The sequence below is a fragment of the Narcine bancroftii genome, chromosome 11, assembly GCF_036971445.1.
Source record: "Narcine bancroftii isolate sNarBan1 chromosome 11, sNarBan1.hap1, whole genome shotgun sequence".
NCBI classification, from domain to species: Eukaryota; Metazoa; Chordata; class Chondrichthyes; order Torpediniformes; family Narcinidae; genus Narcine; species Narcine bancroftii.
In genome coordinates, this window is record NC_091479.1 from 27,301,973 (window position 1) to 27,374,061 (window position 72,089).

Below are 72,089 nucleotides of genomic sequence, written 5' to 3' on the forward strand. Positions count from 1 at the left end.
TGTTCCAATGGCTGGAGGAATTTGGTCTTCCCATTAACCCTAGCAGATGTCAATTTAGCAAGTCCACCATCGATTCCTGGGACACAAGATCATGGGTCATGGTGTCTTTCCCTTAGCCAGCAAGGTAGAGGCAGTCCGTGCTTTTCCAACACCTATCATGGTTCAGGGCCTGCAGAAATTCTTGAGCAGGAAAAACTTCTATCACCGGTTCATTCCAGCAGCTGCTGACATTCTTTGACCACGGTTTCCAATCCTCACCACAAAGCAAAGGGAGCAGAGGTTAGGTTTGTGATGCCAAAGACGCTTTAGTCAACGCAGAAATTCTCCCCTATCCTAACCCCAACACATCCTTGACATTTAGTCCTGATGCCTCGAGTATGGCCGTGGGTGTGTTTCTAGAGCAGTACGTCAATATGGCCATTGCCAACCCCTCGCATTCTTTAGCAAACATCTATGGCCATCAGAGATGAAATATCGTGCATTATGTCGAGCCACACGGCACTCCGATTTATTTTGGAGGGTCGGCATTTCACTGTGTTCACAGACCACCAGCCACTCGTTTTTACCTTCAGCAAAATAACAGATCCATGGTCAGCAAGACAGCAGGGCCATTCTCATACATTTCAGAATTTACCACGGACGTGCGCTATATTTCTGGTAAAAACAATGGCATCACGAATATTCTGTCCAGACTGACTGTATATCATATTCAGGGTGACATTGATATTCCTGAATTAGCCAGTGTCCAGGCAATGGACCCCGATGTTCAGGCATACAGTACGGCCATTACTGACCTGGACATACAGCATGGGGCAGCACAACTGGGGGGCCAACCTTACTTTGTGACATGTCTTTGGGCTACACTCGACCAGTGATTCTACCATCTTGGAGGCAACACCTTATTGACCAGATACACAGCTTGTCTCATCCATCAATCAGAACATCTGTCAAGCTTATGTCAAATAAATATGTAGGTCATGGTCTGAAAAAATGTGTCGCGCCATGGGTCTGCACATGTACCTCCTGCCAGACAGCCAAAATTCAGTGGCACACTAAGACACCTCTTCAACCTTTCCCGGCGGTATGCAGGCAGTTGGAACACATTCGTGTGGACCGGCTCAGACCATTGCCAGTATCTCAAAACATGAGATATATTTGAACAGTTGTAGAACATTTCACGCACTGACCAGAGGCCGTCCCGTTGCCATCCAGTGACATTGAGACAACTGCCAGAGCATTCATTATCAATTGGATGGCTAGATTTGGTTTTCTGACCCACATTACTTCAGACCATGGAGCACAATTCACCCACAGTCCAATGGCCTTATAGAACATTTCTACCGGCAACTGAAGTCAAACTTAAGGCCTGACTCACCGGTCCGAATTAGGTCAACGAATTGCCATGGATTCCATTGGGTGTGCACATGGCTCCAAAGGAAGATATGTCTGCATTGTCCGCAGAGATGGTTTATGGTATGCTCCTTACATTTTCATGGGACATTCATTTCACAACAAACTCTGATCTGAATGTTCTTCATCAGCTTCGACATGGTGTCGTGATCAGCAAACCTTTTCCTCTCCACTGGCATGGATCCCCTAAACAGAATGTGCCCCCACCACTCCTGGACGCTGATTTTGTTTTTGTGTGCAGACAGATCCCAAGAGCGCCATTACAATGAACGTATGAGGGCCTTTTCCGCGTGTTGAAGAAGGATGAGGTTGTGTATACATTGGACATTGGGGGACATTCACAGCTGTTTCTGGTGACTGTTCTGGGGTGGGGGTGTAGCAACTGTCGAGTGGCCGGGCAGGCAAAGTTCTTTGGCGGGCGTGAAAAATCATGAGACAGACAGCTGGAAACTCATCCATTTAATTGACCGCCTGTGCATGGTGCTGCGTGCTGATGAATGGCATGTTCTGTGTAAATTCTCCTGCCAGAAGGCGCGCAACGTTCACAGGGCTTAATTTAAACCTGTGGTCCCGTGGATTGGCAGCAAACTCATAATGATGTCCCAGCTTGTCCCATGGAGCCCGGGACATGCTGTAAATAAAACAAAGCCTGTAAAGTCTGAATAAAGCAGTCTTGTGTTGACTAACCTGGTGTGTGTATGTGTGTTGCTTTAGTAGCTCTATCAAAGTAGCTGCTACATATATAAATATTTTGGGTGATTATCGCACTTCTAGGATTCTTTTCATCCATCTCACAGCCTGTGGGAAGAAGCTATTCCCTAGCCTGTCAGTCCTGATTTTGATGATGGACATGGTTAAAGATGCTGTTCACTGGATTGAAATGGTCATTTTATAATTCCTTGAGCCCTATTTGAACAACACTCCCAGTAAATGCCATCTGAAGAAGAAAGGGACCCAAGTGATCCTCACAACTCTTTGCAAAATTCCTGTCTGATGCTTTACAGCAACTAGACCATCCAATGGTGCAGCCAGACAGGAGACTCAACTGCACTCCTGTAAAATCTCAAGATGAGAGCCGTTGGCCTTAACCTCCTCAACCTCCTTGGGAAGTGTAGGTACTTCTGACCAATAAGGAGGTGTGATTGTTTTGTGTATTAATACGTGTGCTGTATGGATGGGAATTTTACGTGATTGTATTGTCTATTCTTTCTCTTTAACAATCTTTAGTGGATAGAAGTAGTCTTTGTACTTTAGGATGTACAATCATGTACAGATTGTCGTAAAATAGCCATTTGGCCCAGATGTCTATTCAGTCCAAGAATACTTTCGATCACAGGCAGATTTTTAACAATAACACCATTCATTCTGCAACAACTGCCACTTAATTTTCCCAGTTGTTCAAAGGTAAACTATATGGGGAAAACACCACTGTCAACTCTTCTACCTTAAAGGAGTAAATATATTCAAATGGGCAGTAGATCAAGAGATGGAAACAGTGAAATCAGACAGAGGTGAGTGGCTGCTTAAAATTAGAAACATTTGTGTTCATGCTATAGAGTTTAAGGCTGCCCAGGAGGAATATAATGTGTTTTCTATAAGTTTGTGTGCCTTCACCCTGGCGAAGGATGGGGCCAACAGACATGTTGCTGGAAGGGTTCGAGAATTGATATGCTAGGCCACAGGAAGCTCAAGTTTCGAACCACAGAGCACAGGTGTTTAGCAAAATGGCCACCCAGTCTGTATTGTTCTTGCTGATATCGAGGTCAACTGAATCTACCAAATATAGTAGATTAGGTTGGATGGGATGCATGTGAAACACTGCCTCACCTCGAAGGTCTGATTGTGGCCTTGGATGGAGGTGAGAGGAGATGTAGGGCATGTTTGGCAATTTCTGCAGTTCCAATGGAGAGTGCATCAGGTGGTGGTGGGAGGAGAGGGTAGTGCCGTCGAGGGAGTCAAAGAAAGACATAACCCTGTTAAAAGAGGATATGAGTGAAGCAGGTTAGATGTAGCAGGTTATAGGATGGTGCTGAAGTTCGAAGTGTCCGAGGATAACATGTCCAATGTGGCAGCTGATGGTGGTAAGTGAGAAACCTGAGGGATTCTGTCATTGTTCTGCTGGAGAGGAGGTGGGGTAAGGGCAGAAAGCGAATTGGAGATATGGGTGCAGGCTTTTTCAATGACAGTATGGGGGATTCGGCAATTATTGAAGAAATAAGACATTTTGGGTATCCTGGTATGAGGACCTAAACTTGGGATTTTTACAGGCCCAGAGGACCCCAAAAGCTGGCAGCAATAGAAAATCACCAAGACAAATGGATACTTAAACAAACATCATTTTTAATTTTCTTTAAACAAAAAAACAGGATCAAACTTTAATTTAAAACTATTAACTTAATAGCCTTATATTAACCCCTTCTAATTCTAAGCGCTGGTGTTTTTAATATGTATAAAGTTCTTTGACACAACTCCAAGTTCACCGGTGTCTATCAATTCTTAAACTGTGCACAGAATTCAACTTTTATGAATTTTCACCAAGCTCTGGTGCTTAAAAGTAAATGTTTACCCTCCAGGAAGGCTCTTGTTGGTTTCAGAGAGGACTTACTTGGTCATTGGACACACAAAGACTGATTCCCTCTGATCAGCCACTTTGGGGTCTTGCCAATGAAACCCATCATGGTTTTCCAAATGATAACCTCTTCTGCAGGTCACCATAGAGTTCCTTTTGTTTCCCTTATTTCAGGTGAAACACTCAAGCCAGCTATTTCCTATTGTATGGATGACAAAGTTTTTCAACAGGCTGAACTGAGAACTCACAACCCGTGTTCAAAATGGGTTTCAACAAGATGCCAGCTTGCCATCTCACTCTCTCGCTCTCTCTCTCTCTCTATCTCACTCTCTCTCTTAGAAAAAGTCTATTTGGTGTCATCTCTCTGCTTGCAAAACCACATGAACTTCTTAGAACAGCAAACTGGAACATGCTTTTGAAATTCTTTAGCAAAACTGTCTCCTTGTTTTGTCTTTGCAAATGTTCTCGGTGCCTGCATGACTCACTCTCAGCAAAGCCTTTGCAATTTAAATAAGAGCTGTTTTGTGAAGTGTTTGTGTTTGTTTGTGACCTCCACGACTCCTACAATCCATCTCTTTCAAAAACATATTTATATACAATGTAAAATGTATAATCATTGGAGGAGTTGTGATAAAACCAATGGTGTCCTTGCAAACTAAAAGTGGGAAGAGGTATACAGTGAGTTCTGGTGAGTGGAGTTTGTAATAGTTGAAACGTGAAACTCTCTCTCTCATTCAGGAGACAATTTACTGTCAAGTAATTAAAGTGTCATATCACATAAAATTGCTTTTTTCCTGCTGTCAGGTAGACAGATTCACCATTGGCAGAAATTGCTGAAATGACTCTTGTAGTCTGAGAAAGAAGCAAAAGAGAGTCATGCTCTCCCTCCCCCCCCCCACCCCCCCACCCAACCATCCCAAACCCTGAGCCAAGTCACTGAGGGTCTGTGGATTCTCTTTCAATGCTCACAGACCATCCAAGTCATTGGCAATGTGAGCTCCACTTTTGAATCTCTGACACGATTAGGAACCATTTCGCACCCACTCGTATCCCAAGTCTGATACCTGATACACTTTTAGCCAGTTTTGAACCAGTCTCTAGCAATCCACAGCCTAGTGTGAGTTCCTTGACTACTTTGTCCGGAAGCCCATAGCCTGCATGGGTTCCTCTCCTCAAGTCACCAACAGCCTGCCACCTATATGGGTCCTTCAGCTGCAAAACCCCTCACTGGTCTGCTTCCATGGTCACTGACTCGTGGAATGAATCCTCTGCTTCTCAGATGTTGATGGGGTGTGGTCTTCCTGTTTTCAGGTGCCCTGTGTTAGTCCTCCACTTCCCCAGAGTTCACGGTGGCGAGGAAATCTAACACATCTAAATAAAAATAAAAATTTTACCACTTAGAGGAGATTCTTACATATCTAGAGGGATGGAAAGGGCATTATTACAAATTGAAGCTTAATATTTGAATATTCAGGTGCTAAATTTGCAAAAGCATCGAGTATATATTTCTCAACCTAAATGTAATTTTTACTAAAGGAATACAATTTTGAATGTTTGCATGTCATCTTGGCATCTCTAAAAATATATCTGATTTCCAAGTAAGTGCAATACATTTCCTCATCACCGCAAATGCTAATTTAACAAATTTCAATTGATATATTAATAGTTTTAATTTGGGCCTTATTCCTTCAATATTTCCTAATAAAAATAAAGTTGAATTTTGCGGAAAAACAACGCCTGTAACTTGTTCCACAAAATTTGTAATTTTCCCCAAAAAGATCTTGCATTAGGACAAAGCTAAGTTGAATGCAAGAAAGTTGCGACATCTTCACCACACCTCAAACATTGATCTGATAATTCTGATTTTAGTCTATTCATTTTCTCTGGTGTAAGAAGTAACTGTAGAAGAAAAACTAGTTGTGAATTCCGTCCTCACTGCTGCAGTGTGGAACGCTGGACACTAGTTCCAGACTGCTGAGTTGAAGTGAATTAATACAACTCCCCTGGATCACATGATCTCTGTTTCCAAATCAGCTTCCTGTAGAGCTTTTCAAATCCAAGTGCGAGTTACTTGACTCTAGGTGCAGCTTTCAGATAAATTCCTTGCTGACATTTGCTACATGACTGTTGTAAAAACAATTATACTAAACTAATTTATATCTTACATTGAGATCCTTATATGGATTTACCCATATCTGCCAATCAATTACAATATTCAGATCCATTTCCCACCTTTGTCTGGACTTATGAACACATCGAAGTAAATTTTTTAACAATTCCTCTTTATAAGGAATTTCTATTTCAGTACAACATGGTTGGTCCTAACTTATCCTTCAAATATGCTCTTGGGTGGAAATAGCAAAAAAAATTGCTTTGAGTTATATGATATTTATTTCTCAGTTGCTCAAATAACATTAATTGACCTCTTTCATAACAATCTTCAACATTTATAATCCCCTTACGAAACCAGCTATCCAGAAATTGATGATCCTTTGAAAAAGAGGCGAAGATTTTGAATCAAAGCCATTCTGGGTGATGTACATCCACTTAAACCAATTTCATCATTTATTTTATTCCATATATTAATCAAATGTTTCAACAGTGGTGTATCTTTATCACCAACCATTAATTTCGATTCCCACCTAGATATAAATTCTTCTGCTTTTCCTCTCTTTTATTTTATTTGATATAATTTTAACCCATGGCAATTATTCCCTTTCAAACAAAGAAGCAAGAAATTTCATTTGAGCAGCTGGACACTAATTTTTAAAATGAGGAAGCTGTAGTCGTGTCAATGTAGAATTTGCATTGAGAGAAACGCAGCTGTCTTTAGCTACCTCATTGAATTGGCTAAAATGGCAGAACATGAGAGCAAATGTCCCGGAGGAGTGTGGGTCACTTCTAACGTGGGATTCATTCGGAAATGTGTTCACATGACATAAACTCATGATGCAGACTGTTTTCTAAGAATGGAATACAAGAGGAAGGTTGACTAGGTCTCCAGCAGGATATAGATTACAAGATATAGGAGCAGAAGTCGGCCCACGGCCCAACTTTCTCCCCTTAACCCTTGATTCTTTGATGAATCAAATACCTGTCAATCTCTGTCTTAAATACACCCAATTACCTCATTTCCACAGATTCATGACCCACTGACAAAATCAATTCTACCACATCAGTTTTAAATTGACACCCTTTTATCCTGAATTATGCTCTCTTGTCCAAGCATCCTCCACCATGGGAAACATCTTTGCCAAATGGACTCTGAACAGGCCTTCCAGCATTTGAAATGGCTCTGAGGTCCCCCTTATCCTTCTGTACTCCAACTAGTACAGTCGAAGAGTCGACAATTGTTCCTCATACACTAACCCTTTCATTCCTGATATCATTCCAGTAAATCATCTCTGGCCTTCTCCAACACCAGCACATCTTTTCTCAAATACGGCACCCAAAACTCTAATTCAGTTTGAATGGAAAGGGAATTCTCTAATAACACAAACACAACAGTTAAATGATATTATGTCTTGTTGAAAATTACAAAAAATTATTAAAGAGTCAAATAAAAATTTCAAAAGATGCCGGGGCTCATTTATGGACCATTATCATAACCGAAAGAATTCGGGTTGTTCTGCTGTGTTATGAGAGCAGAAGATCCCAAAACCCACAGCAATAGATATTCACCAAGACAAATGGTTACTTAAACAAAAGTTGATTTTAATTATCTTTTAACATGAAAATGGAATTACACTTTAACTTACTTACTTTACCTAACTTACCCCCCTTCTAATTCTAAGTGCACCTGTGTGTAAGTTCAGAAAAGTTCTTTGGTTCACAGTCCAATCTCACTTCTCATTACTCCAAGTTCACTGGTTGCAGGCCATTCTTATACTGTGCACAGAATTTAACATATATAAAGTTCACCAGGTTTGGTGCTTGAAAGGTAAATAATTACTGTTCAGAAATGTTCTTGTTGATTTTCAGAGAGAGCTGTGTTGTTCAGTGAAGTATTAGGGTGTTTTTTACTCAACATACCAGCATCTGAAGTCCGTTATCTCTTCAGAAAAGTTCAGATAGCTTTAGCATGGAGCAGAGTTGAGCCAGCATTGCGCAGGTATTTAAGGGAATGTGTGGGCAGGCTTTGTTCTGGACAAAAATCTCACCAAATGACACCTCTTGAAATCAAGATTCAAACCATTTTGAGGAATACAACAGGAATTGTTCAACAAGAGCCTGGTGTTCCCTGAGGAGTTTTCTTTCAATCGTGGAAATAATTTTTTTAAAAAGCCCGTAATCTTCCTGATACAGGTCTTTGTATTTAACTTTCAGGTTGCTATCTGTTGTTAACTTGGAGGCCTTTAATGGGGTGTCTGGGTGGAATCTTTGCTTTAACCAAGCAGTTCTCTTGCAATTTTCCAGCTGTAGGATGCGGTGCAGTTGCTTGCAAGTTTAGCAAGTGGGATTATGATGTGAAACTGCAAGTCACAGCGTGATTTTTGTTTTTGAAAATGCAAATGTGAAAATTTTAACTTTGGTCTCCTTGGTTTGCTTAAGTTTACAGAGGAGACGTTGGGTCAAGCTGAGAAGATAGAGTTGGATGCCCATTAGGCGAATCGACTGGGCAAAGCAGAAAGTACAAAACAAGGGACTGAAAAAATAATGAAGCAGACTGAAGTGCCGTTGAACCAAACCCAGGTAAAGAATTTAATTTTGTGCTGTGTACTTAAGAGACCAAACGATTTAGGCTTTTATTGGTGACCTATTTAAATTAACAAAATCTGATTAGAATTGAAGTTTATGGAATGTTTGGAAGTTACCACAAAAAAATGGAGCATATAAATTAGATGTTGTAATTAAGGTAAATGAACAATACAATGAGCCTGGTGTCACAGTATCTGCCTCCCTCTACCATACATCGCCATTAAACCTTCTCCCCAATATGAACCTGATGTCACAGTATAGGCCAGAATTTATTGTACATCACTGTTAAACCTTCTCACTACAGTGAATCCGGTGTCAGCAGTATCTGTCAAAGTTAACTGTACATCACCTTCAGCATTCTTCCTACTCTGAGCCTGGTGTCACAGTTTCTGTCCCAGTCTACTGTACATCACCATTAAACGTTCTTCGCACTGTGAACTTGTTGTCACAGTATCTGACACAGTTTATAGAACATCACTGTTAAACTTTCTCATGACTGTGAATCCTGTCTCACAGATTCTGCCTCATTCAAATGTACATCAATGTTAAACCTTCTCCCCCCTGTGAACCTGGTGTTACAATACCTACCTAAGTCTACTGTTCATCACCGTTAAAACCTACCCACTGTGAATCTAGTGTCACAGTATCTGCCACAGTTTATTGTACATCTTGTTAAACATTCTCCCCACTGCGAACCTGGTGTCACAGTATCTGACACAGTTTATCGTACATTAATGTTAAACATTTTCACTCCCGTGAACCCATTATCTCAGTATCTATCTCAGTTCACCGTACATCACCGATAAACATTCTCCCCCCTGTGAAGCTGGTGTCAGAGTATCTGCATACATCTATCGTACATCACCGTTAAACATTCTCCCAGCAGTGAAAACAGTGTCACTTTCTCTGTCACAGTTTATCAAACAGAACTGTTAAACATGCTCCCCACCGTCAACCCTGTCCATGTCCCAGCATCTCAGTTTCTCGTGAATCACCAGGAAATCTTTTCCCCACTGTGAGGCCGGTTTTACTGTACCTACCACAGTTTATCGTACATCACCATTAAACCTTCTCCGCACTGTGCACCTAGAGTCATGGTATCTACCTCAATTCACTGTATATCATCATTAAATCTTCTCCCCACTGTGAATACAGTGTCACAGTATCTGTCTCAGGCTACCATACATCACTGTTAAACCTTATTCCCCACTGTGCACCTGGTGTCACAGTATCTATCTCAATTTACCGTACATCACCGTGAAACCTTCTCCCCACTGTGAACCTGATGTGACAGTATCCACCTCAATATAAGTTATATAGCCCATAGACCTTCTCCCCACTGTGAACCCAGTGAAATAATATCTGCCTCAGTCTTTTGAAAATCAACATTAAAATTTCTCCCCACTGTTAACTCTGTGTCTCTGTATCTGCAACATTGTATAGCGTGTCACCTTTAAACCTCTTCCGCACTGTGAACCTGGTGTCACACTACCTGCCACAGTTAACTGAACCTGACTGTTAAACCTTCTCACTAATGTGAACCCGGTTTCACAGTATCCCTCTCAGTCTCCCATCCCCTCTGTGAATTGGGTATAACAGTATATGCCAGAGTTTATTATACATCACTGGTAAACCTCCCCACTTTGAACCGGGTGTCATATTATCTGTCTCCATGCACTATACATCACCATTAAAGCTTCCCCCCACTCTGAACCTAGTGAAACATTATCTGACACATTTTATCATACAACACTGTTAAACCTCTCATTGCTATATAACCATATACAGCACAGAACAGGCCAGTGTGGCCCCACTGGTTCATGCCTGAACAAATCCCCACCCTCCAAGTTCCACTGACCAGCACCTGGTCCATACCCCTCCAATCCTCTCCCCTCCATGTAATTATCCAGTCTTATATTTAATGTAAATAACGTCCCTGCTTCAATCACCTCTGTTTGAAGCTTATTCCACATCCCAAACACCCTTTGCGTCAAGAAATTCCCCCTCATGTTCCCTTTATAATTTTCCCCCTTCAACTCAAACCATGGCCTCTGCTTTGAATATCCCCCACTCTTAATTGAAAAAGCCTATCAACGTTTACTCTGTCTGTCCCTTTTAACATCTTGAACACCTCCATCAAATCCCCCCTTAATTTTCTACGCTCCAGAGAAAAAATCCCCAGGCTGCTCAACTTTTCTCTGTAACTCAAACCCTGAAATCCTGTCAACATTCTCGTGAACCTTCTCTGCACTCTCTCTATTTTGTTTATATCTTTCCTATAATTCGGTGACCAAAACTGCACAAAGTACTCCAAATTTGGCCTCACCGATGCCTTGTACAATTTCATCATAACATCCCAACTCTTGAATTCAATACTCCAATTTATGAAGGCCAACATTCCAAATGCCTTCTTCACCACTCTATCTACCCGAGTATCAACTTTGAGGGTACTATTTACCATAACTCCTAAATCCCTTTGTTGCTCTGCTCTCCTCAATTGTCTACCATTCAATGTAAATGACCTAATTAGATTTGCCTTTCCAAAATGCAACACTTCACACTTATCCGTATTAAATTCCATCAGCCACTTCTCAGCCCACTCCTCTAGCTTTCCTATATCTCTTTTTAAGCTATGGTAATCTTCTTCACTGTCCATAATACCACCAATCTTTGTATCATCTGCAAACTTACTTATCCACATCACTACCCCTTCTTCCAGATCGTTAATATATATAACAAACAATAGTGGACCCAGGACTCATCCCTGAGGAACTCCACTAGTCACTGGCCTCCAATTTGACAAACAATTTTCTACCACTACTCTCTGATACCTCCCATCCAACCATTGCTGAATCCATTTCACTACCTCCTTATTTATATCTAATGCCTCTACCTTTTTGCCTAACCTCCTATGGCGAACTTTGTCAAAAGCTTGACTAAAGACTAAATAGACAACATCCACAGTCTTCGATTCATCAATCTTTTTTGTAACCCCCAAGAAAAACTCTATAATGTTTGTTAAGCATGATCTACCCCTGACAAAACCATGCTGACTACTACCGATCAATCCCTGTTCTTACAAATATTTGTAAATGCCATCCCTCAGAACACTTACCATTAACTTACCCACCACAGACGTCAGACTCACAGGTCTATAATTTCCAGGCTAACATTTGGACTCTTTCTTAAACAGCGGAACAACATGAGCCACCCTCCAATCCTCTGGCATTACCACCATGACCAGTGACATCCTAAATATCTCTGTTAATGGCCCCACTATCTGTACACTAGCCTCCCTGAGTGTCCTTGGGAATACTTTGTCCAGACCCAGAGATTTGTCCACCTTTATCTTTTTTAACACTGCCATCACTACCTCCTCGGTTATCCTTATATGATTCATGACCTCTCCACTATTTTTCTTTACTTCAACTGGTACAATATTTTTTTCCCGAGTGAATACCGAGGAAAATAAATCATTTAAAATTTCCCCCATCTCCTCTGACTTCTAACAAGGGGTCCAATTCTATCCCTCACTAATCTTTTACTTTTAATGTACCTATAGAAACCCTTTGGATTTATTTTTACTCTGCCTGCCAAAGCCTCTTCATGCCTCTTTTTGGCCTTTCTAATTTCTTTCTGAAGATTTTTTTCTACACTCCTTGAAGTCCTCTTTCAATTTCTCATCACCCTGCTGTTTATACCTCTTGTACACCTCCCTCTTTCTCCTAACCAAATTTCTAATATTCCTCGAAAACCAAGGCTCCGTCTGACTTCCAGCCTTTCCTTTCATCCTCACTGAGACACATCTACTCTGTACTCTCTACATTTCTTCTTTGAATATTCTCCATTTTTCATTTATTTCCTTTCCTGAAAAAATCATGTCCCACTCAATACTCCCCAAATCCATTCTTATTCCTTTGAAATTTGCTTTTCTCCAATCCAGAACCTCAACTTTAGGCCCCTCCTTCCTCTTCCCTAAAACTACCCTAAAATTAATAGAGTTGTGATCACTAGACTCAATTTGTTCTCTAACATTAACCTCAGACACCTGACCTATCTTGTTCCCTAACAGGAGATCCAGTATTACACCATCCTGAGTTGGTTCCTCTACGTATTGATTAAGAAAACTATCTTGTACACATTTGACAAACTCTAGCCCTTCCAGCCCTCTTACTGTATGGGTATCCCAATCAATGTGAGGGAAGTTAAAATCTCCCATGATCACTACCTGATGTTTATTACACATATATGCTATCTCCTTACAAATTTGTTCCTCCAATTTTCTTGACCCATTTGGTGGTCTATAATACACTCCTATTCATGCCCTCATGCCTCCTCCACCCCTCAATTCCACCCAAACTGCCTCACTGGACGATCCCTCCAAACCATCCTGCCACCTCACGGCAGTAATGTCCTCCTTCACAAGTAGAGCAACTCCTCCCCCTTTTATACCCCCTATTCTATCACATCTAAAACATTTGTATTCTGGAATATTGAGTTGCCAGTCCTGTCCCTCCCGTAACCAGGTCTCACTAATTGCCCCCACATCATAATTCCAAGTGCCAATCCAGGCTCTAAGCTCATCTACCTCGTCACTCTGCTTTTTGCATTGAAGGACATGCATTTCAGTATCTGTCTCAGCCACTGGACAACAACATTAAACCTTCTCCCTACTGTGAAACTGATGTCACAGTATCTGACACAGTTTATTGGATATCAGTATTAAACATTCTCACTACTGTGAAACAGGTATCACTGTATCTGCAACATTGAATCGTGTATCACTGTTTAACCTCCTTCCCACTGTGAACCTGTTGTCAAATTATCTGTCTCAGTCTACCATACATCACCGTTGATCTATCTCTCAACTCTGAATCCATTGTCACAGTATTTTCCACATTATAACATACATCACCATGAAACCTTTTCCCCACTGTTGACCTGATGCCACACCATCTGCTGTAGTTTATTGTACATCACTGTTAAACCTTCTAACTACTGCTGTGAACCCGGTCACACAGTATCTTCCTCATTCCTCCGTATATCACCGTTAAACTTTCTCCCGACTGTGAACTCGGTGTAACAGTATCTTCCTCAGTTTGCCGTACAGCGCTGTTAAACATTCTCACCTCCGTTAACTTTGTGTCTCAGTATTTGCCACAGTTTATCTTATATCACCGTAAAACCTTATCCCCACTGGAAACCTGTTGTCAGATTTTCTGCCACAGTTTATCATACATCACTGATAAACCTTATCTCCACTGGAAACCTGTTGTCAGATTTTCTGCCACAGTTTAACATACATCACTGATAAACCTTCTCCCCACTGAGAACCCAGAGTAACTGTGTCTGCCTCAGTCTGCTGTACATCACCATTAAACCTTCTCCCAACTGATAACCTGGTGTCACAGTATCAGCCAGAGTTAATCGTACATCAATATTAAACCTTCTCACTTCGGTGAACTCATTTTCATGGTATCTGCCAACATTTACCGGACATCACTGTTAAACCTTCTCCCTAATGTGAACCCACTGTCACAGAATCTGCCTAAGTCTACTGTACATTAATGATAAATTTTCAACCTACTGTGAAACCGGTATCACTGTATCTGCAAAATTGAATCGTATATCACCATTAAACCCCCTTCCCACTGTGAACCTGGTGTCACAGTATCTTCCCAAGTTTATCTTATATCACTGATAAACCTTCTCCCAACTGTGAACCCGGTGTCACAATATCTACCTCAGTCTATCATATATCACCGCTAAATCCTCTCCCCACTGTTTACCCAGTTTCACAGTATCTATCTCGGTCAGCCATACATCAGCGTTAAACCTTCTCCCCACAGTGAACCCGGTGAAATAGTTATCTGCTTCAGTCTCCCAAAAATCACCATTAAAATTTCTCCCCACTGTTAAATCTGTGTCTCTGTATCTGCAACAATATATCTATCACGTGTCACCTTTACACCTCCTCCACACTGTGAACCCGGTGTCGCAGTACCTGCCACAGTTCATTGAACCTCACTATTAAACTGTCTCACTAATGTGTACCCGGTTTCACAGTATCCAGCACAGTCCACCGTACATCTCCGTTAATCCTTCTCACTACTGTGAACTCATTGTCACAATATCTGCCATATCTAGCGTACATTAAGTTAAAAGTTCTCCCCAATGTGAACCATTTGTCACTGCTTCTGCCATAGTTTATCGTACATCACAGTTAAACCTTTTCACTGCTGTGAACCCATTGTCACAGTATCTATCTCATTATCATTAAATCGTCTCCCGACTGTGAACCTGGTGTCACATTATCTTATACAGTTTATCGTACATTAGTGTTAAACCTTCTCACTGCTGTTAACCCAGTGTCACAATGTTTGTGACAGTTTTTCGTACATCTCCGTGAAACATTCTCCCCACTGTGAAGCTGAGGTCAGATTACCTGCCTCAGTCTGCCAGATACAGCACCGATTGCTCTCAGCCAAAGGTGCTGTAGTTGAGTTCGGGTGGCCAGAGGTGTCTGCTCAAGAAGGCCAGGGGCTGCCATTGCCCTTCAATGAATTGCTCCAGTGCGCCCCCTACTGCTGTGCTGGAAGCATCTACTGTGAGAGTGGTAGGTGTCTCTGGCCTGGCGTGTACCAGAAGGGTGGTGTTGGCCAGTGCGTCCTTGGCCCTCTGGAACACTTCCTGGATGTCTCTGGATGCTCTGCTCAGTGGACCACCCCACAGTATCCCATCAAGCCTAGATTCTCTGTGTCAGCAATTCTCTGCTGAACACTGGCTGATGGCTTTGTGGTCAAATGTGTTTGTTTATGAAACCATTCCCTGGAAGGTGATGGGGCAAAGCCCTGCTGACTGGGACATTGTGCGGCACCAGGGCCAGACCAATCTTTCGTAACACCTGAGCCAGGTAGAACCTCAGCACAGAGCGCCATTTGGTGCCCTTGCACTTTGGTTCCATGCACAGCCACACACAATGATGGCCATGCTGGTTACACCCTTGTCCCCATTGATTGACCACGTACATGGACCCCCACAAGAATAGGAAAACTGTTTTGGGAATTGCCAGGGTGGAGGTGTGGGGATGGGCCAAACCTGCCCCACGTGCAGCAGTACTGAGAGTTCCTTTCACCTTGCAACTGATGATCAGGTTTTATCCGATTGAAAGAGTTGGGCATCTTTGTGCTTCTCCCTGTCTCCTAGAGCTGGGGGTCTCTGTACTGCTCCCCATCTCCTTGAGTTGGTGCTTTGTTCTCCACCATCCCCACAAGACAACCAAGACCCTTGGATGGAGGGTAGAGGCGCAGAGAGATCAGTGAGAACACAGGTAGTTTCAACAGGGTGGGGTCTATCCAGGTGCCTGATAACAGGAGGAACCAAGTGGGAAGGAGGATGCAGGTCATTCATTAGCAAGACATTGCGAGAGAGTGGATTCCTCGAACACTTGAGGGGAGAAGGCGCTGATCGATCCATTGGTTTAGGTGGGCCAGAGTCTTGATATGGCAGCTGACTGGAATTGTCAGCGGGATACTGAGACTTGGTAGAGGAGGGGAAGGAGGGTGCAGTAGTGTTCTGATGAGAGAGTGCTGAGGGAGAGGTAACATGGGTGGAACCTCAAGGCAAGCGACCCCTGATTGTTTGCAGGGATGGGATTTGTAAATAGACTCATAGATATCCAGCACAGAGCATCTCTGTCCCCCTGCCATCACGAAGGAGATATGGAATAAAAGCAGGACAGCCAGGCAGCTTCTTCCCACAGGTCATGAGATTGACAAGGCAACCTGAACTGGATGGGAGCAAAGAATGAAAACGGGGAGAGGAATATGGACTGATTACAACTCAGCCAGCAGAAGAGAGGGGCCGAAGGGCCTGATTCTGTGTTGTCTATCTGGACCAGCCTTTTGGATTCTAGCTTTAAAAAACCCAACCATTTTTAAATTTAATAATAACGGTACAGAATGAATGAAGAGACAAGATGTCTGTCATGCAGCGAGCGTCTAAGGCACTTCCTGAAATGGAGGATCTGAAACCATGGGAGGTTCTGGCCGGACTGAGGCCCGACTTCTGCTAGAAGGAGGAGAAAATAAGCAGGGATAATGTGGGGGAAGGGGTGGAGAGGGGAGGGGGTAGGGATGGCTTCCTCCGTTCACCTCCCCTTTCCTCCACCCCGTTCCCTGTCCTGCATAAACTTGTACTTCTCACTTTGTTCGTTTGAGATTGGTCACAGTGTTTAAGCTACCGAAAGAAAATAGACACCCGCACTGAGAGCAGTTCAGTTTATACAAAGGTTTATTACAAATTCAAAAGCTGATTTCAAACTACAATATGCAAGCCCTTCCCAATTATACTTATCAACGCCTGGACTGGTCCCAACTGCCGAAGCGAGGCAACGACTGCACACTTGTAGTAGGTTGTCGGGCGCCGGTAGCAGCTTCTCCACCTCCCTCGACCAGGATGTTAGCTGGACTCCAGAAATTCTTCTTCTTGCTGACAGATGTTGCCACCTCTCAGAGAGTCTCAAACTTCAGCAGCGGGACCATGGCTTATATTACCCAAAAACTGCTTACCCAAGCACCAATTCCCAGCACAGTAAGAAAGATAAGCGAGCAAGCTAGCATATTAGGCTTCGATTGAATAATATAATTCTCAGCTTATCACTTTGAATACAATGTTATTTTGCATCAAGGCTAGGCCTCTGACAGTCTGTGACCAAAACAAGTAGAAACATTAAATGTTCTTGGTACACAGATGTCCTCTTGTCAGATAACTGCATCTCTGGCCCCTTGGTGGAATTTAGCTTATGTCTGCTGATTGTAAAAAACAAGCAGGTTCTCAGCCTTGCAGAAGCAAAGTCTGCAAGAGTATAAAACACGGTTTAAATCTTCCATTACATTCCCCTCCCCCTTTCCTTCCCCCGCTCACCTCCCAGCTCCCCTCCCCCTTTCCTTCCCCCGCTCGCCTCCCAGCTCCCCTCCCCTTCCCAATCCCCTACTCCTAACTCTAACCCCTAACAAACCCTAACCTTAACACTACTGATACCCCCTATTCTCCACGTCCCCTAACTCTATCTCTTCCCCTATGCTGTCCCCTAACCCCACCCTAATCCTACACACCCACAACCCTACCCCTTACTCCTACCCTTACCCGCTTCCATTACCCCCTTTCTCCTACCCCCTTCCCTGACCCCTCCTTCCCCTAGGTTAAGGTTGGAAGGGGAAAGGGGGAGGGGGGAGGGGAGGAGAAGGGAGGAGAGCTGGGGTTAGGGCATAGGTGTGAGGGAAGGGCAAGGTGAGCAGGAGGGGGTTGGGATCGAGGAGGGGTAGAGCAGAAGGGGGGGGAGTGGGTGACAGGACATGGGAGATGCAGGGAATGGGGTTGGCAGGGCCAGAGGGAGAAGAAGGGGAGGGATTCAGGACATCATGATGTTGTCCAACCTCTGATCAGCTGGGTTGCAATGTTCTTCTGGACTCGTGTCTTGTCTCTGAGATCGCTCCTTCTCCTGGGAAGAGAAATATGGGTGATAGAGATGCTGTCTGTGATGCCTGATCACGATGACTTTGGAGGGTCCCAACTCTTCCCCCTTCATCCCCCTCCCTACCCCTGCACACTAGGGCCTTTCGCCTTCCTCTGCTTTACCTGAGGAAGTGTGTTTTGGAGAAAAGCACGATCTATCTCTGCAGAGCTCAGAGCACCGTGTCTCCATCAGGCAACACCCTGGTTCACCACGACATGGCAGCAAGATGCTGGACAAATCATGGATGGATTGGTCGAATCCCTTCAGCTGACCCATATGAACCTACCCCACAACGATATTACCCTTCCCCCCCTCACACCAGTACCTTCTGTTTTTCTTTTATTCCTGTCCCCATATTAAAATAATTTTCATGCCTTTTATGGACCAGCCTCCGCTACTACCCCTGGCAATGCATTCCAGGCACCCACTACTTTCTGTGTGAATAAAATGTACCCCTCACATCTTTCCTAAAGTTCCCTCCTCTCACCTTATTTAGACGACTTCTGGTATTCTCGCCCCAGGAATGCACACAATATGCCAAGAGTGGTCTGACTCGAATTTTATACATCTGCAACATTAACTCTCAGTTCTTGAACTTATCCCCTGACTCCTGAAAGCCAGCACACAATACACCATCTTAAACTCCCTCTCAATTTTCACAGCAACATTGAGCGATTTATGTAGCAGGATCTAAATATTTCTCTGTCCTGCACACTGTTCATAATCCTGCCATTAACCAAGTGCTCTGCCCTCACGTTCTTGTAATTCGCATTCAATAAAGAAATTGGTCTATATGAAGCTACTTTTAATGGGTCTCCAATCTTCTTTGGAATAACTGTTATTTGTGCCCTTGAAACTGACTCTGGAAATAAACCTGTACCAGTTGCTTGTTTAAGTACATCTGATTTACAGGATTGAACTCCATCTGTCAGTTCTCTGCAAACTGGATGACCTATGACAACCTTCTACACTGTCTACAACATCTCTACCTCTGTGTCATCCCCTGACGTACCCACCCTTCCACTCCCATCATCATTCATAAAAATCACAAAGAGCAGGGGTCCCAGAGCAGATCCCTTTGGAGCGCCACTAGTCATTGTTCCATCTACTACTACCATCTGTTTTCTGCAGACAAGCCAATTCTGAATCCACACAGCCAAGGCTCCATGGATCCCATGCCTCCTGACGTTCTGAATGAGGCCACTGTGACGACCTTGTCAAGCACCTTACTAAAATCCACGTGCAGCGCATACACACCTTTACCTTCATCTATTTCCTTTGACACCTCCTCGAAATACTCAATTTGACTGGTGATGCAGGACCTGCTCCTCACAAAACTATCCATGAGTTTCCCCAGCATGTTTGTGCATTGCCCTCGGACCCAGCATCTGCAGACTTCCTGGCCAGCCCCTCCCTTACCCCTTCCCAGAGCTTCCGCATCCATTACAACATTAAGCATTGCTGCCCAGTACTGCCCAGTACAGACCTTTGTAAACGTTCTCCACAACCAACTAACCCTTACCCGTACCACACCCATAACTATGGGTGGATTAAATATCCAATTAATTTCTTTCTGTAGTAATGTATCATGAATTTGATGTTGATTCCAATTTTGAATAACTTTTCATAATTCTCGTTCAGCTCCTTTAAAGTTAGATCCATTATCAGAACATAATTCTTTTACTTGACCATGTCTAGGAATAAAACGCTAAAGAACATTAATAAAAGAGTCTCTGTCAAGCAATGACGCTACTTCAATATGAATTGCTCTCATAGTTAAACAAGTGAAAATAACTCCATATCGTTTTTCAACACTTCGTCCTCACTTTACTTGCAAAGGACCAAAATAATCAACTTCCACGGATGTAAATGGGAATTCATCAGGTGAAACTCTGTCCTGTGGTAAATCTGCCATTTGTTGTTGTCCAGGTTTTCATTCTCTCTGTTAGTCACAAAGAGATGAAACCTCATGATTTCATTATTAATATATTTAAGCACTGATATTCTATCAGTCCAAAACACAGGATCTGCTATCTCCATCTGTAATTCTCTTCTTAACATAGCGTCCATTTTGCTCGCCATAATAGCAGCAGTCAATTCCATTCAAGGTCTGATGACTGACTTTAATGGAGCCACTCTGGCTTTTCCCATTACAAATCCACCATCTACTCGCACTTGGGTTATTTCACAGGACTCAGTAACTGACAGGATCAAAACCACCTTCACTTACATCAGAAAAATGGTGTAACTGAGCAAATGTGGCCACTCCAAAGTCTGTTGACGTCAAAACTTCCAAGTATTTGAAGACGCTCAATCTAATTTTTCCAATCTTGTGCAATGGATTCTGGATTAGTTTCATCCCATCCAAATTTTCTTCTGCACAAAACTGGTATTTGGCCGGGCTGATCATTAGGTTGAATTCGGCCAGTCGGGAGAAGAGGGTGTGCAGGTGAGACTTGTGTTGTGTCCAGTCTCTGCTGGCGACAAGAATGTCATCCAGATAAATGAACACGAAATTCAAATCCCTGCGCACCGTAACAATGAGGTGCATTATGTCTGGGCGGTGTTCTTGAGCCTGAAAGGCATGCATAAAAATTCGAACATGCCGAAAGGGGAGATGATGGATGTTTTGGGGATGTCATCTGGGTGCAATGGGATTTGATGGTATACGCACACCAGATCGACCTTGGAGAATACTCTCACACCATGCAGATTGGCCATAAAGTCCTGAATGTGAGGGATGGGGTAACGGTCAGGTACTGTCATGTCATTAAACCGTCGATAATCTCCGCAGGGGCGCCAGCCATCGGAGGCTTTTGGGACCAGGTGGAGCGGCAGGTCCCAAGGACTGTCGGATGGACGAATGATCCCCAGTTCCTGCAGATGCGAGAACTTCTCTTTCGCTATCTGGAGCTTATCTGGTGGGTTTAACAGTAATGTACGATAAACTGTATCAGACACTGTGACACCAGGTTCACAGTTGGGAGAATATTTAACGGTGAGATACAGTAGACTTTGGCAGATACTTTGACACCAAGTTTTCAGTAGTGAGAAGGTTTAACAGTAATGCATGATAAGCTGTGGTAGATACTGTGATACCAGGTTCACAGTTGGAAGAAGTTTTTACGGTAATGTAATATTAACTGTGGCAAATAAAGTGACACCAGGTTCACATTGGTGCAAAGTTTATGGTGATGTACGGAAGACTGATGCAGATATGGTGACACCGCATTCACAACGAGGAGAAAGAATATCAGTGATGTGCAATAAACTGTGGAATATACTGTGACTCCAAGTTTACAGTGGGGAGGTTGAACTGTGATGTACGATAAATGGTGGAAAAAACAGTGATGAATGGGTCAACTTGGGGAGAATGTTTAACGGTGATGTACAGTCGACGACTTTGGCAGATACTGTGACACTGTGTTCACAGTACTGAGAAGGTTTAACAGATATGTATGGTAGAATAAGGCAGATTCTGTGACTCCAGGTTTACAGTGGTGAGAAGGTTTAAAAATGATGTACAATAAACTGGCAGATACTGATACTTGGTTCACAGTGGGGAGGAGGTTAATGGTGATGTACAGGAGACTATGTAGCTACGTTGATACTGGGCTCAGAATAGGAAAAAAAAGCTTTATTGGTGATGTATGGGAAACTGAGGCAGTTACTGTGACACTGGGTTCATAGTGGGGAAAATGTTTGACAGAGCTGTACGATAACCTTTGGCGAATAAAGGGACACCAGCTTCATATTGGGGAGAATTTTTAATGATGATGTACACTAAACTGTGGCAGATACAGTAACACCAGGCTCACATTGACGAGAAGGTTTACTGGTGATGTACGGTAGACTGGCAGGCTCTGTAACACCGAGTTCACAGTAGTGAGAAGGTATAATAGTAATGTACGATAAACTGTGGCAGATACAGTAAAACCGGTTTCACAATGGGGAGAAGGTTTAATGGTGATGTGTGGTAAACTTAGGCTGATACTTTAACACCAAGTTAACAGGGTGAGAAGGTTTAACGTTGATTAACGGTAGACTGAGACAGAAACTGAGAGACAGCATTCACAGTAATGTGAAGGTTTAAAAGTGTCATAAACTATGTCAGATACTGTGACAAGATGGTGCAGAGGGTAGACGTGTGGTTCCACCCTTTCGCAGTTAGACTATTAAATGCTCGATTTTAAAAGTTGTAAAAGTGATTAAAAATACTGTTTATAGACTTTGGAATAGTGGAGGATCGAAATGGCTGCAAATGTGAAAAAATCGAAAACTCAGTTACAGAAGAAATTACCTTACAAAAGTGTTGAAGAACTGAGGCCAAGTTCAAGTTGAAGTAACAGAGTTGTCGACTGGAGTCTCCAAGCCTCAGAGGATTCCTGCCCAGCTAAGTATTTCGTCGGCGCTAGCTTAGCGATGAATTCAGCGGTTTCGACTCGTGCACTCGTGAACACAGGCGTGAGGGCGAGCCAGCTGAACGAGGACAGGCACGTGAGCCTGCAGCATTGCCTGGTGGTCAGGAGAGGTACAGTGTAGCATCAGATGACGCACCTGCGCAGTCGGTGGCCCTACCGGGCATGTGCAGTGCGTCAAGGGTATACAAACCTTTGGAGAAGGTGTGGGCTGTGGGGGAGCCTGAGCGACGGTGAACTGACGAGGTCGCTCACTGTTGAGATAGGCATGCTGTTGTTGAGTGTCCAGACCTGCAGCCGCACTGGAAGAGGACCTACTGCTTTGGAACAAGAAGAGAGCTCAACTTCATTAGAATTTGAAGAACTGGGGACTGCGGCAAAAGAAGGTCAGCCTCAAAGGCAGGTGATGGATCCTGGACTGGATTCTGTGTTTCCAATTCTGGAAGGGATTGCTCAACTCATGGAAGATATGGCAAATATGTCAATGCAGATGACTCATCAGATGACTCAAGGATTTTCAGAAATGAAAACTAAAATGAACACTGTGTGTGAAGAAATAACTTTTATGAAGCAAGATATTAATGTAGTTAAGAGTGATGTTACGAGATGGACACAATCAGTGGATACTGTGCAAGATCATTTTAAAAAGATTGAGGAGGCTTTCTTGAATGCAAGAGTCAAGTGGAGCGTAATAGAGAAAAAATGGAAATAGTGGAAGATCCTTTTGTAGATTGGGGGATTCAGAAGAAGGAATTATTGAAGAAGTTTGACTCATTAGAAAACCAATGTCGTAGAAATAATGTTAAGATAGTAGGTCTTCCGGAAGATATGGAAGGTTCGGATCCGGTGAAGGTTTTGAAGAAATGGATCCCAGAAGTGAAGGGCAGGTAATTCGTTCCAGATGGACTGGAATTAGATCGAGTGAACAGAGCGTTAAGGAATAAACCGTTTCCAGGCCAATTACCACGAGCAGTTTTGATTCGCTGTTTTAAATAACAAGACAGAGAGGTGATACTCCGATTGGTGGTGCAGAAAACATGGCAAAATCAGACTCCACTGATGGTTCAAAATAATAGGGGTTTTTTAATGCAGATCTGAGTCAAGAAATTATCAGAAGAGACCGAGAATTTAATTCAGCCTAAGAAGTATTGTGGCGAAAGGGATATAAATTTGCTTTTCGTTATGCGGCAGTATTGAAAGATTTTTATGGGAATTTTCAATCTCAGTTTTTTGAGAATGACCATGATGCTTTAATATTTGCTAATTCATTGCCAGATGTACGAGGAAATGGGTGATCGTCACCATTGTCACCAAAGGGAAGGGTCAATGGGAATGGAAATGGGAAGATTGGAAAATATGGAAAGAATGGGAAAAAAGTTGAATGGATGCAAAGTCTTCTCGATATTGACGATCCGGAACAATCATTGGGACTGGAATCACTGGGTTGAATGTTTTTGTTTCAGGACATTGTGAAAGTCTGACTGGGGGTGGGTGACACTGAGTCCTTTAGTCACCTGCTACTTGTGGACTTTACCACACCCAGATTTTTAGGGGGCTACTACTTTTGAGTATCTTGTTTTGGGATTGATGTTTCTCTTTTTTTTGGAATTTTTAAAATAGGTGAGATTCGAATACAGTGAGACTTAGAAGGGGAGTATTATTTTATAGTAGGATTCACATTTGTGAGAAGGTTTTAGAGTGATATAATATGAACTGTGTCAGATACTGTGACACTAGGTTCACAGAGCGAGAAGGTTTAACAGTGATGTATGGTATGTTGAGGTAGATAATTTGACACCAGGAGTAAAGTGGGGATCAGGTTTAACGGTGATGTACTGTAGACTGAGGCAGATACTGTGACACCAGATTCACATGAGAATAACGTTTAATGGTGATGTGCGGTATGTTGAGGTAGATAAAGTGATACCAGGTGCACAATGGGGATAATGTTTAATGGTGATGTATGGTAGACTGAGGCAGATACAGTGACACCAGGTTCACAGTGGGGAGGAGGTTTAATGGTGATATACGGGAGACTGAGGCAGAACTGTGCCACCAGGTTCACAGTTGGAGAAGGTTCAACAATGAGGTAGGGTAGACTGAGACAGTTATTGTGACACTGGGTTCACAGAAGTGAGGAAGTTGAAAAGTAATGTCCGATAAACTGTATCAGATACAGTGACACCCATTCACAGATGTGTAAAGGTTTAACGATGATGTATGGTAGACTGATAAGAGATACTGAGACAATGGGTTCACAACATTAACACAGTTTAACAGTCATGTACAATTAACTGTGTGAGATACTGCGACACCAGGTTCAGAGTGGGGAGATGTTTTAACGGTAAAGTACAGTAGATGTTGGCATATACTGTGACGCTGAGTTCAGGGCAGTAAGAAGGCTTAATGGTGATGTGCGTTAAACTGAGGCAGATACTTTAACACCAGGTTCACAGGAGGAAAAGGTTTAATGTTTATGAACGGTAGACTGAGGCAGAAAATGTGAGATGGATTCCACAGTAGTAAGAAGGTTTAACAGTGATTTACTTTAAACTGTGTCAGATACTGTGACATCATGTTCACATTGGGGAGAATGTTTAACAGTGATGTACGGTAAATTGAGATGGATATCGTGACACCGGGTGAACAGTGGGGAAGAGGTTTATCAGTGATGTACGATAGACTGAGATCAATCCCGTGACACCAAGTTCACAGTAGTGAGAAGGTTTAACGGTGATGTACGGTAGACTGAGGCAGATACTGTGACACCAGGTTCACTTTGGGGAGAAGGTTTAATGGTGATATACTGTAAATTGAGATATATACCGTGACACCAGGTTCACAGTGGGGAGAAGGTTTAACGGTGATGGACGGTAGACTAAGGCAGATTCTATTACACCAGGTTCACAGGGGGGGGGAGAAGGTTTAACGGTGATATACTGTAAATTGGGATATACACCGTGACACCAGGTTCACAGTGGGGAGAAGGTTTAATGGTTATGGACTGTACACTGAGGCAGATTCTATTACACCAGGGTCACAGAGGGGAGAAAGTTTAACATTGATGTACGATTAACAGTGTCAGATACTTTGACATCAGGTTCATATTGGGGTGGCAGGCAAAGTGACACCAGATTCACAGTGGAGAGAGGTTTAATGCTGATGTATGGATGACTGAGATCATTACTGTGACATTGGCTTCACAGCAGTGAGAAGGTTTAACAGTAATGTACAATACACTGTGTCAGGTACTATGACACCAGGTTCACAGTGGGGAGAATGTTTAATGAGATGTATGATAAACTGTGGCAGATTCTGTGACAACAAGTTCACAGTGCGGAGAATGTTTAATGGTGATGTACAGTAGACTGGGACAGATATACTGACGCTGGATTCACTGTAGTCAGAAGGTTTAACAGTGATGTACAATAAACTCTGACCTATACTGTGACATCAGGTTCATATTGGGGAGAAGGTTCAACAGTGATGTACGGTAGAGGGAGGCAGATACTGTGACACCAGGCTCATTGTATTGTTCATTTATCTAATTTATATGCTCCATTTTTTTGTGGCAACTTCCAAACATTCCATAAACTTCTATTCTAATCAGATTTTGTTCATTTAAATAGGTCACCACTAAAATCCCAAATTGTTTGGTCTCTTAAGTACGCTGCACAAAATTAAATTCTTTACCTGGGTTTGGTTCAACGGCATTTCAGTCTGCTTCATTATTTTTTCAGCCCCTCGTTTTGTGCTTTCTGCTTTGCCCAGCCGATTTGCCAAATGGGCATCCAACTCTGTCTTCTCAGCTTGACGCAACGTCTCCTCTGTAAACTTAAGCAAACCAAGAAGGCTGAAGTTAAAATTTTCACATTGGCATTTTCAAACACAAAAATGACGCTGTGAGTTGCAATTTCACATCAAAATCCCACTTGCTAAACTTGCAAGCAACTGAATCGCATCTGGTTTGCATAATGTACACACCCCTTTTCGGAAGAGATAACGGACTTCAGATGCTTGGACGTTGAGTCACAAAAACATTAATGATTCCCTGAACAACACACCTCTATCTGAAAACCAACAAGAACCTTCCCGAGTGGTAAATATCAACAAGACATAATATCAAGTAACCATTGTGTTTGTGTCGTTTGAGAATTGCATTTCCATTCAATCAGAATTAGAGTTTTGGGTGCCATATTTGAGAAAAGATGTGCTGTTGTTGGAGAAGGTCAGAGATGATTTACTGGAATGATATCAGGAATGAAAGGGTTAGTGTATGAGGAACAATTGTCGACTCTTCGACTGTACTAGTTGGAGTACAGAAGGATATGGGGGTCCTCAGAGGCATTTCAAATGCTAGAAGGCCTGGACAGAGTACATATGGCAAAGATGTTTCCCATGGTAGGGGATTCTAGGACAGGAGAGCATAATTTCAGGATAAAAGGGTGTCAATTTAAAACAAATGTGGAAAAATTGATTTTGTCAGTGGGTCATGAAACCCACGTGAGGTCATTGGCTGTATTTAAGGCAGAGATTAACAGGTATTTGATACATCAAGGAATTAAGGGTAATGGGGAGAGAGCTGGGCAGTGGGGCTGAGTGGGTGAATGGTGGAACAGACTTGACGGGCCTACTTCTGCTCCTATATCTTGTGATCTATATCCTGCTGAAGAACTAGACAAATCCTCCTCTTGTATTCCATTCTTAGAAAACATTCTGCATCGTGGTTTTATGTCACATGAACCCATTTCAGATTGAATCCCATGTTACAAATAACCCATTGCAAATTCTGCATTGAGAGGACTGCAGCTTCCTCATTTTAAAAATTGTTATGGAGCAGCTCAAATGAGATTTCTTGCTTCTTTTTTTGAAAGGGTTAAAATAGAATCAAATAAAATAGGAAAGGGAAAAGCAGAAGAATTTATGTACAACTGGGAATCAAAATTAATGGTTGGTGATAAAGATACACAATTGTTGAAACATTTGATTAATATATGGAATAAAATAAATGATGTAATTGGTGTAAGTGGATGTACATCACCTAGAATGGCTTGGATTCAAAATCCTCGTATCTTTTTCAAAGGATCATCAATTTCTGGACAGCGGGTTTCGTAAGGGGATAATAAATGTTGAAGATTGTGATGAAAGTGGTCAATTAATGTCATTTGACCAACTGAGAAATAAATATTATATAACTCATAGCAATCTTTTTTTGCTATTTCCAACTTAGAGCATATTTGAAGGATAAGTTAGGACCAACCATGTTGTACTGAAATAGAAATTCCTTATAATAGGAATTGTTAAAAAAAATATTTGATAATGTCCTCTTTATTACAAGTAGGAACCTTTAAATGAGGAGTTCATAAGTTGAGACAAAGGTGGGAAATGGATCTGAATATTGTAATTGATTGGCAAATATGGGCATATCTATATAAGGATCTCAATGCAAGATATAAATTAGTTCAGTATAATTGTTTTTACATCAGTCATGTAGTAGATGTCAGCAAGGATTTTATTTGAATGCTGCACCTGGAGTCAGGTGACTCAGGCTGTTGGATTTGAAAAGCTCCTCAGGAAGCTGATTTGGCAATAGAGATCACGTGATCCAGGGGAGTTGTATTAATTCACTTCAAATCAGCAATCTGGAACTATTGAGCAGAGTTCCACACTGCAGCAGTGAGGAAGGAATTCACAACTAGTTTTTCTTCTACAGTTATTTCTTTCAGCAGTGAAATTGAATAGAATAAAATCAGAATTATCAGATCAATGTTTTACGTGTGATGAAGATGTCGCAACTTTCTTGCATTCAACTTATCTTTGTCCTAATGCAAGATGTTTTTGGGGGAGAATTACAATATTAATGGAACAACTTATAGGAGATGTTTTTCCACAGAATCTGACCTTATTTTTATTAGGAAACATTGAATGAACAAGGCCCAAATTAAATCTATTAAAATATCAATTGAAATTTGTTAAATTAATGTTAGCGGTGATGAGGACATGTATTGCACTTACTTGGAAATCAGATATACATATATTTTTAGGGATGCCAAGATGACATGCAAATATTCAAGGTTGTATTCCTTTGGAAAAAATTACAAATAGCTTGAGAAATATATACTCCATGCTTTTGCAAATTTGGCACATGAATATTCAAATATCAGGCTTCAATTTGTAATAATGCCCTTTCCATCCCTCTAGACATGTGAGATTCTCCTCTTAGTTAATTTTTTTTATTTAGATTTTTTAGATTTCCTTGCCACCGTGAACTCTGGGGAAGCGGACAACTAGTGCAGGGCACCAAAAAACAGAAAGACCACACCCCACCAACATCTCAGAAGTAGAGGATTCAATCCACAGGTCAGTGACCAAGGAAGCAGACCAGTGAGGGGTTCTGCAACTGAAAGACCCACATAGGTGGCAGGTTGTTGGTGACTTGAGGAGAGGAACCCACGCAGGCTGCGGGCTTCTGGACATAGCAGTCAAGGAACTCACACCAGGCTGTGAAATGTTAGAGACTGGGTCTAAACTGGCTAAAAGGGTGTCAGATATCAGACCTGGGATACGAGCGAGTGCTAAATGGTTCCTAATTATGTCAGAGGTTCAAAAGTGGAGCTCACATTGCCAATGACTTGGATGGTCTGTGAGCATTCAAAGAGAATTCACACACACTCAGTGACTTCGCCCAGGGTTTTGAGTGGTTGGGGGGAGGTGGTGGAAAGCACTCAGTCTTTCTCTGACTGCAAGAGGCATTTCAGGCAATTTCTGCTAGAGGGTGCGTCTGTCTGCCTTATAGCAGGAAAAAAGCAATTTTCACTTTTATTACACTTTTTAATTACATGACAGTAAATTGTCTCCTGAAATAGAGAGAGGTTCAAGTTTCAATCTATTACAAACTCCACTCACCAGATTATACCTCTTCCCACTTTTTTTTGCAAGGACACCATTGATTTTATCACAACTCCTCTGCTGCATCTGTCCTGTGACAGATTATATATTTTACATTTTATAGAGAGATGTTTTTGAAAGAGATGGATTGTAGGAGTCGTTAAGGTCACAAACAAACACATACACTTCACAAAACAGCTCTTATTTAAAATGCAAGAGCTTTGCTGAGAGTGAGTCATTCAGGCACCGACAGCCTTTGCAAAGACAAAACAAGGAGACTGTTTTGCTAAAGAATTTCAAAAGCAGGTGTAAATGGATTATTGTTTTTAAAGCAACAGATGAATGGACTCAGAAGTATGGGTCCAGTGCAGTCATCTGGCTGGTACCAGTTTGCTGTTCTAAGGTTTTGCAAGCAGAGAGGAGAGACCAAATAGGCTTTTTCTAAAAAAAAATGAGAGAGAGAGAGAGAGATGGCAAGATGGCATCTTGTTTTGAAGACAGGTTGTGAGTTCTTAGTTCAGCCTGTTGAAAAACTTTGTTGTCCATACAAGAGGAAATGGCGGGCTAGAAATTATGTTTTACCTGAAATAAGGGAAACAAAAGGTGATCAATGGTGACTTGCAGAAGAGGTTATCATCTGGAATATCCTGATTGGTCAAGTTTCTTTGGCAAGACACCAAAGTGGCTGATCAGAGGGAATCAGTTTATGTGTGTCCAATGTGCATGAAATCCCTCTCTGAAACCAACAAGAACCTTCCTGGAGGGTAAACATTTACTTTTAAGCACCAGAGCTTGGTGAAAATTCATAAATGTTGAATTCTATGCACAGTATAAGAACTGATAGACACTGGTGAACTTGGAGTTGTGTCAAAGAACTTTATACACATTAAATACACCTGCACTTAAAATTAGAAGGCGGTAATGGAAGGCTGTTAATAGTGATAAGTTAAAGTTTGATCCTGTTTTTTTTTGTTTAAAGAAAATTAAAAACAATGTTTGTTTAAGAATGAATGGTGTTATTGTTCAAAATCTTCCTGAGATCGAAAGTATTCTTGGACTGAATAGACATCTGGGCCAAATGGCTATTTAAGGACAATCTGTACATGATTGTACATCCTAAAGTACAATGACTACTTCTATCCACTAAAGATTGTTAAAGAGCAAGAATAGACAATACAATCACGTAAAATTCCCATCCATACAGCACAAAACAATCACACCTCCTTATCGGTCAGGAAGTGCCTACACTTCCCAAGGTGGCTGAGGAGGTCAAGGCCAATGGCTCTCATCCTGAGATTTTACAGGAGCGCTGTTGAGTCTCCTGTCTGGCTGCACCATTGGATGATCTAGTTGCTGTAAAGCATCAGACAGCAATGATGCAGAGTAGTGAGGATCACTGGGGCCTCCCTTTTTCTGTAGATGACATTCACTAGGAGTGTTGTTCAAATTAGGCTCAAGGAATAGTGCAAAGACCATTTTGATCTAGTGAACAGCATCTTTCACCACGTCCATCATCAAAATCTGGACTTACAGGCTGGGGAATAGCTTCTTCCCACAGGCTGTGAGATGGATGAAAAGTATCCTCTAAGTGCAATAATCCTCCAAATATTTATATATGTAGCGGCTACTTCAATAGAGCTACTAAAGCAACACACACATACCAGGGTAGTCAACACAAGACTGCTTTATTCATTCTTTACAGGCTTCTTCTATTTACAGCGTGTCCCGGGCTCCATGGGTCAAGGTGCGACATCATTTATGAGTTTGCTGCAGATCCACAGGACCACAGGTTTAAATTAAGCCCTGTGAGTGTCCCGTACCTTCCGGCAGGGGAAATCACAGATCAACGTGCCGTTCCTCGGCACGCAGCACCACGTGCATGCGGTCAAATAAATGGATGAGTTCCCAGCTGTCTGCCTTATGATTTCATGTGCCTGCCAAAGAACCTTGCCCTCTCGGCCCGCTACACAGCTGCTACACCTCCCCCAGAACCGTCGCCAGAAAGTAAAACAGCAGCTGCATGCACCTTAGGTGGACACCCTCATTGTCTGGGCTGGGGGCATTGAATGGGTGAAGCGGGATCCACATGGGCAGCGTTGTGTCTGTCCAAACTAAACAGCTGTGAATATCCCACAATGTCCAAAGTATACTCAAACCCATCCTTCTTCACCACGCAGAAAAAGCCCTCATACGGTCATTGTAACAGCACTCCTGGGTCCTGTCTGCGCACAAAACAAAATCAGCGTCCAGGAGTGGTGGGGCACGTTCTGTTAAGGGGATCCAAGCCAATGGGTAGGAAAGCTTTGCTGATCACGATACCATGTCGAAACTGCTGAAGGATGTTCAGATCAGAGTTGGTGGTAAAATGAATGTCCCATGAAATTTTAAAGACCAGACCATAAACCATCTCTGCGGACAATGCAGATATATCTTGCTTTGAAGCTGTGCACACTCCCAAAAGAGTGCATGGCAACTCATCAACCTAATTGGGACAAGTGAGTCGGGCCTTAAAAGTAGACTTCAGTTGCCGGTTGGAACGTGACTGAATTAATGTGGGAAAACCAAATCTGGCCATCCAGTTGACGATGAATGCTCTGGCCCTTGTCTCAGTGTCACTGGATGGCAACGGGATGACCTCTGGCCTCGCGTGAAATGTTCTACAACTGTTAGAATGTATCTCATGTTTTGAGATTCTGGCAATGGTCCCAGCAGGTCCACATGCACATGTTCCAACTGCCTGCATACTGTCAGTAAATGTTGAAGAGGTGCCTTAGTGTGGCACTGAATTTTGGCAGTCAGGCAGGAGATAGTCATCCAAACCCATTGCATGACGCCTTTTCTCAGTCCATGCTATACATATTTATTTGACATGAGCATGACAGATGTTCTGATGGACAGATGAGATAAGCTGTGTATCTGGTCAATAAGGTGTTTCCTCCAAGATGCAGGAAACATTGGTCTAATGTAGCCCAAAAACATGTCACAAAGTAAGGTTGGTCACCCAGTTGTGCTGCCCCCTGCGGTATGTCCAGGTTAGTAATGGCCATACTGTATGCCTGAACATCGGGGTCCATTGCCTGGACACTGGCTAATTCAGGAATATCAATGTCACACTGAGTATGATATACAGTCGGTCTGGACAGAATATTCATGACGAGATTGTTTTTACCAGATGTTATCCAAGTAGATCTAAGGGAACTCTAAATCTCTGCCCAAAGTGTCTATAACCCGCTGGCAGGTTTGAACAGCATTCTGCAACTCAAGAGGCATCCTAAGACATTCAAAAAGCCCAGAAGGGGTAATAATCACCGTTTTAGGAATGTCTTCCTTATGGATGGGATCTGATGGTATCTCATGATAAGATCAACCGTGGAGAAAGCACAGAAGTGTGCAGATGGGAGGCAAAATCTTCCATATGAGGGGATGTTAAGACAGTGGGTCTTATCCTGAGATATGGTCTGCTGGCCTTCATAAATCATAGCATAGACTAGAGTATAGCTGGAAAGTGATGCTGCAACTGTTTAAGGCATTGGTGAGGCCAGGTTTGGAGAATTGTTTTCCGTTCCGGTCTCCATATATAGGAATGAAATAGATAAGGTGGAGAGAGTGCAGAAAAGATTTACAAAAATGTTATGTGGCTTACAACATCTCGAGTATAGAGAAAGATTAAGGAGACAGCGACTTTATTCATTGGAACGTAGACGGATGAAGGGGGTTATGATAGAGGTATTCAAAATTATGAAAGGAATAGATAGACTGCACGTGAGTAGACTCTTTCCCCTGAGGGCAGGAGAGGTTGGAACAAGAGGGCATGAGTTCAAGGTAAGGGGCAAATTTTAGGAGGAATGTGAGAGGATTCTTCTTCACTCAGAGAATGGTGGAAGAATGGAATGATCTTCCAGAAGAGATAATTGCGGCAGGGTCCTTTCTGTCATTTAAGAGAAGGTTGGATGTGTACATGGATATGAGGGGGTTGGAGGGATATGGCCAGAGTATTGGAGGGGAAAACTAGTGGAGTTGTTCATGTGAACTGGCACAGACTCAAAGGGCCGATATGGCCTGTTTCCATGCTGTAAACTGTCATATGGTTATATGTGCTGGGCTCCACGGGACAAGGTGGGACATCATTAAGAGTTTGCTGCCAGCGGGTTTGAATGAAGCCCCGTGAGTATCCCGCGCTTTCCGGCAGGAGACTCCAAAAATCGAAAAGATGAATTAACTATTTCCATGAGCCCTCCCCTTTTACGTCTATTTTTCTAAAAGCACTCAGTAATACACCAAGGCAGTAAAATAAAAACTCGATGCTGAGAATACTCAGCAGATCATCTACTGGAAAAAATAATCGGAGTTAAAACCTTCAGGTCGATAATCTTTCACTGGGATTCAGAAAGATGATCAAATAAACCTGATTCTCTTTGCTGAGAAAAAGAAGAGGGGAAATAACAAATTGAATACGTGGGATGAAAAGCCCGAGCAGCAGAAATGGCAGTGGTGCTGGATGAGTGGAGTCCACTCTTTGATCAACACATCTGTCTGCATGGAGGGGGAAAGGATAAACAAGACAAACACAATGCCATCACTGTGAGGTTCAATACGACAGCTGCAGAGAATCTGAAATGAAGGAATGGTAAAAATACTTGTTTTTGGATCAATGTGACAAAATTTGACCTGAGAAAAGAAAACAAAATTGTTTTGCTCTGCCAGAACTTTCTAGATCAAGGGGCACAATAAAATAGTCCAGAAGTCAACATTATGAAATTGAACAGAGAAGTTATACAAATCTGCAACAAGAGATAAAACATAGTTACATAATTCCATGAAAGTGGTTTCACAGGACGACAGGGTTCTAAAGACAGCTTTTGTCATCTTGGCCTTCATTAATTAACATATTGAAAATAAGAGTTGGGAAGTTATGGTGAGGTTGGATAAGATGTTGGTGAGGCCACATTTGGAGTATTGTGTGCAGTTCTGGTCACCTAGCTACAGGAAGGGTTATTAGTAAGATTGAAAGAGTGCAGAGAAGATTTACTAAGACGCTGCCAGATCTTCAGGAGTTGATCTACAGGGAAAGGTTGAACAGGTTGGGACTTTATTCCTTGGAGTGTCGAAAAATGAGTAAGAGATTTCTTCAAGTGGCACATGAATGGGAAAAAAGGCTGAGAAAGACTGCAGTGGACCCAATTGTGAAGGAAATATTTTGCTTTAGAAAAACTGTCAGTGGCCCATTTCCTCTGGAGTTATGAAACCACGCACAGAACAAGTCAATGACGTAAATAGAAAATTAAAACATTGGTTTTCAAACTTTTTCTTTCCAATCACATACCACATTAAGTAATCCCTTACTAAAAGAGCACTTCTGGCACAGGGATTAAGTGGAATATGATCCGGGGGGTGGGGGAGGGTGTGAAGGAGGAGTTTCTTGATGAAAATGTTTCTCCATCTCCGTTTTAAGCAGACATCCTTTGCCCACTGGTCCTAAACTGTCCCACGACTGGCAAAATCCTCTCTATCCAGCCCTTTCACTATTCATCAGATTTCAATAAGGTCCTGCCTCATCCTTCTAAACTCAGGCGAGTCCAGACCCAGAACCATCAAATGCTCCTCCAACATTATTCCTCTCATCCCCAGGATCATTTTTGTTAATCACCTCTGGGCCATCACATCCTCTCTTAGAAATGGGTCCTAAAATTGCTCACAACACTTATTAGATCAGGACAACAAGAAGGTGGTCACGGGAGGGAAGACTGCTGCAGGGCTGCCTAGAGTCCACGGATTTGATGGTGTTCAAGGAGTCAGCTGAGGGGAGGGGGGATTGTCGTGGAAGAATGGCATCGGAAAATGACGTGAGAAGACACCTCTCCCTGACTAAACTGTTCAATACTCGAACTGTAGTGACTTTTTTGATTTTTATCAATGTTTTGAACAGTAATTTACTACAGTAGGATTCTGGAAATGAAGAAAGGAAAAAAGCAGTGTTGGGCACTGCCAGTTGCCCCAATAATCACAGAGACAAAGAATGAGGGGAACGATAGGCTTTATTAATCACAAGACTGCAGGCCCGGGTCCAAGTGAGGGAAGTGAAGGGATGGAAGAGGTGGCTCGACCTTTATGGCCGGGTCACAGTGGAGGAGTTTAGGGAGGAGTCGAGGAGAGGATGACATCAGGAGGGTGGGCCATCCCATGCCTGTACTGATAAGTACATACAATACCATTTCATTACCAGCAACTTAGAAAAAACCTAGGTTTTCAACCTGTAAAAAGTGCAGAAGAAGCAAGGCCGACCTTCCAGAAGGAACCTCGGGAGCAGTTAGAGATAGATCCGAATCCTCAATGTGGAACTCGGGAGAAGCTGGAAGAAACATCCACATCCTCTGCGCATCCAGTGACGCAAGATGTCCTCAAGTTGTTTGGCCTGGCGGCGGGTCAGGAGGAGTGCGAGGTCTGCCGGAAGATATTGAAGGTTCAGATCCTGTAAAATTATTTTTGGAAATGGATTCCAGAGATGTTGGGAGTCGAGTCTTTTGAGATCGGGCTCATAGGGCGTGAAGGAGAAAACCTTTTCTGGGTCAAATGTCAAGAGCGGTTCTTTTAAGATGTTTGTGATATCAGGATAGAGAAATTATATTGTGGCTTGCGGATCAGAAAGTCGCCTTGATCAAAGCCCTACGATGTATCAAGGCAATAGGGTTTTATTTTAAGCTGATTTAAGTCAGGAGATTATTAAGTGATGGAAAGAGTTTAATCTGGTCAAAGCAGTGCTGTGGAAGAAAGGGTATAAGTTTACTTTTTGGTATCCGATTATATTTAAGGTGATTTATGGGCGAGATCAGTCTCAATGTTTTGAGAGTCCTTATGGTGCATTATCTTTTGCAAATTCCTTCCCAGATTTGAAGGAATTGATGGGGAAAATGCCCGAGGATAAGATTGGGAAGGGAATGGGAATCGGTGAATGATGTTGAAGATGAAGCTCAAGCTCAATGTGGGTGTTATCACTGGGATGACTGATGGGTTTTAATGGTCGGTTGGGGGGTGGTGGTTGACTCTACTACTTCTAAAGTCGTCTGCCACTTGTGGTATTAACTGCAGCTGGTCCGACTCTTGTACTTGTAGATTTTTACATTTTTTACAGGGGTTTCTTATTGTTTGAAAGGGGGGTTTGGGTTTTTAAAAAATTTATATCTAATTGTAATTGCTGTGTGAAGTGTCAATCTCAGGAGGAAATTAAGTTATGGCTCATTTAAATTATGTGACCTTTAATGTTAAATGACTTAATAATCTGATGAAAAGGAAGGTAATATTGGCATATATAAAGAAAATGAAGGTTGATGTTGCTTTTTTGGAAGAAACTCATTTGTCTGAGAAAGAACATATGAAATTGATGAGAGATTGGGTCGGACATGATTTTGCATCTCCATTTAATTCGAAAGCTCGAGGTGAGTTGCTACTTTGGTTCATAAGAAGATACCGTTACAGTTGGAATCATTCTCTGCCACATTGGGTCGAGAGCTGTTGGTGAAATGTAAATTTGTTGCTGAAGCATGGACTTTGATGAATGTTTATCCACCCAATGAAAATGATGAAGACGCTATTTCTGAAACTTTTTGGAATCTGGGTCAAGCTAATGAAAATATTTTGGTTGGTGGGGATTTTAATTGTGTGTTGGATAAATTTCCAAAACTGTACAAAGAACCAAAATGGCAAAATGGATGTTAGACTCAATGAAAGATTTGAATTTGGTAGAAATATGGAGGAAATTAAATCTGACAGAATAACTTTTCTCTTTATTCACCCAGACATTATCCTTTTTTGAGAATTGACTTTTGCTTAATGTTAGTACAATTACAGGGTAGATTTATACATGCAGAGAATAAGAGTAGGATTTTGTCTGATCATTCCTCATTGTTAAGTAGAAGTACACAATCCTTTATCTGGACATCTAAAATCCGGAAAGTTCCAAACACCAGCAAGTAGGGAGAGAGACGGCAGTGCGAGGCAGGAGGGAGAGGGGTGGGGGAAAATGGCAGCATGACTGGAAGTGATTGGGGGTGGATACAGCAACACAATTTGGGTGGGCTTAAATCTGGGTTTCTGAAATCTAGAAAAATCTGAAATTCTGAACACAGTGACCCCCCACCCCCCTAAGGGTTCTGGATAAAGGATTGTGCACCTGCACATGTTCTGGTTTGCATAATGTACACACCCCTTATCGGTGAATGTTTAATGGGATGTTATTGAAGCAACCAAAATTTCTAAGTTATATCAAAGACCACATTCAGTCTTATTTGCAAATTAATACAGATTCAGTACAAAGTAAATTTGTTTTGTGGGATGTTTTAAAAGGTTATTTAAGAGGTCTGATAATCAATTATACTGCAAGAATTAAGACACAGCATTTGGCAGAGAGGCAAAATTTGGAGAAGGAAATAACAATTTGAGAGAAGGAATTCCAACGAAATTCGACTGTGGATAAAAAGACTTTTTTGATTCAGTTGAAACTGTTATAATATAATGCAAACATATAAATATGAAAAATTAATACAATGATCCAAATAGCGTTATTATGAGTTAGGAGAAAGAGAACATAAGGTTTTCGCTCGGCAATTAAAGACTGAACAGGCATCAAGGACAATAAATGTGATAAGAACTAAATCAGGAGTTACTTTTAAACCTCAGGAAATGAATGATGAGTTTCACTCATTTTACCAGAATTTATATCCTTTTGAAGTAAGTCAGGATGAGGAACGTGTTGAGTCTTTTTTAGGTAGTTTGAACGTATCAGTTTTGGACGATAAAGATAGGACAGAATTGGAAGTTCCTTTCAGTGATTTAGAAATTGAAGAAGCGATATTGAATATCACCTGGAGAAGATGGGTTTACAGGAGGGTTTTATAAAGAATTTTATGAAGTCTTGTCTCCTGTTTTGGTGGATGTTCTTAAATAAGCTACAGAAGAGCAAAAGCATTTCCAGAATCCTTTTGTAGACCTTGACTTAGTTATTGCAAAAAAGAAAGAGCCCCATTGAAAGTTGCCTCATATCGACCAATATCTTTATTAAATGTAGTTTATAAGTTAGTAACTAAGGTATTGGCCAATAGACTTGCGAAGTATTTAACACGTTTAATCGAGCCTTTGATCGAGTTGAAAGGTACTTTTTATTTAAAATACTTGAAAGATTTAAGTTTGGAACTTTTTTACCTGGTTGTTTTAAAGCCTTGTATAAAAGGCCTTTGGTGAGTATGGTGACAAATGGACAAATTTCAGATACGTTTAATTTAACACACTCCACAAGGCAAGGTTGTCCTTTGTCACCATTGGTGATAGAACCGCTAGCCCAAGCTATAAGACAAAATGATAAAATTAGTGGGATTAAAATAAATGAAGAGGAACGTAAGATTAATTTGTTTGCAGATGACGTACTAATATATTTAACAAATCCTCAGTAATCATTATGACATCGACAAACCTGTTTGGTTCAATATGGAAAAATGTCTGGTTATAAGGTTAATCGGGATAAGAGGAACATATTACCAATTACACAGGAAGATTATCCTGCTTGTAAACAGATTACACAGCTTAGATGGACTAAGAAAATTAAATATTTAAAGGTAATGGTTGATGTGGATTATGTGTAAATTTAACTATGTTTCTCTATTGATAAAATTCAAGCTGATTTAATTAAATGGAAAGATTTTCCTTTGACATGAATGGCACATGTGAATTGTATTAAAAATGAATATTTTTCCTTGAATTCAATATCTTTTTCAATCAATTCCATATTTGTGTCCAAACATATTTTTTAAAGAGTTATGTAGCAATCAGAATATTTTTATAGAAAGGTTCATTGGCTAGAGTATTGTTGCAAAATTTAACATGGCAATATGCATTAGGGATGACAATGGCCTCATTTTCAGAATTATTCATTAAATTATTAGTTTATTATCAGTTAAAATTTATTAATAGGATGTTCGATGTTAATCAACCTCCACACTGGGTTAAAGTGTTATTAGCACAGATTTCTCATTCTATTATACATCAATGTATATTTAGATGGACTCCTCGTCTTTTGCATTATTATAATGTGGCAGTATGATGACATTTATGTGATACTTGGTATAAAAGAAATCTGTCAATAGCAACTGGAGATAAGGTTTCATTACAAATTCCATTACATCAGGATAAATACATATCCTTCTCGATGGGTAATCTCAGTATTTAAAGATTTGCCAGATGATAGGTGTTCAAGTGTTAGCAGATTGTTTTGAAGATGGGATATTTTTTCTTATGTTAGGCTTCAGGAAAATATTGAGGTACCGTTAAATTCTTTACTTGCATATTTTCAAGTACATGCTCCAGTAGTGAAGAGTTTTGGGCGGGAATCGAACATGTCTAAGTTAACTAAATTTAAAATTTAATTGTAAATGAGGCAGAAATTGATTTATTTCAGAAATGTATTCTTTTTTGCAAGAGAAAATGGGTAATCTAGATTGAGATAAATCAAAGCTTAAATGGGAGAAAGATTTATCCTTAGAATTATCCCAAGAAGGATGGACTACTATGTGTGAAGAGAGTGTGACTAAATTTGGTGAACTACAATTTTCAACATCAGTTGAATTAAACACCAGAAAAGTTAAAAAGATATGGATTTAGTCATTCAGATTTATGTTTTAATTATGGGACTCAAATTGGTACTTTTTTTTTTCCAATTCTGTCTGGTTGTGTGATAAATAAGTCTTTTTGGATAAAAATTAAAGAGTTTAAGGCGGATTTATTAGAGACTACTTTAATGTTAGATCCACTGCTTTTTTTTTAAATGGGGTATATTACAACTTTAACAATGGGTTTAAGAATGGATAAATCTCAAATTGAGTTTATTCGGTTCGCATTAGCATTGGTTGGGGAATGTATTGTTATTTTGTGGAAAAATGATGTGGATTTAAATATGAATCGTTGGCAAAATGAAAACTTGTATTTGTTTGGAAGAGATAACATAATTTACGTGATAATTATTTTTTTTATGTGAAGATGTGGTCTAAAATTTACAGTCTTTTGCCTCTTCTTTCTTAAAGAGTGGAGTAACATTTACAATTTTCCAGTCCAGCCTGGGCAGACAAGGATAGATAGACTTTAAACATGAACATGGTGAGGAATTAGCAAAGCTATTCATTCAAATATACTGCTTACAACTAGGTAATTCAAAATCATCCAAGTTATAGGGTTTCACATGAGAGACGAGGCCAATAGCCGCAGAGATCAAGACAAAGCAGAATCATGAACACCATTACTACCAAGATTTACATTGGTGACATATCAGAGTCAATGCAATACTTTAAGATTAGATACAACACAGTAACAGACCCTTTAGGCCCACAAGCCTGTGCTTCCCAGTTGACCTTCAACACCCCCATACTTTTTGAACAGTGGGAAAAATTTGGAGGCCCCTCCCCCACCCTGGGGAAAACCTAAGCACACACAGGGAGAACATAGAAACTCCTCATAGAGAGAGCAGGATTTGAACCCCATCCCTATCACTGGCAGCGCAACAGAGTTGCGATTGTGCCATCCACTGTCGAACCATGTTGGACAGGAAGAAACTCAAATCAAGAAAGTCAATAAATGGAGAGCATCAATATTTCGTGAATTGGTACGGATTAGTTCAGATTTTGAGAAAAGATGGATGGACAATACTTTGCAACAACATAATGACAGTCAGTACAAAAGAAGCCAGAGCGAGCTTACATGGGAGCCAGGAAGGGAAAGTAGCCACTTCATTGAAATGGAAGCAAGAGAATGGTCTTAGGAGCAAGAACCCATGTAAGAGAAGTTCTGGTTCATGAGCAAGTCACAAAAACCCAATGATGCCTTCCAAAGTGCATTCCGATTTGGGAATACGAGGCATTTATCTTGACTTATTTCCCCAGTTTGGGCATTTTAGATCATTAATATTCCCCGGTATTCTTAAAAATCTGATGATGAGGTGTTACATGTGTTGCTATGAGGTGTAACAATGCAGCTCGCAGTATTTGCACAGCAGATATAATAAGGGATCCACCCTTCCCCCTCTCCTTCATAGTGTCTATTTAAGACAAACATAATCTGCAAAGAAATGATGATGAGATCACGAGATGAAGCAGTAGAACTTCATTCATCTTTTGATTTGATCGTCTAAACAAGGTTTAAAAAAATTACAGAGCAGTGAGGGTCTGGGATGCATTGCTGGGGTGGAGGTGGGGGCTGGTACAATAAGGACATTCAAAACACTCTAAGATACATGGATGGAAAAATAAAAGAGGGTAATGAGTGTGAGGTAGGGAAGAGTTAGATTTGTAATGGCACTGATATACCATCGTTTACAAACAATTAAAGAATACCCTCACTCGTTTCTTCCAGAAGACAATGGAGTCGACCTTCTTTATCCTCCTCAGACACAACATTGCATTCTTCAACTCCCGAAAGACCACCCAGCCAAACCCCTTTGACCTTCTCATTGGCTCATTGCTACATTGTAATCCTGACCCTCTCTCTCTACTCCTCCTGCATCGGAGATCCATCACCCATACACTGATGTTTAACACACTCGGACACATGGGCTATTCCTCCAGCGCGATGCTTCAAATACATCATCAGCGGCAAATTGCACCGTTCCCAAAGCAGGCAGATGCATCACCCTTCCCCCACCCACCTCCAGCCTCCGAGCCATGCAAGGAGGCGACTGAATGGAACTGTCCCCAGTGTAATGGTCTGGAGGGTTGACAGTTCACCTGATCTCGTATGATACTGGAAGACAGGCGATGCAGGGGTACGACTGGTCCTTTTGCTCTGGCCCTGATGCAGAATGTGGACATTCGAAATACACTGGCTTCAACCTGTTGATGGAAACAGTGTTACCTTTTCCATTCCTGTCAATAACAAAACACTATGAATGGTGTCATAAGACCTGGAAAGAACCATCGTAAATGAGCTAAAGTGGTTTACGAACAACATCATGTCAAAGAAACACACGAGTACAGTGTTGACAATCATTTGGCACATCCACTGCAGAAGATGCTGCCACATAGGAGAACATCAGAGTTATCTCATTTTCTCAAAGAAAATCAAGAAAACTGACCTGTTCATGGAGCACTGTGTTTGGACTCAGATTCACAAACTCACCTGGCAAGGTCAGCATACAGTCATAGACTAGCTCTACCACTAAACATCTATGATCTGCCCTCAGAGCTGTAGTCACGCAAAGGAGAACCATGGGCAAACGTTCGCTTCATGTAGATGATTTGCCACCTGCTGTCAATGGTGCTTTCGATCGTCAATGAAAATGCTCAAAGAAGCTGTTGGCCTGAAATGCTTAGCCGTAATTCAGGTAGTGACCAGAGGATCAGTGAGAGCTCAGACCAATGCTGACTCGAACTGAGACCCTCGATCTGTTGTAATTGTGCCCAGAACACCAAAAGATGGAATCCAATGATCCACAAAAGCCCAAGCAATTGTCTCTGCAGAGATGCCGATGATAGGAATTTCGTCCTTCCACCTGGTAGTCCTGTCCTCACCCGTGAGCAGAGAAGTACATTGCCGAGATGGCGGAAGTGGACCTTCCAAGCCACAAGGTGCATGTGCTGGAAATGGGAATCCAAAACAACAAAATCCCCCAGCTTGAATTTCATGTGCCTGGAGACTTTAGGGCGTTGACTTAGCAAGCAAGTCCTTGCCCATAATCCAACATTCTGTTTAACACGAAGCCAGGTAAGATGTTCCTTAACCAGTTTGATTGATGCTCTTCTACCAGGAAGAGATAGATTGTGAAGAGAAAATCTCCTGCCTCATAGCCACCCACACAAACAGCCTCGTCCTTTCTGTTGGGGGAAAAAAAATCACAAACCAACTTTTCACCTGATTAATCCAGCATCACATCTTGAAAATGGAGACCAGAGTTGATCTGGTTTCACCGGATGAAATCGGCATCAGTGTGCCGTGCATGAGCCATGGCACTGAAATTGATGGCAGTAGTTTTATGTAATGTCGAGCCTGAATAGGGCACCAGCCACAGCATTCACTTTTCCTCAGATGTGCTGTGTGTCCGATGAAAATTGTAGGATGAAGTCCAAGTGCCGAATCTCTCTGGGCAAATAGAGATGTGTGCTTCTACTTGCAGTATGCAGAAGAGGCTGGTGGTCTGTACAAATGGTCAAAGAATGACCTTCCAATAAAAAAACTGAAATATCGAATTGGAAAATGGGATTCATGAGAGAATTACAAAGAAATTTATTTCAAAATTGTATCTACTATATCAAGAGGAATCTCCAAATCCAAACTTGAATAAATCAAAAGAAGGATGGGAATTGGATTTGGGAACTGAAATTGACCCTTTTTGCTGGTCTGACGTTTGTTGGGACAATAATTATTGTTTTTGATAGATTAGTTAATTATAACTTTATTCATCAATTATATTTAAAGCTACAACAATTAATTTATTCCTAATTTTTCAAATTCATATTTTAGATGTGGCACATAAACTGGTACATTTATACATTGTATCTGGAGATATCTCAAGGTGACATCATTTTGGAAAAATGTGGGCAGGTTTTTGGAACAAATTATCATAATGTTTACCATTAACACCTGAGCTTTTACTTTTGGGAAATGTATATGATTTGGAAGCCTAATTCAATTTCTCAAAGAACAATTAATTATTTTTATGTCACTTTGGCAGTTACCAGGATATGTATAACAATTCCATGGAAATCTGAATCCAATCTTAAAATTGATTGTGGGGAAATGCAAAATTGTAGTCCCTTAGCAAAGGTGACTTATAATATTCGAACTGGGTATGATACATACTTCAAAGTTTGGAAACCATATTTAGATATGGGTTTGGATATCTAATGTATTCACTTCTCCACCCCACCACCACTTTTCTTTAATCTTAATGGTTGAAACTTATCATGTTGGTTTCATTCTACTATTTTATTAATATCCTGCCTTTCCTTTTGGGAGGGAATAGTTATCACAGTAGCTTTGCACCTAGATCTGTATTTTTTATCTTTTATACTTTTTTCTCTTCTCACTTTTCTATACAGTTCAACCATTTATTTTTTTTATTCTATTTTCATAATTGTAAGTTTCATTTGGATACGATTCTATAATTATATTGAACTGTATAGAAAACTATACATATATCTTTTTTAAAAACTGAAATATTTCACTGCGAGATAGATAGCTAAGAGTTCTTGCCGAAATGTACTATATTTTCCTGAGCTGGTGACCACTTGGCTGGAAAAAAAATGTCAAAGTTTCCAATTGCCCACAGACTCGTTGTTCGAACACTGGTCCCACAGCACTGACAGATGCATCTGTGGTAAGAGAGCAAGGCCTTGGGCATTTGGTGTACAAGCTTAGTGGCCTTTGTAAGAACAGTGTTCACATCATGGAAAGATAACACAGCATCATCTCCCAAAGTTAAGGTCTTTTTGAAACAGGCATCAGATCCTTTGAGTCATTCAGCAAGAGGTAATAGAGATGTTGTGGCATTCACCAGGGAACAGCAATAAAAATTCCTCCAACTTAAAAACCATCACAACTGGCCAACCTTAAAGGGGGGAGGAAATTCTCAAAATTCACGCATTTCCCATTCATCAGGCAAAATACCATGTTGCATAACTCTAGGTCCCAAAAATACAAGATCAGAAGCACCAGAAACACTTTCCTGGGATTGATCACGATGCCACATTCCTCAGGTCTTGGAAACAATGAGATAAGGTGGCTCTTGTGCTCCTCTTCATCCACACTTACAACCAGAATCTGATCGATCAACACAAGCACCAAAAAAACCCAAGGCCAGTGAATTAGTGGTCCATGAACCACTGAAATGTCTGAGCTGCATTTCATAGACTGAATGCCGAACGGGAGCATCACTGCTGTCTTCGTGACATCCGGAGACTCAAATTGAATCTAATAGTAAGTAGGTACTAGATCTATTTTGGCAAATGCATATTTGCTGTGGAGGTTTGCTGAGAAGTCTTGTAAATTTGGAATATTTTATCAGTCAGGCTTGGTGGAATTGTTCAGGGGACGATCATCTCTGCAAGGCCGCCAATCCCTAGTTTTATTCAGAACCATATGCAACCGTGAAGCCCAGCAGCTGTCAGATCTGTGGAATACGCCCAACTCTTGCCAATCCAATCTTGCGATTTTAAGATAATCTGGGGGTATTACAAGCCTGCGTCTCAGACCCTGCCTTTATATGGTGGCTTATTGCATGTCTGTACACCGTTACGATGGGGTCATGAGGCAAGGAAAACACGAGTAAGGCTTGGAAAGGGCAGGAATCAGGTTGAAGGTTTGTCAGGCAGCAGGTGGCATTGGAAGGACAACAAATGCAGCTCACTTGCATTCAAGAGCTGCAGTCCACACAACGTTTTTTCAAATACATCACGGAAAAATGTGACAAGAAATTCACTCCCAAAATGGAATTTGCCACATTTACAACTGAAAAACTACCCAAAAAGATGGCAAGACTAAAATGAAGCATGAGTAACCTCTGGCCATGTTTGAATAAGAGAATAATTTGTAGCTGAAAGAACACATGACATATTAGAAAGACTATGTTCCTCAAGGATTGGAGGGACCGGCACCGATCGAAACTGACAGAAAATTTTGAACTTTTACATAGAGATGGCAAACAAATAACCTACTCCAACAATTTCCTCCAATGTTTCCATTTTTCTCAGTTGCCTTCGATAATCTCTCTCAAATGAGAACAAGATCCCAAAACAAAGGAGGAGAACCATGCCACCAGGCCCATTGAGCCTGCTCCATAAATACACACTGAGCTACTCTACACTCCTTCCAATTTCCACACTTTTCCCCATATCCCTTCATGCCCTCACTAACGAGATACTTGTCTATTTCTTGTTTTAATACTCCCAGTGATCTGGCTTCCACTACTGTATGAGGCATTAAGTTCCACAGCTCCATGACCCTCTGGCAAAAGAAGTTCTTCCCAATCTCTGTTTTGGATGGATAACCTCTAATTTTCTTGTCATCGATTCACCCACCAAGGGAAACATCTTACCCGCATCCACCCTATCTAAACCTTTCAAAATAAAAAATGTCTCCATGAGATTTCTTCTTTAATTTCCGATATCCCAATGAATATAACCCAAGAGCTGTCAAACACTCCTCATACATTATATTTTGCATTCTGGGAATCATTCTCGTCATTCTCCTCTGCACCCTCCCCAACAACATCACATCCTTTCTCAGATAGGGGGCCCAAAACTGCACCAAGACTCAAAATGAGGTCTCACCTGTGCCCCATAGAGCCTCATTAACACCTCTTTACTCTTGTACATATTTCTCTTGAAATGAATGCCAACATAGCATTCGCTTTCTTCATTACTAATTTCACCTGGTCATTAACATCTTCGAATAAATGTTCTGGGTTTAATTTTTTAAAATCATGTTGTGGTTCCTTTTCATCACCTTTTTGGAAGCTGAATTCACAAAATTTTCCAAATATTTTTTCAGCAATAATTCTGTGGTACAGAGGATTACTCATCTTTCCTAGAGGTTAAAAGTTGCATTTTGATTTTGTTGTCTCAACTGAACATTGTACAAGGTGAAGGCCGATTAAAATGGATTCAGTAATGATGGCCTTCAACTTTGCATTATTGCTGTGGCTACACAGCTTGAATGATAAACTGCTGTTTCTACAGGGAATTAACTCATGGAAATGTTCATTGGAGATAGACCTCTGTGAAATATTTACTGCCCATCGACAACAATCCTTGAAAAGAGATGAATCATCACCCAACAGAGCAGCCCAGGAATAGGACATTTGGTGAACAATGTCTGTGGTGACCATGATGCTCATTTAAATTAATCCCATCTGTCAGCACATGGTCCATACACATCACCCATTCCCTCTTGTTCATGTGCCCAACCAAAACCCTCTTAAATCGTGGTGATTTCACCACTATCCTGGCAGCGTGGACCAGACTCCCACCGCACTGTGCAAAAACCTGCCTCACTTCTCTCCTTTTCCCCTCTCATGTTCAATATAGGCATCGTAGTATTTTTACATCTCCCACAGGGGAGGGGGAAGAAGAAATCTACCTTCTCCAGGACTACAATAATTGGATAAATTTCAACCAGGTCATCACTCAGCTTCCAATGCTCCAGAGAAAACTATCCAAACTATCCTCTCCTCAGACCCAATGCTCTATCCCAAGCAACCCCCTGATAAACTCCTTTTGTCATGCAGCAACTAGAATTGCAGAAAACACTCGAAATGTGGCCAAAATAACACCAAAGTCCCTATATTTTTCAAGGAATTTGGACAAGTAACTGAGAAAAATTACATTTTAGACACTTGGTACGTCAAGATCAGAAGGATTGGAGCATTATTGTTCAAGTGACACAACTTTAAAAAATAACATCTAACTTGATGAAGAATGTGATGCTACAACGGGAACAACGGATGGAATCAGACACATTCTATGAGCATTGGGAAGCAAAGAAAAACGAATTGGTTTTCCATCTCTTCCAAGGCGACCCAATGACCCCGACAGGTCCTCACCGACCTGCGACCGTAGTACCACAATGGTCGCGTCCTGGGAGGGTGCCCACGATGGTCGCAAGTCGGGGTTTTGACCGCGTGTGAGGACCCCTGAAGTCTTAGAGCCTATTTTTAAAATCAAATGATTTGACAAACGAGAACAGAGACACAGGGCACAAAAGACCCAAAATGTACGGATTGACTTTGTGACTCAGGGTCCATTGGCTGGGGCAGCCATCTTAATTTCTGTACGCATGCGCCAGACGTCAGTTGGCGCTTGCGCAAACAGTTCACTTCGTGGCCCTCAATCGGCACATGCGTATCTGCAAGATATGTGCAAACTCATCAAGCATGCGCCAACTAGACTTGCCAATCACGTTCCGCGCCCCCTCCCGCTGCAAGTAACACCGCAGCCTCCAGCCTCGCCCTATCGACACCATCAGGCCTCGCACCGACGCCTCGGTTTCACCCAAACACCCCGCCGGTACCGGCCGCTCCCGGGTATGGCCCAGCGGGCTGCTGGTCACCCGTTTTCCCTGGACCACGCGGCTGTGGATCCCGGCGCCGCCGCCAACTTCTTCCCGTTGGGCCAGCGGGGACACGACGGACCCTGAGCAGACGATGCCGCCGCAAACGTCCCGCCTCCCCACAGCACAAGCCAATCAGCCTGCGAATCCGCCCATCAATCCAACCCGACTTCAGCGTCCAATCAAATAGCAGCCTCACCGAATCAACCCATTGGCTCGCGCAACTGAAGCAACCAATCAGCGAGCGATTGAGCGAACACACAGGTGAACCCAATCAGCATCGCAAGACAGAACACAAAGGCAGTGGAAGGAGCAGGAGACCTTTTGGACCTTTCACTTTCAACTACCCCAACAACTCAATCAAATCCTTGGGAAACACAGGATCACTTTGTCTTGGCTCCAGGATTCCTCTGATCTTAAGAAATACATTGTACCCCAACTGCAAGGGAGACTATTTATTATCAAACTTTCGTTCATATTTATTACCGCTTCCAATTTAATGGAGGACACAAGTGGTTGTGTCAGCCAGCTGGACCGCCTCGGGGAACCTCATGGAGCAGTCAATCATGGTGAGAAGGTAACTCATCCCGCGGGAGGCCGGAAGTGACCCCACAATGTCATTGTAGATGTGGCTGAACCTATGTGATGCTGGCTCGAATGTCTGGGGTGGTGCCTTCACGTATGTCTGCATTTTGGTCATCTGGCAGAGTGTACAGGCCTTGGCCCACTGACAACCTGTTTCTGAAGGCTCAGCAAGACAAACCTATTGACCACCATTTTGACAGTACTGATGGCCGGGTGCGTCAGGTTGTGCACCTCATCATAAAACTGCCATCTCCATGCTGTCGGCACGATGAGGTGGGATTTGCCATTGGAATGCCGCAGAGGAGCGTCTACTTACCAGGGTCGATGTTAACATCCTCCAGCCTGAGCCTGGACACTGCTGTCTTGCTTGCAAGAATATCAGGGTCATCCTGCTGTCCCCTGCCGAGGGCTAAATAGTCTATTCACAGGGACAGGGCCTGGTCAGACTTGATTGCGGGGGTGGGGCAGTGCATCACCCACGATGTGTTGAATGTCTGTAGTGAACTCAGACTCATATGAGAGGAGTCGCTGCTGCTTGGCCGACCACAGGTCCAACACTTTATGGAAGGCAAAAGTTAATGGCTTCTAGTCCATGAAGACACTGAATTGTCTACCTTCCAAAAATACTTTAAGTGCCTGACTGCCAGGTACAGCACCAATTGTTCTCAGTCAAAGACACTGTATTTGAGTTCAGGTGGCCAGAGGTGTCTGCTAAAGAAGGACAGAGGCTGCCATTCCCCTTCGATGAATTGCTCCAGTGCACCCCCTACTGCTGTGCTGGAAGCATCTACTGTGAGAGTGGTGGGTGTCTCTGGCCTGGCGTGTACCACAAGGGTTGTGTTGGCCAGTGCATCCTTGGCCTTCTGGAACGACTCCAAATCATCATTGTCCCAGGTAATGTTTTTACCTTTCTCCGCATGATGTGGGCCACTACCGGTATGAATCGGTGATAAAAATTAATGGTACCAGTGAATTCTTGCAGCCCCTTCATTATGTGGGGTTTGGGGAAGCACTGAACAACCTCTACCTTTTCAAGCAGGGTTTAGTACCGTGCCTGTTGATTTGACCCCCAAGGAAGTCGAACGTTTCCAACCTGCCCTGGTACTTAGCAAGGTTTATATAGTATGTCCAAATACCTCCAGCTAGGTGCACAGTCACATTCAATAGGGTAGAGAATTCCAAGGATATTTCATTTTCATTGAAGACATTTCTTAAAGTCTAAGCAGCCGATCGGTTATTGGGAAATTGTGACACTTGGTGAGCCTTTTAAATGCCCCTAAAATTTCAGCCTTCACCACCACTCTAGTTCTTGGGCTCGTCCCATGTCCCTGACCTGGTACGCATACATTGCATCCCCTCCCCTTGTCACCCTCCTGTTGCTCCACCCCGAGCCAGTGGTGAAAGTGGTTTCTGTCCCAACAGGTGTTGGGGACCTCAACCAGGGAGCAGACCCGGGAGATGAACCTCAACTGCATCTAATTCACATTCCCGCAGATCAACGCACGACCGTGGGCCAAGGTGAGTGACCCATTGGTGAACCGGAGCTCCGGGGGTGGTCTCCATCCTCTGGGTTCATCCCCAATACTGTCCCCTGTCACCCACCAGGCCCATCTCCAAACCCCCATCTCCCACCAGGCCCATCTCACACACCTCTGCCCTGGCAGTTACCAGAGCAGTTTCCCTCTTCATGTGGGGGTCCAAAATGGATGGAGTGGGAAGGAGGTCCATGTACGTCACCAGACTATGGTGTTATGAGCCCAAAGGACCCCAAAACCCAGCAGCAATAGACATTCACCAGGACAAGTAGTTGCGCGAGTCAAGGATTGATTCGGTGAGGCCGCTATTGGATGAGACGCTGGGGTCGGGTTGGATTGATGGGTGGGTTCGCGGGCTGATTGGCTCTTGCTGTGAGGAGGCGGGACGTTGGCGGCGACGTCATCTGTTCGGGGTCCGTCGCGTCGCCGCGGGCGCGAATGGGAGGAAGTTGGCGGAGGCGCCGGGACCTTCCTCAGCCGCGCGGTCCAGGGAAAACGGGCGACCCGCAGCCCGCCGGGACCCACCCGGGAGCGGCCGGTACCGGCGGGGTGTTTGAGTGGAGCCGAGGCCTGATGGCGCCGACTGGGCGAGGCCAGAGGCCGTGGGGTAACTGGCAGCGGGAAAGTGGCGGGGGAGGGGCAAGAAGAAGTTTGGAAGTCTGGTTGGCGCATGCGCGGTGGATTTGCGACTTGGAGTTGGGTTTGCGCACTCATAATAGTATAGGGATTAGGCACCACTGGGTGGCGGGTCTGAACAATAGCATTCAAACTTCTTAGATCCTGAACTAGGCGATAGGATCCATCTGACTTTTTTACTGGGAGTATAGGGGTGTTACAAGGTGACATGCATTCTTCTAATAGTCCGTCTCGTATTAAAGTCTCAATTACCGGCTGATGACCTGGTATTAATGTGACATGTAAAGGTGGGATGTCCAGACCTCCTCGATTTCCCTCCTTATACCAGACTCTCTCGTCAATCTGCCGTTCATCCTCTTCCTTTAAAGCGCAGAGGTGGACTCGCACTTCTCCGTCCACAGGGAGAGCACCCAAACCTAGGAGAGCCTGTAAGTCCCTTCCTCGGAGGTTAAATCCAGCCGAAGGTAATAACAAGAGGTCTTGTACCCCTTCTCTTTCTTCCAGTTTCACTGTTACTTGGGGAATTATTGATACCATTCTGGGAGCTCCTTCTATCCCAGAAATTGTCAAATTACTTTTTATAGGCTCAGTTCCGATTGGCACAGTTATTACACTACTTCGTTCCGCTCCTGTGTCCACCATAAACACCACCTCTTCTCCCTTGGGACCAATTTTTAGTTTTACCAGGGGTTCCCTCTTATATTTGGTCCCTAACATTTGGAACCCCTGACACTCCTAATCTTCTTCCATAAGTTCGAGGGCACGCAATTCCCTCTTGTATCGGGGGCATTCCCTCTTAAAGTGTCCTTCCTCATTGCAGTAATAGCACTTAACGAACCTCCGGGGTCTTCCCTCTCTTGGATATTTTGGATTGTTTAGAGGAAGGTTTTGTTTTCTTTCCCCTCTGGATTCAGCATTCATCTGTCGGATAGTCTGTACCATAACCTTTGTCGCCTTCTTTTGATCTTCTTCTTCTCTCTGCACATATACTTTTTGTGCCTTTTTTAACAGTTCACTTAGGGGTTTTTCACTCCAGTCCTCCTCCTTTTCTAGTTTCTTTCTAATGTCTTGCCATGATTTGGAAACAAATTCAATTCGAATAAGCTGTTCACCCATTGGTGTACTAGGGTCCACACCAGCATACTGTTGGACATTCTTTCTCACCCTCTCCAAAAAATCAGTAGGGGACTCGTCTTTCCCCTGGTGGTTCCCAAATGCCTTGGTAAAATTGTGACCCTTTGGCACAGCCTCCCGTATCCCTTTAATTGTCCACTCTCTATATTGTCTCATACTTGCCAATCCCTCGGGTGTTCGTTTGTCCCACCTGGGTTCATTTAAGGGATATTTTTGTTCATGGGGTCTAGGGTCCCCAGGTTGTTCATATTCCCACATGAGGAGGGCAGCCCGTCGAATCATCTGCCTCTCCTGGGGTGAAAATAATGTTCCCATTATTGCCTGCATCTCTTCCCACGTATATGTGTTTGGTCCCAAGAATTGGTCAAGCTGTTCAGCCAGTCCTATAGGATCTTCCAATAACTTTTTCATTTCTTTCTTAAATCCCCGCACCTCTGTACTAGTTAGGGGAACATTCACATATCCCGTTCCCCCTCCCGGTCCTCCCATAGGAACTTCTCTCAGGGGATTTAGGTTTATTGAAAACTTTGATGGTCCTGGACCAGTCTGGGATCTTGTCCAGGGTCGGTTTACCGGTGGAAGTTTAGGGTCCGACTCCCTTAATTCATCCTTTTTATCCCGGCCCCCTTCGGGGCAATCAGATTCATCACCTTTCCCCTCCGGTAATAAGCTTTCCTCGGGCGCAGTAGGCACCGGGGGAATATAAGGAGGGGGAAGGTTGTCCAGAGGTTCCCATTTCTTTTCTCCTGCCACTCTCAATTTAAAACATTCTGTTAAGGATCCTGGCCAGGGAACCCAACAAAATGCATATGCTGACTCTTCTTGATTCACCTTTGGTCTCGAATTTACATATATGTTTAATGCTTGTCTAACCCAATCCTCATCAGATCCAAATTTCGGCCACCAGACCGAGGAACCTTTAATAGGTTGTTTTGACCAAAGGAGACAATATTGGACCATCTTTTTCTTGTTTTTGTCCCGATATCTATTACTATCCCAATTTTCAAACATTCTCCCCAAAGGGCTGTCAAGGGGTACTCCCAGGAATTGTCCTGAATTTTCAGACGAGCCCTTAGATTTTGATCCTCCCATTTTCCCACCTAGATCTGTTTATCGTTGCTGAGGACCCTCTCACTCTGGACCCTACTCCCTTCCTCTCAGACGCCTCGTCGGAGGTGCTGTCCCTCCTTCGGTTACCGCTGAGGTTTTCCTGGGGTTGACCCCTCTCTTCTCGGCACTTCGTCGGAGGTGCTGTCCCTCCTTCGGTTACCGCCGAGGTTTCCCTGGGGTCTATCCTAGAGTCCCGCGACAGGGTTCTCACACAACGACAAAAGATCTATACTTAATCTATTCCGTTAGGTTTTTATCCAAACAGGTGTATCCCGTTACACCTGTTACCCAATCCCCACACCACAATCGTAAGTCGTCACTTACCGGTGTCTTCCCGGGGATTGAACCGTCACCCTTCTCCTCTCCGTCTTGTCGTGTCACCCTGTCCGGATACCACTCGCTCAAGCCGCCCGAAGCGACGAGCAAGGGACTAGGAGCCGCTGAACTCAGCGGGGTGCACCGCCTCCGATGTCCCTCTTCTCGCCTCCCCTCACGGCCGGAGTGTGGATCCCGGACGAGCCCCCATTTGTCAGAAATAAAACTTCTCACACATGAGTCTCTTTAAAACTGATGACACGACAAGCTTTATTTACAAGTCTGCAGAGTTGGACTCAACTGGTTTCTCACCAGTTAAGCCCCGATACATACAGTGCATTGATTTTTATACCTTTATTATTTGCCCTTCCCCTTCTTATTAATACTGTTTTAATTGGTTAGTATTACAAAAACATTCTAAGTATAACTGCATTATTAATTATCACGTTCGTTACGTACGCTGTGAACTCTACATTCACTGAATTCTGTTTCTCACACTTCTTATCAATCCTTTGTCTCCTGCATGTCTCTCACTATGACCATGAAAAGATAGGTTTAAAAAAACATATTCAGCAGCTCCTTCTGTCCTTGACTGCTAGTAAACTCTCTGTCCATTCTGGCTTCCCTGTTTCTGATTAATCATCACATTTTAACTTAAGTCTTTTTAACCTAAATTCTCTATATCACATGTTTGATTCCATCCGTTGTTCCTGTTGTAGCATCACATTCTTCATAAAGTTAGATGTTATTATTTTAAAAGTTGTGTCTCTTGAACAATAATGCTCCAATCCTACTGATCCTGACGTACCATGTGTTTAAAATGTAATGTTTCTCAGTTACCTGTCCGAATGGCTTAAAAATATAGGGACTTTGGTGTTAAAAATACAGGGTAAAGATTTCACCAATCCTTTTGAATTTATGATCTCTGGGATTTCTGGACATGTTTTCTATTTAGGTTGGTGTATCATGCAGACCTGTTTGGTTGCAGCAAGTAAGAAGTTATCGCCTTGTAGCATCTGCTGTGGCAGCGCTACCAAATAAAGAGACATCCACCCAAGGTGAGAGTAAACCAAAGACTGGCTTTACTGTTTTAAATTCCCCACATGTGCTCGCTGGCCCACCCACTTCTGGTGACGTACTCCCTGACTTCCCGATTTACGTCATTGTGTCATGGCGTCACTCACCAGCTGTCTGCCTCTACGTGGAAGTGGAGGGCTCCTCAGCCCATACATGGTGCTAGGAGTGGGCTCCTTCTCGTCAGTGAAGGGGAGTCCGTGCCATCTTGGACTATCCGAGTGTGGCAGTGATTTGGCCTCTTATTGCTCACCTGGTCACTTGGCATGCTACAATCTCAGTGTTTATAAGCGGGAAATTCTTTCAATGTTTCATTCAACTTTATTACAGAATTCTTCCTAGATTATCTGTGTACCATTGAAGGTTATGGGTTTTCTTGAACAGGGATCATGATTTTACTCATAATTTGGTGAGCCAATGGATGGGACATTTTTTGCTCATGCCCCATGGGAATCGAAATAAAAATGTAGTGACAAAATTAGGAAGGTTTGTTGACCCTTCTTTTTAAGCAGGATGTCATGATGATGTTCATCTTGCATATGATTTGTCAGTTCTTAATGGCAGCTGCCATATTGGCATTGCAAGGAGAGATGGGAAATGGGTCAGGTCCTTGATGGTCCCAGTAATGCAATGTGGAAAGATGTCATGGGGCTGAATGTGGTTTAGGGAGGGAGAGGGTAGAGTATTAATTTTTAAGAAACGTATGTTGCCAGCCACCTATCAATATTTGTTATCAAATAGAAACTCCTGCTGGTAGAACCCATTTCCTACTTTGAACATTCCCAATGTCATTATCTAAGCAGATATTGTTCAATCTCACTTCTCCTTCTTCCAAGTTATCTGGATGCAAGCAATTCTTCTGCTGTGCACAGAATTAAACGTTTCTAAATTTCACCAGGTTTTGGTGCTCGAAAGGTAAATGTTTCCTGCTCAGGAAGGTTCTTGTAGGGTTTTTAGAGATTTGTTGTTCCAGGATTTCCACAACTGAGGTACCTTCATTAGTCACCTCAATGTCTGGCTGAGGAAACTTGCCCCATCAGGATTTTCCAGATGGTAACTTCTTTTTGCAAGCTATTACATAGTTCCATTCCTCTTATTCCAAACAACAGGAGTTCCTTCTTCTGCTCAAGCTGTTGTTAGATAAACAAAACCCACGTGTGACTTTCCTCTAAGCACCCTGCAGAAAAGTACTTGTAGCCATCCTGGCTCCATTTCCAAACAATGGTCATTCATTTTATGACATCAGTTCGACTAACACCAACTTGTGAATGTGAATAACTTTCTCCAGAGATCTTCAATATTTCTTCAGTCTTTCAAATAAAATGTTTTATAATATATGTGTGTGTATGTATGTAACCTACTCTAAATCTTACCAAAATCCCAAATATTACCAAATTCTCCAAATATATTTATCCATTAAAATATCACGTAAGGTGCATTTAAGAGACTCTAAGACAGGTTTACATGGGTGAAAGAAAAACAGGGTTGTAGCGGACGCAATGCCACCGTCAGTTCACAGACTTACCTGACACGTCGCAGGCTAACAGTGCTGGGCACCAAAGTACAGTGAGTGGATCAGATGAAGCCCCTCCCTAAAGGCACGGGGCACAAATGGCTGGTAGCTTTAACCTGCTGGTCCTCTGGACCAGGTGTTCACTAATGTTCTCATTGAGAGGCAGGGAATAAAAGGTCTGTATGTCTGCAATAAACCAGTCTTGAGTTGACTACCTTTGTATGTGTTTTCCTTTATTTAGTAGCATCTACCGCAATAGCTGCTACAGGGTTTTTTTTTTGTTAGAAATATCAAGATCAACAAAACATCGTGGGTCAAAGGGCTTGTACCGTGCCGTAATATCTGTTATTTCTGTTATTGCTTGATTTGAATATCTGTTGTAAGCTCTGTGAGACTTCAATAATGTAGCAAATTTGGGCAGCAACATTGCAGTCAGAAATTTGTATCTCCTGGTTGACTTGAGTTTTTTACCTTTTCACACAATGCTTTATAGTTCTGGTCAGTAAGAAAATAAATATTGTGCATGTTGAATATGTCATTATGTCTGAAAGTAACACTGGAAAAGAGTCATTAACACCAAGGTAAATAGCACCCTGTAGTGGGTGGTGCAGTTTCCTGATGGGCACAAGTTATCCCTCAGTGGCTACAGTGATGTGAAACTGTGGGTAAATTATTTTGATTTATACATGGCAAAATTGGCTGTTGTTTGTTCCAATTTCAGGAAGATGAGATTGCAAAGAGGGTAAGGATAGAAAATAGTTGGGGAACAAAACTGGGGCTTGCATTTGATGGTGTGAAAGTCAAAATGGAAACTCAGAATAAGGCTAATCTGATTAAGCAAGCCACTGGCTCTTATACTTCCACCAGAAGTGAATTGAATTTTGAGGCATTTACGGTGGGTAATTTCAAAGTCTGTTGATTGTAAGAATAAATTAAGAGCCCTTTTGCCCCTGGCTGTGCTGAAAGATTGTTTTGTTTATTAACTAAATCTTTCTGAGAGGGAGAATAGACTGAAGCTGCTTTCCTCCTCGTTGTTGATGAATCTTGCAGTAGGATCTTTCAACTAATTACAGACTCCTAATTCCTCCCCCTCCTCGGTCATTTTCTCCTGCAATCTACATCATTTACCACCATCGAGGGATTCTCATGCAGGGTAAAGTTTCACAATCACCTCCTCCAACCATGTCTGTTCTCTCTGTGGCAGGAAACCCAATGCAGAGTAAATGACAGATTGGCTGAGCACCTCCAATTTGATCACAATGGCCATCTTGGCTCATGGTCACAAGCTGTTTTAAGTTCCATTCCATTCCCACACTGACCTTTGTCTTCTGCCTCCTCCATTGTCAGGGTGAGATCAAATCCAGAGGAACCATCTCTTATTGCATTTGTGACTCGATAGTATGCATATGGAATTTTCCAAAATCATGTAACCTGTCCACCACCTCCCCCCTCCACAGGTTTCACTCTCTCTCCTGCTGATTCACCGAGTTCCCCTCGTATTCTCCCTTCCAAACCGATAACTTTTAAATGTGGGCAGAGAAATGGCAGATGGAGTTTAATCTGGACAAGTGTCTTGCTCTTTGAGAGGACTTGTCATACTGTTGCATAGAGGGATCTTGGGGTACAAGCGTGAGCTCCTTGAAAGTGGCAACACAAGTGTAGGGTGTTAAAGAAAGTATTCTTCATTGAGCAGGGCATTAAGTATTAAATGTGATTAGGCCACATTTTGAGTATTTTCTGCTATTCTAGTTGCTGCATGACAAAAGGAATTCATCTGGGGTTTGCTTGGGATAGAGCATTGGGTCTGAGGAGAAGTTGGACAAATTTGGATACTTTTCTTTGGAGCATTGGAGGGTGAGAGATGACCTGGTTGAAATTTATCCAATTGTAGTCCTGGAGAAGACAGATTTCTTCTTTCCCGGCCCCCGTGGGAGATGTAAAAATACTACGATCCCTATATTGAACATGAGAGGGGAAAAGGAGACAAGTGAGGCAGGGTTTTGCACAATGCGGTGGGGGTCTGGCCCACATGGCCAGGATAGTGGTGAAATCACCACGATTTAAGAGGCATGTGGTTGGGCACATGAACAAAAGGGAATGGGTGATGTGTATGGACCATGTGCTGACAGATGGGATTAATTTCAATGAGCATCATGGTCACCACAGACATTGTTCACCAAATGGCCTATTCCTGGGCTGCTCTGTTGGGTGATGATTCATCTCTTTTCAAGGATTGTTGCCAATGGGCAGTAAACTTTTCACAGAGGTCTATCTCCAATGAATATATTTAGAACATTTCCATGAGTTAATTCCCTGTAGAAACAGCAGTTTATCATTCAAGCTGTGTAGCCACAGCAATAATGCAAAGTTTGAAGGCCATCATTACTGAATCCATTTTAATCAGCCTTCACCTTGTACAATGTTCAGTTGAGAGAAGAAAATCAAAATGCAACTTTTAACCTCTAGGAAAGATGAGTAATCCTCTGTACCACAGAATTATTGCTGAAAAAATATTTGGAAAATTTTGTGAATTCAGCTTCCAAAGAGGGGATGAAGAGGAACCACAACAAGATTTAAAAAAATTAAACCCAGAACATTTATTAGAAGATGTTCATCGCAATAAACATGTTCAGGTTCAGTAATGATCGATTCTGGAATGGCATGTGGCAGTAATAAAAGGAATGCAGGATAGATATATTCGAAGGAAAAATAAATTAATGATTTGGATTGTGATTTAAATGGTTTTGTGGCCAAATTTGCGGAGGTCACCAAGATAGGGGACAGAGTAGGAAGTGGAGAAACCGTAAAGTTGCAGAAGGATATAAACAGATTAGGAAACTGGGCAAAATGATGGCAGATGAGATTTAACACCAAGAAATTTACTGTTGTACATTTTGGCAGTGGAAATAAACAGGAAGCATACTATTTGGATGGGATGAAAATTCAGACCTTGGATGTGCAAAGGGACCTGGGTGTCCTTGTGCAAGGAAGCCTAAAAGTTAATAACCAGGTGAAATTGTTCATGAAGAAAGCGAATGCTATGTTGGCATTCATTTCAAGAGGAATGGTGTACAAGAGTAAAGAGGTGTTGATGAGGCTCTATGGGGCACTGGTGAGACCTCATTTCAAGTACTGTGTGCAGTTTTGGGCCCCCTATGTGAGAAAGGATGTGATGTTGTTGGAGAGGGTGCAGAGGAGAATGACTAGGATGATTCCCAAAATGCAAAGGATAACGTACAAGGAGTGTTTGACAGCTTTTGGGTTGTATTCATTGAAGTACAGGAAATTAAAGAAGAAATCTCATGGAGGGATTTTGTGTATTGAAAGGTTTAGATAGGGTGGATGCGGGTAAGATGGTTCCCTTGGTGGGTGAATCGAGGACAAGAAAATTAGAGGTTATCCTATAAAACAGAGATTAGGAAGAACTTGTTTCGCCAGAGGGTCGTGGATCTGTGGAACCGCGGTCACATACAGTAGTGGAAGCCAGATCACTGAGTATTAAATCAAGAAATAGTTTTGTTTCAGTTTACGGAGCAGATTCGATGTTCCTTTGTCCTCATTTGGGAGAGATTATCGAAGGCAACTGAGAAAAATGGAACAATTCTAGGCAGTTGTTAGAATAGGTTATTAGTTTGGCATCTCTATGTAAAACTCCAAAACTATCTGTCACTTTGGAGCGGTGCCTGTCCCTCCAACTCCTGAGGAACATAGATTTGCTAATATGTCATGTGTTCATTCAGCTACAAATGATTCTCTTATTCAAATATGCCCAGAGGTCACTTGCATTTCATTTCAGCTTCACATCGTTTTGGGTGGGTTTTCAGTTGTAAATGTGGCCAGTTCCACTTTGGGAGAGAATTTCTTGTCACATTTTTCAGTGATGTATTTGTCAAAATGCCGTTGTGTGGACTGCAGCTCTTGAATGCAAGTGAGCTACATTTATTGTCCTTCCAATGCCATCTGCTGCCTGACAAGCCTTTAACCTGGTTCCTGCCCTTTCCAAGCCTTCCTCAAGTCTTTTCCTCGCCTCGTGTCCCCATCATAATGGTGTGCAGACATGCAATAAGCCACCATATAAAGGCAGGGTCTATGAGACGCAGGCTTGTAATACCCCGGATTATCTTAAAATCTCAAAATTGGAATGGCAAGAATTGTGCCTAGCCCACAGATCTGACAGCTGCTGGGCTTCACGATTGTATGTGGTTCTGAACAAACTAGAGATTGGCAGCCTTGCAGAGATGATCGTCCCCTGAACAATTCCACCATGCCTGACTGATACAATATTCCAAATTGACAAGACTTCTCAGCAAACCTCCATGGCAAATCTGCATTTGCCAAAATAGATCTAGAACGTGCTTACTATTAGATTCCATTTGAGTCTTTGGATGTCACAAAGACAGCAGTGATGCTCCCGTTCGGCATGTTTGTGTTTCTGAGAAAACCATTCGGTCTATGGAATGCAGCTCAGAAATTCCAGTGGTTCATGGACCACGAACTCACTGTCCATGGGTTTGTTTGGTGCTTGTGTTGATTGAGGAGATCTGGTTGTAAGTGTGGATGAAGCGGAGCACAAGAGCCACCCTATCTCATTGTTTCTAACGCTTGAGGAATGTGGTCCCGTGATCAATCCCAGGAAAGTGTTTCTGGTGTTTCTGATCTTGTATTTTTGGGAGCTAGAGTTATGCCACATGGTATTTTGCCTGATGAATTGAAAGTGCGTGAAATTTGAGAATTTCCTCCCTCTGTTACGTTTGGCCAGTTGTGATGGTTTTGAGATATGAGGGATTTTTATTGCTGTTTCCTGGTGAATGCCACTACACCTCTTGCTGTACGACTCAAAGGATCTGATCTCTGCTTCAAAAAGACATTATCTTTGGGAGACCATCCTGTTTATGCTTTCCATGATGTGAACACTGTTCTGACAAATGTTACTAAGGTTGTACATCAAATGCCCAAGATCTTGCTCTCTTACCACAGATGCATCTGTCAGTGCTGTGGGAGCAGTGTTCGAACAACGAGTCTGTGGGCAATTGGAACCTCCGGTGTTTTTTTTCAGCCAAGCGGTCACCGGCTCAGGCAAAGTATAGTACATTTGGGCAAGAACTCTGAGCTATCTATCTCGCAGTGAAACATTTCAGTTTTTTTTTTAATTTATAGTTTTGTATACAGTACAATATAATACCAGAATCGTATCCAAATGATACATTGATCAAAATAGAATAACAAATAAATGGTTGTACTGTCCATAAAAGTGAGAAGAGAAGTATAATGAAAAAAAAAACAGATCTAGGTTCAAAGCTCCTGTGATAACTATTTCCTCCCAAAAGGAAAGGCAGGCCATTAAAAAAATATTAGAATTTAACCAACATGATAAGGTTCAACCATTAAGATTAATGAAAAGTGGTGGTGGGGTGGAGAAGTAAATACATTAGATATCCAAACCCATATCTAAATATGGTTTCCATATTTTGAATAATGTATCATACCCAGTTAATATTATACGTCACCTTTGCTAAGGGAATACAATTTTGCATTTCCCCACAATCAATTTTAAGATGGGATTCAGATTTCCATGGAATTGCTATACATCTCCTGGCCACTGTCAATGCAACTTATAAAAATAATTAATTGTTCTTTGAGAAATTGAATTAGGCTTCCAAATCATATACATTTCCCAAAAGTAAATGCTCAGGTGTTGATGGTAAACATTATTATAATTTGTTCCAAAAACTTGCCCACATCTTTCCAAAATGATGTCACCTTGAGACATGACCAGAGAGAATGTATAAACGTACCAATTTCTGTGCCACATCTAAGACATAAATTTGAAAAAATTGCAATAAATTAATTGATATAGCATTAAATATAATTGATGAATAAATTTGTAATTAACTAATCTATTAAAATCATTAATTACTGTCTCAACAAATGTCAGACAAGCAAAAAGGGTCAATTTCAGTTCCCAAATGCAATTCCCATCTTTCTTTTGATTTATTCAAGTCTGGGTTTGGAGATTCCTCTTGAAATAGTAGATACAATTTTGAAATAAATTTATTTGTAATTCGCTCATGAATCTAAATTTCCAATTCAATATTTCAGCTTTTTATTGGAAGGTCATTCTTACACAATTTGTACAGACCACCAGCCTCTTCTGCATACTGAAAGTAGAAGCACACATCTCTATTTGCGCAGAGAGATTTGGCACTTGGAGTTCATCCTACAATTTTCATCGGACACACAGCATATCTGAGCAAAAGCGAATGCTGTGGCTGGTGCCCTATCCAGGCGCAACATTACATCCAACAATTGCCATCGATTTCAGTGCCATGGCTCATGCACGGCACACTGATGCTGATTTCATCAGGTGAAACCAGATCAACTCTGGTCTCCATCTTCAAGATGTGCCCCTGGATGAATCAGGTGAAAAGTTGGTTTGTGATTTTTTTTTCCCCCAACAGGAAGGACTCTGCCGTTTGTGTGGTGGCTATGAGGCAGGAGATTTTCTCTTCACAATCTATCTCTTCCTGGTAGAAGAGCATCAATCAAACTGGTTAAGGAAGATTTTTATCTGGTTTCATGTTGAACAGAATGTTGGATTATGGGCAAGGAATCGCTTGCTGGTTCAATGCCCTAAGTCTCCAGGCACATGAAATTCAAGCTGGGGGATTTTGTTTTGGATTCCCATTTCCAGCACGTGCACCTTGTGGCTTGGAAGGTCCACTTCCGCCATCTCAGCAATGTACTTATCTGCTCACATGTGAGGACTGGACGACCAGGTGGCAGGATGAAATTCCTATCAGCGGCATCTCTGCAGAGACAATTGCTTGGGCTTTTGTGGATCATTGGATTCCATCTTTTGGTGTTCTGGGCACTATTACAACTGATCAAGGGTCTCAGTTCGAGTCAGCATTGGTCCGAGCTCTCACTGATCCTCTGGGCATGACCTGAATTATGGCTAAGCATTTCAGGCCAACAGCTTCTTTGAGCGTTTCCATTGACAATCGAAAACAGGTGGCGATGCATCTACATGGAGCAAACATTTGCCCATGGTTCTCCTTTGCATGCCTACTGCTGTTAGGGCAGATCATGGATGTTTAGTGGTAGAGCTAGTCAATGGCTGTATGCTGACCTTGCCAGGTGAGTTTGTGAATCTGAGTCCAGACACAGTGCTCCATGAACAGGTCAGTTATCTTGATTGTCTTCGAGAAAATGATGTGGCAGAGAATGATTCCATCTGAAACGGTACCTTCTTATGAACCAAAGTAGCAACACCTCGAGCTTTCGAATTAAATGGAGATGAAAAACATGTCCGACCCAATCTCTTTTCAATTTCATATGTTCTTTCTCAGACAAATGAGTTCCTTGCAAAAAAGCAAGATCAACCTTCATTTTCTTTATATATGCCAATATTCACTTTCTTTCAATCGGATTATTGTCCTTTAACATTAAAGATCACAAAATTGAAATGAGCCAAAACTTAATTTCCTCCTGAGATTGACACTTAACACAGCAATTACAATTATATATCTATAAAAAAACCCAAACCCCTCTTTTCAAAGAAGAAAATCCTGTAAAAAAAACCTACGAGTATAAGAGTCGGATCCCCCTCTGTGGACCAGGTGCAGCTAATACCACAAGTGGCAGATGACTTTAGAAGTAGTCGAGTCAACCACCACCCCCCAACTGAACATTAAAACCCATCAGTCATCCCAGTGATAACACCCACATTGAGCTTGAGCTTCATCTTCAACATCACTCACCAATTCTGATTCCAACTTCTTTTCCCCATACCCATCCCAATCTTATCCTCGGACATTTTCCCCATTGATTCCTTCAAATCTGGGAAGGAATTCACAAACGTTAATGCACCATAAGGACTCTCAAAACATTGAGACTGATCTGGCCCATAAAGTAAAGTAAACTTATACCCTTTCATCCACAGAACTGCTTTGGCCAGATTAATCTCTTTCCATCACTTAATAATCTCCTGACTTAAATCAGCATAAAATAAAACCATATTGCCTTGAACCATCATAGGGCTTTGATCAAGGCGAGCTTTCTGAACCGCAAGCCGCAAAATCATTTCTCTATTCTGATATCGCAAACATCTTAAAAGAACCGCTCTTTGCATTTGACCCGGAAAAGATTTTGTCCTTAACGCCCTCTGAGCCCGATCTAAAAAAACTCAACTCCCAACATCTCTGGAATCCATTTCCAAAAATAATTTTACAGGATCTGAATCTTCAATATCTTCCAGCAGACCAACTATCTTAATATTATTACGACAACTTTGATTTTCCAACGAATCAATGTTTTGTAACAAATCTCTCTTCTGGACATCCCAGCCTGTAAATAAATCCTCAATATGATCCATTCTCTCTGCATAATGGTCCACACGGTCCTTACAGTCAATAAAAACTTCTTCTATCCTCTTAAATTGATCTTGTCCAGTGTCCACTGCTGTTAAACTCTTATTAACATCAACTTCAATAGATGTAATTTCTTCACACATACCAGCCATTTATTTCCTTCATACCAGCAAATTGATCATTTAAAGTTTCAAAACCTTAGTTCACAGAAGACATCATATTTTCATTTTGATGGATCAGTTCTGTAGAGGGGCCTTGAAGTCTGGGGAAGGTATCTGGTGAAACAACAGCTTTCATTGGAGAAGGAGATGTTCTTCAAGCCTTAGGCCTCCCTTCATTGAGTCCAACTGCAGCAAGTAGTAATTCTTGTTCTTCTTCTTCTTGAACCTCTGAGTTGTCCTCCTGCATCTCTTCTCTTCCACATCATACCTGGCAGCCGGACTGTAGATCGGATCCAGAATCTCCTGAAAGTGAGAACATCTCCAGATGCTCCGCTGCATACAGGCAGTCCCCTTCCCGGTATCTAGAGCTCGCATTCGGGCATTCACCCCCCCCCCCACTCTCCTTAGTCAAGCCCGGCTCGTGTCGAATTCCTTACTTGTGCTCCTCCTGGCCCGGCCAAAGATCTTGGCACCATCTTTCATCTCCAGATGTGCAGAGGTTGCAGACATTTCTTCCAGCTGCTCCCGACTTGCACGTTGAGGATTCAGATCCATGTCTAACTTGTCCTGAGGTTCCTTCTGGAAGGTCGTCCTTGCTTCTTCTGCACTTTTCACAGGTTGACAACCTAGGTTTTTCCGAAGTTGCTTGTAATGAAATGGTATTGTATGTACTGACCAGTACAGGCACGGGCTGGCACCCCCCCCCCCCCCCCCGCCTCCTGATGACATCCTCTCCTGGACTCCTCCCTGGACTCCTCCCCTGTGATCCAGGCCTTCACTTCCCTCACTTGGACCCGGGACTGCAGTCTTGTGTGTAATAAAGCCTATCGTTCCCCTCAGCCTTTGTCTCTGTGATAATTGGGGCAACTGATCATGCCCAACACTGTTTTTTTTCCTTTCTTCATTTCCAGAATTCTACAGTAGAAAATTATTGTTCAAAACATTGATAAAGAAAAACAAGACATTACAGTTTGAGTATTGAACAGTTCAGTCAGCGAGAGGTGTCTTCGAACTTCTTTTTCCTACGCCATCTTGCCACACCACCCTCCCCCCCCCCCTCAGCTGACTCCTTGAACACCATCCAATCCATGGACTCTAGGCAGACCTGCAGCTGTCTTCCCTCCCGTGACCATCTTCTGGTTGTCCTGATCTCGTAAGGGTTGTGAGCAATTTTAGGCCCCATTTCTAAGAGAGGATGTGATGGCCCAGAGGTGGTTTACAAGAATGATCCTGGGGATGAGAGGAACAATGTTTGAGGAGCATTTGATGGTTCTGGGCCTGAACTCGCCCGAGTTTATTGGGATGAGGCAGGACCTCATTGAAATCTGATGAATAGTGAAAGAGATGGAGAGAGAGGATTTTGCCAGTCCTGCGAGAGTTTAGGATCAGTGGGCACAACCTCAGAATAAAAGGATGTCTGCTTAAAACGGAGATGGAGAAATCTTTTCATCTAGAGCAGTGATTTTCAAACTCCTCCTCCACACCCCCACCCCCTGTATCATATTCCACTTAATCCCTTTGCCAGAAGTGCTCTGTTAGTAAGGAATTACTTAATGAGCTATGTGATTGGGGAAAAAATTTTGAAAACCACTGTTTTAATCGTATGACATTTACTTGTTCTGTGCGTGGTTTCATAACTCCAGAGGAAATGGGCCAATGACAATTTATCTCAAGCAAATATTTCCTTCACAATTGGGTCTTCGGCAGTCTTTCTCACCCTATTTTCCCATTCATATGCCACTTTAAGCAATCTCTTACTCATTTTTCGAGACTCCAAGGAATAAAGTCCAATCCTGTTCAACCTTTCCCTGGAGCTTAACTCAGGAAGACCTGGCAGCGTCCAAGTAAATCTTCTCTGCACTCTATCAATCTTACTAATACCCTTCCTGTAGCTAGGTGACCAGAACTGCACACAATACTCCAAATTTGGCCTCACCAACATCTTATACAACCTCACCATAACTTCCCAACTCCTATTTTTAACATTTTAATTAATGAAGGCTAAGATGACAAAAGCTGTCTTTAGAACCCTGTCTTCCTGTGACACCACTTTCATGGAATTATGTAACTGTGTTTTATCTCTTGCTACCAATTTCTATAACTTGCTGTTCAATTTCATATCGTTGGCTTTTGGATTATTTTATTGTGTCCCTTGATCTGGAGAGTTCTGGCAGAGCAAAGGAATTTTGTTTTCTTTTGTCAGGTCAAATTTTGTCACATTGATCCAAAAACAAGTATTTTCACCATTCCTTCATTTCAGATTCTCTGCAGCTGTCGTATTGTACCTCACAGTGATGGCATCATGTTTGTCTTGTTTATCCTTTACCCCTCCATCCAGACAGATGTGTTGATCAACGAGTCGATTTCACTCATCCAGCACCACTGCCATTTCTGCTGCTTGGGCTTTTCATCCCACTTATTCAGTTTGTTATCTCTCCTCTTCTTTTTCTCAAAAAGAGAATCAGGTTTGTCTGATCATCTTCTTGAATCCCAGTGAAAGGTTAACAACCTGAAGGTTTTAAAGCCGATTATTTTTCCAGTAGATGGCTTGCCGAGTATTTCCAGCATTGAATTTTTATTTTACTGCCTTGGTGTATTACTGAGTGCTTTAAATAGTAGAAGAAATGTGGGTTGGGTTAAGTGGAGATGTCTTGATTATGGAGTGGATTTAGAAAAATAGACATAAAAGGGAAGGGTGCATGGAAATAGTTAATTCATCTTTTGAAATTGTTTTTTGAGCTATGATTGTTTTCTGATGTACGGGCAGTGTTCAGAATTAAAAATTTATTGTGATGAACATGTCACAATATTTGTCATTTTGTGGCAAAAATACAGGTGCAAATATTGCTCTAAATTACATTTTTAAAAAAGAAATCTATTTGTGCAAAATGAAGAGTAAGTGAGAGAGTGACTGTGGTTCCTTGTCCATTCAGAAATCTGATGGCAGAGGGGGAGAAGCTGTGTTTGTACCATTGGGTGTTCGTCTTCAGGCTCCTGGACCTGTTTCCCTGGTGATAGCAGGGTGAAGAAGGCCTGGCCTGGGTGGTAAGGGGGAGGATAGAGGTTGTTTTCCTGAGACTCTGCCACTTGGACAAGTCCTTAATACATGGGCTAAGGATGAAAGGGGAAAAGTTTAGTGGAAACATGAGGGGGAAGTTCTCCACACAAGGTGGTGGGAGAGTGGAACAAGCTGCCAGCTGCATGAGGAAATATGAGCTCAATGTTAGCATTGAAAAGTTCAGGGATACGAGGGGAATGGAGGTCTCTGGACTGGATGCTCGTCAGTGAGACAAGGCAGAATAAGAGTTGTTCAGTGGGTGCACGAAAACATAAGACAGACAGCTGTGTTCTCACCCATTTAATGGACTGTGCACGGTGCAGCGGGCCAAGGAATGGCACGTTGATCTGTGGAGACTCCTGCTAGAAAGTGTGGGATACTCACGGGACTTAGTTTAAGCCTGCCGGCAGCAAACACTTCATTATGTCCCACCTTGTCTCGTGGAGCCCTGCACATATAACCATATGACAATTTACAGCACGGAAACAAGCCATATCAGCCTTTCGAGTGCATGCCATTTCACATGAACCACTCCACTCCCTAACCATTCCCCAGCCCCTTCCCACACTCTGCCCATATCCTCCAACCCCCTCATATCCATGTACACATCCAACAATCTCTTCAATGACAGAAAGGACCCTGCCGCAACTATCTCTTCTGGAAGATCATTCCATTCTGCCACCACCACATAAGCATCTTATAACATTTCTCCTAAAGTTTTGCCCCCTTACCCTTAACTCATGCCCTCTTGTTCAAACCCCACCCCCCCCCCCCCACCCTCAGGGGAAAGAGTCTACTCATGTCGAGTCTATCTATTCCCTTTATAATTTTAAATACTTCGATCATAACTCCCTTCAACCATCGACGTTCCAATGAATAAAGTCGCAGTCTCCTTAATCTTTCTTTGTACTCTAGATGTTGTAAGTCAGGCAACATTTTTGTAAAGCTTCTCTGCACCCTCTCCACCTTATCTATATCATTCCTATAATTTGGAAACCAGAGCTGAACACAATTCTCCAAACCTGGCCTTACCAATGCCTTAAACGCTAGTCTATGCTATGATTTATGAAGGCCAGCATGCCATATGCCTTCTTAACAACCCTGACTACCTGGGAATCCACCTTCAGTGAACTCTGTACCATAACTCCAAGATCCCTCTGTTCCTCTTCATTCCTCGACCCCCTCCCCTTAACTGCATAGGTTCTATTTATATTATTTTTTCCGGAATGCAGCACCTCACACTTGTCTACATTAAATTCCATCTGCCATCTTTCAGTCCACTTTTACAAACAAACCAAATCCTGTAATCCAAGAAAACCTTCCTCACTATCCACCAGTCCTCCTATTTTCATATCGTCTGAATATTTGTTTACCCAGTTAACCAACCCTCATCCAAATCATGAATATAAATAATAAACAACAGGGGACCCAGCACCGATCCCTGAGACACACCGCTCGTCACAGGCTTCCATGCTGACAGACAGTTGTCCACCATGACTCTCTGCTGTCTATGTCCCAGCCACCTCTGAACCCATCTCACTATCTATTAATCCCTAGTGACTGAACCTTGCTAACTAACATTACATGCGGAACCTTATCAAAAGCCTTACTAAAATTCAAATGGATCTCGTCAACTGCCCTACCTTCATCCACTTTTCTTGTCACCTCTTCAAAAAAATTCAACAAGATTCGTTAAAATGATTTTCCCTTCACAAACCCATGCTGAGTGCCACTGATCAATCCCTGTCTATCCAGATATTTGTACATACTATCTCTAAGAATACCCTCCATATCTTTCGCCACCACCAAAGTCAAACTTACTGGCCAATAATTACTTGGCCTGCCCCTTGTGCTTTTTTAAACAGCGGAACTACTTTTGCAACCCTTCAATCCTGCGACACCACACCCTCCTCCAGTGATCTTTGAAAAATTACTGTCTGAGACCCCGCTATTTGCTCCCTGACCTCCCTTAACGTCCTGGGAAAAATCCAATCAGGACCAGGAGACTTATCCTCCGCTATTGACCCTGGAAGCTCCAAAACCCTCTCTTTACTAGTCCCTATTATTTCCATAACTAAGCTATTCACCTCATTTATCTCACATAGTCCAGTGTCCCTTTCCCTTGTGAATACAGAAGAGCAAAAAATTGTTCAATATCTCCCCCATCTCATGCAGCTCCTCACATACACATTGTCCACCGTTCCCATTTTCCAGTGAACCTACCCTATCTTTAACCCTCCTTTTACTGTTCACATATATGTAAAAACCCCAAGGATTCACTTTCACCTTATTTGCTATGGACACCACATACCTCTTTTTGCCTTTCTAATTTCCCTCTTGAGGTTCTTTCTGCAATCTAAGTAAGGATCATATATCTCATCAATCTTTTGTTTCTTATATTTAGCATGGGCCTCCCTTTTATCCTGAATCGTTCCTAATTTTTCTAGAAAACCACGGCTCCCTTGAACTTTTAGTCTTGCCTTTCGTCCGATCTGGAACATAAAGATCCTGTACTCTCACTGACAGGCGGTGAGCATGGTGTTTTTACCATGGCCGTTGGGTTAAAAATGCCCATAAATGTGGCCCACCATTTACCTATTACAGCAAAAAGGCAGGAAACAAAAAAGCCGGCTACCATTAATGGCCTCGGCAGCTGGGACAAGTATGGGCCTATTGTATCTACAAGATGATGCTGGTAAGCACAAGTTTCTTGAAGGCACAAGTTTCTTGTAGACACAAGTGCTGAGGTCAGTTTGCTCCTGCCAACCTATTTTGAAATAAAAACCACAATAAATAACAACTCCAAGTTCACCGGTGTCTATCAATTCTTATACTGTGCACAGAATTCAACATTTATGAATTTTCACCAAGCTCTGGTACTTAAAAGTAAATGTTTACCCTCCAGGAAGGCGCTTGTTGGTTTCAGAGAGGGATTTCTTGCTCATTGGACACACAAAAACTGATTCCCTCTGATCAGCCACTTTGTGGTCTTGCCAAAGAAATTTGACCCATCAGGGTTTTCCAAATGATAACCTCTTCTGCAGGTCACCATTGAGTTCCTTTTGTTTCCTTTATTTCAGGTGAAATACCATTTCTAGCCAGCCATTTCCTCTTGTATGGACAACAAAGTTTTTCAACAGGCTGAACTGAGAACTCACAACCAATCTTCAAAATGGGGTTTCAACAAGATGCCAGCTTGCCATTTCTCTCTCTCGCTCTCTCTCTCTCTATCTCTCTCTCTCTCTCTCTCTTTTAGAAAAAGCCTATTTGATCTCTCTGCTTGCAAAACCACATGACCTTCTTCGAACAGCAAACAGGTACAAACCAGATGACTGCACTGGACCCAAACTTTTGAATCCAATCATCTCTTGCTTTAAAAACAATAATCCATTTACACCTGCCTTTGAAATTATTTAGCAAAACAGTCTCCTTGTTTTGTCTTTGCAAAGGCTCTTGGCGCCTGCATGACTCACTCTCAACAAAGCTCCTGCATTTTAAATAAAAGCTGTTTTGTGACGTGTTTATGTTTGTTTGTAACCTACACAACTCCTATAATCCATCTCTTTCAAAAACCTATCTATATACAATGTAAAATATATAATCTGTCACAGGACAGATGCAGCAGAGGAGTTGTGATCAAATCAATGGTGTCCTTGCAAAAGAAAAAAGTGGGAAGAGGTATAATCCACTTGGCTCTGGTGAGTGGAGTTTGTAATAATTTGAAACTTGAACCTATCTCTCTATTCCAGGAGACAATTTACTGTTATTTAATTAAAAAGTGTCCTATCACACAAAATTGATTTTTTCCTGCTGTAAGACAGATAGATTCGCCATTGGCAGAAATTGCCTGAAATGCCTCTGGCAGACAGAGAAAGTCTGAGTGCTCCCCCACCCACGCCACCCCGAACCCTGAGCCAAGTCACTGAGTGTCTGTGGATTTTCTTTCAATGCTCACAGACCAATCCATGTCATTGGCAATGCGAGGTCCAGGTTTGAACCTATGACATGATGAGGAACCATTTAGC

General features: G+C 42.3%; 2 long non-coding RNA genes across 2 annotated transcripts; both read right to left on the reverse strand.

Annotated features, from left to right (window-relative positions):
- Positions 1–4,905: 4,905 nt before the first annotated feature.
- Positions 4,906–54,567, reverse strand: LOC138745699 (uncharacterized). The gene is made up of 3 exons (XR_011346423.1): positions 53,899–54,567; positions 26,306–26,446; positions 4,906–5,350 (listed from the first exon to the last, which is right to left on the reverse strand). It is a non-coding gene; the product is annotated as an uncharacterized lncRNA (long non-coding RNA).
- LOC138745698 (uncharacterized) lies at positions 16,952–23,020 on the reverse strand. Its single transcript, XR_011346422.1, has 3 exons — positions 22,495–23,020; positions 18,115–18,179; positions 16,952–17,533 (listed from the first exon to the last, which is right to left on the reverse strand). It is a non-coding gene; the product is annotated as an uncharacterized lncRNA (long non-coding RNA).
- Positions 54,568–72,089: the final 17,522 nt, after the last annotated feature.